The sequence below is a fragment of the Chionomys nivalis genome, chromosome 7, assembly GCF_950005125.1.
Source record: "Chionomys nivalis chromosome 7, mChiNiv1.1, whole genome shotgun sequence".
Taxonomy (NCBI): Eukaryota; Metazoa; Chordata; class Mammalia; order Rodentia; family Cricetidae; genus Chionomys; species Chionomys nivalis.
Genome location: NC_080092.1, coordinates 82,101,761 through 82,169,387, shown reverse-complemented (window position 1 = coordinate 82,169,387; position 67,627 = coordinate 82,101,761). Strand labels below are relative to the sequence as shown.

At 48.1% G+C, this 67,627-nt stretch overlaps 5 protein-coding genes across 14 annotated transcripts in view; 3 read left to right on the top strand and 2 right to left on the bottom strand.

Annotated features, from left to right (window-relative positions):
• Hdac5 (histone deacetylase 5) overlaps positions 1-7,615 on the top strand; it is a 35,065-nt gene extending 27,450 nt beyond the window's left edge. For all 8 annotated transcript variants that reach the window (XM_057775623.1, XM_057775622.1, XM_057775627.1 and 5 more), the window contains 16 exons: positions 382-593; positions 803-1,081; positions 1,750-1,915; positions 2,464-2,597; positions 2,917-3,037; positions 3,354-3,403; positions 3,575-3,682; positions 4,042-4,097; positions 4,208-4,295; positions 5,432-5,551; positions 5,816-5,913; positions 6,075-6,193; positions 6,581-6,714; positions 6,977-7,061; positions 7,197-7,362; positions 7,449-7,615. In XM_057775623.1, coding sequence (XP_057631606.1) covers positions 382-593; positions 803-1,081; positions 1,750-1,915; positions 2,464-2,597; positions 2,917-3,037; positions 3,354-3,403; positions 3,575-3,682; positions 4,042-4,097; positions 4,208-4,295; positions 5,432-5,551; positions 5,816-5,913; positions 6,075-6,193; positions 6,581-6,714; positions 6,977-7,061; positions 7,197-7,362; positions 7,449-7,488 — 1,976 coding nt within the window. In that variant the 3' untranslated portion in view covers positions 7,489-7,615. The remainder of the gene's footprint in view (positions 1-381; positions 594-802; positions 1,082-1,749; positions 1,916-2,463; positions 2,598-2,916; positions 3,038-3,353; positions 3,404-3,574; positions 3,683-4,041; positions 4,098-4,207; positions 4,296-5,431; positions 5,552-5,815; positions 5,914-6,074; positions 6,194-6,580; positions 6,715-6,976; positions 7,062-7,196; positions 7,363-7,448) is intronic.
• A 535-nt stretch (positions 7,616-8,150) lies between these two features.
• On the bottom strand, positions 8,151-13,874 carry G6pc3 (glucose-6-phosphatase catalytic subunit 3). 2 transcript variants are annotated; one of them, XM_057775632.1, is made up of 7 exons: positions 13,809-13,874; positions 13,387-13,659; positions 11,525-11,631; positions 10,889-10,979; positions 10,561-10,679; positions 10,215-10,356; positions 8,151-10,024 (listed from the first exon to the last, which is right to left on the bottom strand). In XM_057775632.1, the coding sequence occupies exons 2-7, from the start codon at positions 13,602-13,604 to the stop codon at positions 9,661-9,663; spliced, it is 1,041 nt and encodes a 346-aa protein (XP_057631615.1). In that variant the 5' UTR covers positions 13,605-13,659; positions 13,809-13,874; the 3' UTR covers positions 8,151-9,660. The 2 variants fall into 2 exon arrangements, with proteins under 2 accessions (XP_057631615.1, XP_057631614.1); XM_057775631.1 differs by lacking the exon at positions 13,809-13,874 and having other exon boundaries at positions 13,387-13,749.
• Positions 13,875-18,836: 4,962 nt separating this feature from the next.
• On the top strand, positions 18,837-44,632 carry Lsm12 (LSM12 homolog). The gene is made up of 5 exons (XM_057775134.1): positions 18,837-19,044; positions 20,792-20,925; positions 40,197-40,306; positions 41,735-41,861; positions 42,994-44,632. Exons 1-5 carry the CDS (start codon positions 18,921-18,923, stop codon positions 43,084-43,086), a joined length of 588 nt encoding a protein of 195 aa, XP_057631117.1. The 5' UTR covers positions 18,837-18,920; the 3' UTR covers positions 43,087-44,632.
• An 8,952-nt stretch (positions 44,633-53,584) lies between these two features.
• Positions 53,585-57,237, top strand: Tmem101 (transmembrane protein 101). 2 transcript variants are annotated; one of them, XM_057775059.1, is made up of 4 exons: positions 53,585-53,764; positions 54,086-54,266; positions 55,302-55,448; positions 56,207-57,237. In XM_057775059.1, the coding sequence occupies exons 1-4, from the start codon at positions 53,628-53,630 to the stop codon at positions 56,513-56,515; spliced, it is 774 nt and encodes a 257-aa protein (XP_057631042.1). In that variant the 5' UTR covers positions 53,585-53,627; the 3' UTR covers positions 56,516-57,237. The 2 variants fall into 2 exon arrangements, with proteins under 2 accessions (XP_057631042.1, XP_057631043.1); XM_057775060.1 differs by having other exon boundaries at positions 53,601-53,828.
• Positions 57,238-60,044: 2,807 nt separating this feature from the next.
• On the bottom strand, positions 60,045-63,695 carry Nags (N-acetylglutamate synthase). The gene is made up of 7 exons (XM_057776399.1): positions 63,291-63,695; positions 62,518-62,792; positions 62,210-62,423; positions 61,760-61,940; positions 61,296-61,467; positions 61,015-61,197; positions 60,045-60,372 (listed from the first exon to the last, which is right to left on the bottom strand). Exons 1-7 carry the CDS (start codon positions 63,693-63,695, stop codon positions 60,219-60,221), a joined length of 1,584 nt encoding a protein of 527 aa, XP_057632382.1. The 3' UTR covers positions 60,045-60,218.
• Between the last annotated feature and the right edge of the window lie 3,932 nt (positions 63,696-67,627).

The following is a 67,627-nucleotide window of genomic DNA, read 5'->3' as shown; positions in this document are numbered from 1 at the left end:
TTGCCCATAGCAGTGACATTGGACAGCATTAGACAGTTGGCCCTTAGTACTTGCCAACATTCTTAGGGGCTCTGCTGGAAAGACACATGGCCTTGGCCCAGAACTTCTCAGCCTGGCAGCATCTACAAGGTCTACCGGCAGGGGGATCTTGTCGCAGATGGAGAGAACTGGTCATTGTACCTGCGTGTGGTGGGCCCAGGACTACTTGTGCACACTCAGGCAAATCAGAGGGACAGAAAAGTGACCCTAGGAGGGCTTGCTGTGCCCGTGGCTCAGAACTCACTGTTAAGGTATAGGGAGGAGAGAGAATGGGGCTCAACCTCGGGGACAGGGTCCCCCACCCCTCCAAATAGTGCTTATTTATCTTCTCCACCTCCATAGTGCCACTCCATGGGCAGTCCCCATTGGTGACGGGTGAGCGCGTGGCCAGCAGCATGAGGACAGTGGGCAAGCTCCCGAGGCACCGACCTCTGAGCCGCACTCAGTCCTCTCCACTGCCGCAGAGTCCCCAGGCCCTGCAGCAGCTGGTTATGCAGCAGCAGCACCAGCAGTTCCTAGAGAAGCAGAAGCAGCAGCAGATGCAGCTGGGCAAGGTACATGCAGATAGGCAATGTCCTGGGCTACCCGGAAGTGACCCAGGCTGGCAAGACACACGGGGGTTGAACCTTGGGAGCTGAGTGCTTGGAGGAGCCACCTTCGCGGTTTCCAATTCCCATAGAGTCCTGTGGACAGGTGCCTGGCTGGGACAGGGAGAGAAAGGCTAAAGGTTCCCATCCCCAGACAATGCACTTTCTTCTCCCAGATCCTTACCAAGACGGGGGAGCTGCCAAGGCAGCCCACCACCCACCCCGAGGAGACAGAGGAGGAGCTGACAGAGCAGCAAGAGGCCTTGCTGGGGGAGGGGGCCCTGACCATGCCCCGGGAAGGCTCCACAGAGAGCGAGAGCACCCAGGAAGACCTAGAAGAGGAGGAGGATGAAGAGGAGGAAGACGAAGACTGCATTCAGGTCAAGGATGAGGAAGACGAGAGTGGTCCTGATGAGGGCCCCGACTTAGAGGAGTCCAATGCTGGTTACAAAAAGGTACCTCCCACACATTGGTCTCCACTGACTGTCCTTCCCCATCCCCTGATTTGCTCTCTTGATTTTCAGTCCCCAGTGGTGCAGTTGCCAGTTCTTGAGCAGCTTTCTAAAGAACCAGAAGGGGAGGAGAGACTGGGGGGAGTAGGAGGGGGATCCTGTATGGCCCTGAGCTGTGCCTGCCTGGCATTCTTCTTCCTTTGTGACTGCCCTGTCTCTTAACTATGCGAGTGCGCTTCTGCGTGCACAGGGCCTGTGTGGATCTGCTTTTGTGCCTGCGTCGGCTGGTTGTGCGTTGGTCTCTGCGTGCATGCGTGCGTGTGTACACACACGCCCCCACTGTTACTACAGTTTGCCTTGAGCCTAGTGCGCTCCATTCATTGCGGACACAGCCCCAAGCCCTTAGGCCTGACTCATCCCGCTCCCACCCACCCACCCCCGTCCTTCTCAGCCTCTTACCTCAATGCTACTATCTGGAGTGACTCATCACATGCCCCATCTTCCCCATCTTGCCGGGAGATGGCAAGGCTGGAGTGTCTCCTGTCCCTGGAGGGAGCAAGTGGGAGGAGGTGGGGGAAGGAGGAGACTTGGGGGCCCTCTGGAGGCTGAAAGGACCCTGTACTCAGTGCCATTCAGAATGAACCTTATTCAGCTGTCTTACTCTTTTGCAGTTGTTCACAGATGCCCAGCAGCTACAGCCCCTGCAGGTGTACCAGGCACCCCTCAGCCTGGCCACTGTGCCTCATCAGGCCCTGGGCCGCACCCAGTCCTCACCTGCTGCTCCTGGGAGCATGAAGAGCCCCCCAGACCAGCCCACTAAGCACCCCTTCACCACAGGTAAGCCCACCGCTATCCATTCCACCATCCGCCGTGCACCAGGGGCTTGGATATGTAGCATGCGGTGTCCTGCATACACACTGCATGGAGGGGAAAAGGGTCTTCATCTCTTCCTGTGCCCCACAGCTGTTCGTGGGAGCAGCAGCAGCTTCTCGCCAAGGAGGAGAAGCAGCCTTGCTCCTACTCTCTGGGGGGCAGTATCTTCTCTGTGCCTCCTGGCCTCCTTCCTCCCTGTGGGATTGACAGTGAGGCCTCAATAGACCCAGAAGGCTTTTACCCATGAGGCTGCCACATGCTTGGTTCCTCACCAGTGGGGGCCAGTGCATGGGCAGATGTGATGGGGAGAAGGAGGACTGTACCATGGGGGTGGTAAAGGGGTTGCAGAGGACAGAGAGTGGGACCAGCTTCAGCCAGGCTGGGTTTGAAGAGAGGAGAGAGGGTTGTACGTGAATGTTGGCGGATAGATAGGATAGCCATAGATAGTCATTAGGACCGGGGTGCAGAAGGGTTCAGAACAGTTCTGGCTGACACAAGGGTCTGTGGCCCAGGTGTGGTCTATGACACGTTCATGCTGAAGCACCAGTGCACGTGCGGGAACACACATGTACACCCGGAGCACGCCGGCCGCATCCAGAGCATCTGGTCCCGGCTGCAGGAAACTGGCCTGCTCAGCAAGTGTGAGGTGAGGGAGCCCCCTGCCTTCGGCTGGGACTTCCATCTGAGTGCTGCCTTCACTCCCCTCCTAACAAAGCCTCACCCACACCCTAGCCCCCCAGTCAGCTCTGAGATGTCCCCAGTTCCATCCCTTGTGATCTGCTTCCCTCATTGTCCCCAGCCAACCTGGGAAAGAGTCCTGAAGTGGGGTCTCTCAAGGGCCTAGGCGTAGTTACTCCAAATCCTTTAGTTCTCCTGGAGGTTGGCTCAGTGAGCATTGGGCTGTAGTTGTCAAGAGAGTTGAGCCTTGTCAACGCTCTCTGGCCTCTCTTGACCTCCTCTGGCAGCGGATCCGGGGTCGTAAAGCCACGCTGGATGAAATCCAGACAGTGCATTCTGAGTACCACACCCTGCTCTATGGGACCAGCCCCCTCAACCGGCAGAAGCTGGACAGCAAGAAACTGCTTGGTGAGTTGCCGGGCATGGTCCACCTGTGTCCTCAGTCTGAGTGTGATGGGGCTGTCATGAAGACCACTGAGGCAGAGTTGCCAGCAGTCCTAGTGGGTCATATCCCCAAGAGGGTGCCATCAGCCTAGACGTAGATTGAACATACTGCAGGGTATCAGGCTTAAAGGTGGACTTGATGGTGGTCTGTGTTTCTTCCCAACCTGCCATGTCCCGACCATAGCAGAAGATCGAGGTCTCAGCTGGCATGGACTACATGGCCCATGCCAACTGGCAAGTGGGACACCTATCAGAGCATCTCTGTCCCTCTTCCCTGCAGGCCCCATCAGCCAGAAGATGTACGCCATGCTGCCTTGTGGGGGCATTGGGGTGAGTTGGGTATGTGGGAGTGGGCAAGTGGCTCTCCTAGCTTGGCCTCTTCTTCCCTGCCCCCCCCCCCCCCCCCCCCGCGTGGCTGCTCGCCTGCTCTCTGGTGCCCACTCCCATTCCTCCCCTCCCCCTGCAGAGGGCACACTGAAGCCCGATCTCCTGCCCCTGCAGGTGGACAGCGACACTGTGTGGAATGAGATGCACTCCTCCAGCGCTGTGCGAATGGCAGTGGGCTGCCTGGTAGAGCTGGCCTTCAAGGTGGCTGCAGGAGAGCTCAAGGTAAGGATATACTGTGGCCTCTGCTCCTGGCTGCCTCCTGTGTCTTTAGGAGCAGGTGTTCAGGGGCAGCAGTGACTTCCGCTCATCAAGACCATTGTCCTTTGCCACTTTGAAGTCTTGAGTGCTAGGATGGGGACAGCCATGGTTTGAGGGTCATGGGGGACCAAGTAGGCACTGAAGCCTGAGGCTCTTGTGTGGATCTGCAGGGGAGAGACAGCTGTTTGCTGGGGGTTCTGCAGTTGGCGTCCATAAAAGTGCATTTCTGTGTTCCCATTCCTACTTGGCTTGTGCTTCTCTCCTGTATCTACCCTGTCCCTGACATGGCTTTCCTGACAGTTATCCTTCTGCTTGTACTTCAGAATGGATTTGCCATCATCCGGCCCCCAGGACATCATGCTGAGGAGTCCACAGCCATGTGAGTACCACTCTGACTCTGACCCTGGCCCTCTGCCATCAGCTCTTCCTATCTTTTACATGAAGCAAACCTCACGTCACTTAAGCTGCCCTCTCCTCCTCCCCACACAGGGGATTCTGCTTCTTCAACTCCGTAGCCATCACAGCTAAACTCCTGCAACAGAAGCTGAATGTGGGCAAGGTGCTCATCGTGGACTGGGTAGGCAGTGGACTGGGATGCTGGGCAGGGATGGGCAGAGCTGCCAGGGAAGGCCTTCAGAAGTGCCTCCGCCTCTGGGTGGCACTAGGACTCACTCCTCGGCTTCACATGTTCAGTTTATATCCTTCCTGCTTCATCATCAGACAGGTCCTTTTTTGTTTTGTTTTGGTTTGGTTTGGTTTTTCGAGGCAAGGTTTCTCTGTGTAATAGTTCTAGCTGTCTTGGAACTAGCTCTATAGACCAGGTTGGCCTTAAACTCACTAAGATCTGCCTGCCTCTGCCTCCTGAGTGCCACCACCGCCCAGCTCATCAGGCGGGTCCTTTCATTCAGTAGGATGGTTTCTCCCTGGGGCACCCCAGTGTGTTTTTAGCCTCATTTACTGCATCTTCCCCCTAGCAGCCTCCAACATCCAGATGATTTCCTCCCCTGAGCCATAGGGACCGGGTGCGACCACTACTACCAGAATCTGTTTTTCTCCTTGCCCTTACCACTGGGGCTGCTGTGTGCCAGGAACATGACACTGTGCTGCTCACAGCCACCTCTAGCAGTGCAGAGTATTCCTCTACTTCTCTAAGTGAGGACACAGTTTGGGTTACTTAGCAAAGATGCCCTACCTCTGCTCCTGAGGCTGTGGGTGTTCCTCAGCCTTCTGTCATGGTGGGGAAAGTGAACACACCACTCACTGTGCCTGAGGACTCACTGGGCATTGACCAGCAAGGGCAGAATTTTTGAAATTCAGTTTTGGTTTAAAAATATGTATGCAGCCATGGTGCACAACTATAATTCCAGCACTCAGGATTGAGCGTTCAAGGCCAGCCTGGACTTCCTAGCGAAACCCTGTCTCAAAATAAAACAAATTCGTGTAAATGTTGAATCCTTCTTCAGAATTTATTTGCCTGTGTTAAATTTCTTACTTGCCTGGGTTTCCCTTGCACTTCAGTGAAATGGGTTCTGCAGGGAGACAAACCATATCCATCCATGGCTGTAGTGCCTGGATTCAGTGTCACGGCCCCGGAGCCATTGGTGGGCTCATCTTCAGAGCTAATGGTAGGGTGGGCGGGGAACACGTGGCATGTTAGCCTTTGGATTAGAGCTTAGACTGGTACCCAAAGCACCCTCCACTTATCCTCATCAGGACATTCACCATGGCAACGGCACCCAGCAAGCATTCTACGATGACCCCTCTGTGCTCTACATCTCGCTGCATCGCTATGACAATGGGAACTTCTTCCCGGGCTCTGGGGCTCCTGAGGAGGTACAACTCCTGGGCCTTCATGTTAGCCCTTCCCAGAGGTAGCACACTGGGACCTGGCAGGATGGGACTTGGCAGGAAGCCACAGAGGCCCATTCATGATGGTGGTCCATGTGGCATTTGAGGGCTCCCAGGGGAAGGACCACACAGGTCTGTCTGATTGCCAGCTGGGTAAAACAGGTCAATGGAGTGAGGCGTTGGAGGCAGGGGACGGGGCAGTGCTTGGGATCCAGGGCGGTGATAGTAACCTCTCTTACCTTATGCCAGGTTGGTGGAGGGCCAGGCGTGGGGTACAATGTTAATGTGGCATGGACAGGAGGTGTGGATCCCCCCATTGGAGATGTGGAATACCTGACAGCCTTCAGGTGGGGACTGAGAAGGGCCAGAGGAGGGGTGGGACCCGGAGCTGGCAGGGGTAGCAGGCACTCAGTTGGGGTGGTGGAGGGGTATGGCCTCAATGGAGAACAGAGCGTGGCAAGGCTCAGCCTGACCTCTGCTGGCATTAGCTTGGGCCATCCCTTTACAGGACAGTGGTGATGCCCATTGCCCACGAGTTCTCACCTGACGTCGTCCTAGTCTCCGCTGGGTTTGATGCTGTTGAAGGACATCTGTCTCCACTGGGTGGCTATTCTGTCACCGCCAGATGTGAGCCTACTAGGGGTCTGGGAGGGTGTGGAACACTGAGGCACAGGGGACAGGGAATAAGTTGGCACTGCAGGGAGCAAGTCTAAGACTTGCTAGCTCTGCCCACCCTTCTGTCAACCCTGCCATGGGGACCGGCAGGTAGAGCTGGAGTAGCAAACAAGTATCTTCCACTGGAGCTCACTGGCCTTGACCTGCCTACCGAAAATGCATCTCATCTCAGCCTGCCCTCCACTTGAGTCCACTGTCACTTTACTTCATTGTAGCTGTATTGGGGCTTAAGTCTGCTGTCATATTTTGTGCGATATGTTTCGTTTCTTGTTTTTTTTCTCCTTCTGTCTCTTTGATACAATTTGCCATTCAGCCTTTTCTCTTTACTCCCATGCAAAGGTTTTGGCCACTTGACCAGGCAGCTCATGACACTGGCAGGGGGCCGGGTGGTGCTGGCCCTGGAGGGAGGCCACGACTTGACCGCCATCTGTGATGCCTCTGAGGCCTGTGTCTCGGCTCTGCTCAGCGTGGAGGTGAACGGGGGACAGAGAGGTGGACAGCAGGTGGGGCTGATGGGTCAGCAGGGATATCCACTTCCCTGGGTCCAGTGGCCTCAAAGGCTCCTTGAGGTTTGCCTAGGTCTGAGAATATTTGGCTAAGGAAGACTTTCTGATCAGGGCTTCCTCCCAAAAGCCAGTGCTTGCCGCACAGGAATGTCTGGGCTGGATGGGGACAGCTGGAGGGCTAGGCATTGCTCTTTATCCCACTCTGAGTCCGCTCTCCTTCTCTCTGCAGCTGCAGCCCTTGGATGAAGCAGTCTTGCAGCAGAAACCCAGCGTCAATGCAGTTGCCACACTAGAGAAAGTCATCGAGATCCAGAGTGCGTGGGGACAGGCAGAGGGGCTCATACTTCAACCTGCCCGGCGGACGAGGCATATGGGCAGTGGGGTACCAGGGCTAGCAGGTACATATGGACCTGTCTGCTCTCCCTGAACCTGTCTGTCCCTCTCCACAGGCAAACACTGGAGCTGTGTACAGAGGTTCGCCACTGGTCTGGGTTGCTCTCTGCGGGAGGCTCAGACAGGTGAGACGGAGGAGGCCGAGACTGTGAGCGCAATGGCCCTGCTTTCCGTGGGGGCTGAGCAGGCCCAAGCTGTTGCCACTCAAGAGCATAGCCCCAGGTAGGCTTCTCACCTGGCACCCCCTGTCCCGGCCTAAGGGAGTGAGTGCTCTCTACTCAGTGGCATCCCTGTGCTTGTCCCCGCAGGCCAGCAGAGGAGCCCATGGAGCAGGAGCCTACCCTGTGACACCCTGGCCCCCATTCCTCTGGGCTTCATCATTGTGATTTTGTTTATTTTTTCTATTAAAAACAAAAAGTCACACATTCAACAACGTGTGCTGTGTGGGTCTCTCAGCCTTGCTCCCCCAAGCTGTTCCAGCCCTCCCACCACATGGCCCAGGCCCCAGCTTTAGCAATCCCTTCCTTCTGTAGGGGGATGGGTACGGCGTCCACGTCTCCCCTGTTGTTATCTCACCCCAGTTCTCTGTACTCTCTCCTACCTTGGACAGTACTCCCAGATAGTACCTCCAATTTTGGAGCTACCGAGATGGGAACAGTAAGTTGGTGCCTTGGCTTCGGCTGGCTTTTGGGGAACGCCTTAATTTCACCTCTGCCCCTCTCTGTCCTCAGGATCCACTACTAGTTAAGACACGGAGTGGAGTGGGGTAGACTTCCACCCTATACTCCCCTTCCTGTCCTCAGCATTCTGCAGACCCCTCTCTTCTCTGGCCTCAGCACTGCAGGTGTGTGCCCAAGATGTGGGTCTTAGATTTGTGACCAAATTTCTTGCTTCCTACTCCCAGGAACCCAGAGGGTGCAGGGGGAGCTGCAGCTGGGTTAGGAGGAGCCAGGAGGACCTGTGTACATAGGCAGGCTCTCCACTTTATCCTGTTGACCTCCCTGCGTAGAGAGGAGAGAAGCTGGACTCTGTGTGAGGGTTTCAAGTTCACGCAAGCCCTTCTGATGTTAAAGACCAAATTTGCTCAGCCATCACCCGGAAGTGGAAGTGCAAGTGATCAAGACTTGGATCCCAAATAAATTAAAAAAAAAAAAAAAAACAAAAACTCGGATCCCTTCCAGAGCCTTTTTGCTTTGAAGCCTGGGGACGGTGAAAGAGGTGGTTCTAGGATGGACAGGGCTAGAACCCTGTCCAGAAGCCCAGGGTGGGGGGGCGGGGAAGGGCTCTCAGCAGGAGGGAGTTTTGGGCTGTCCTTCTTCTTTTCCAGTAACCCTGTGTCCAGAGGCTGGAGCACACAGGCTTCCATGTGATTGTGGTCTAGCTTGTAGGAAACCAAAGATGGGAAGTGGCTCCTAGGGGGCCAACTCTTCCTCCCCTATACCACATTCTCTCTATCTCCTTCCATCCCCAGGACCCAGCAATCTGTTTACATATCCTGATGGGGGCCTGAGCAGGGTTGAGGGAGCTGGGGAGTTACTAGTTTGCTGTGTGTTTGTGTGCTGTCTAAATTCTCCTTGCACTGAGCCCAGGGCTCCGGGCCTCTCACTTTCCCTGTGGGCTGGTCTTACTCTCATGTAAACCCACTCCTGCTCTGTCGTGAATGAATGGATTCTCGTTAAGTATTTTGTATCCTGTCACACTCTGTCTCCTTGTGTAAATAAACTTGTTTGTGGCAGTGCCTTCTGGGAATAATGTCTGTTCTCTGGGCTCCCAAATGGAGTAAAGTTTTCATTCCTGTCCTAACCAAAATGCTGTCTTTTTTCTTTAGCCTTGGACTAGAATTGAATCTGAGAAGCAGGGGACTAGGGTGGGAAATCTCTGTTCTCTTGGGGGGTATCCACTGTTGCCACCCTATCTCGAGAGAGCTCTGCTGTGGCCTTGGCAGGGAGGAGAGGGGAGGTCTCAGCTGAGTTTTCAACCCCCTTTTACTTTTGTCTTTGTGTGGAATGGAGGCTCCATTGGTAGGGATGCAGGCAAAGTCAGTGGAGACATGAGCATGGGCTAGGAAGGAATCTGGACATTTCAAGAGCTTTATTAGAACCTTCCTGAGCTGCCACCTGTGTCAGGAACCCAGCTCCCCATCCCCACCAAGCCTGCTGGTTTCTCTTTCTCTCTCTCTCTCTCTCTCTCTCTCTCTCTCTCTCTCTCTCTCTCTCTCCCTCTCCCTCTCCCTCTCCCTCTTTCTTTCTTTCTTTCTTTCTTTCTTTCTTTCTTTCTTTCTTTCTTTCTTTCTTTCTTTCTTTCTTTCTTTTTCGTGGGGACCCTGCGGGAAGGCAGGAGACAGCCTCATTGGGAAACAGAGGTCCTTCTTTAAAAGGGGGCTAAAACTGCAGAACGAGACAGAAATGCATTCAATGTGAGCTGGGCCTGCTTTCGAGCCCAGGAAAACTACCTCTTAGAGTGTGGTGGTCGAGGAGTGTTGTCTTTGGGGCAAGAGAATGGCAAGGGAGGCAAATGACTTCAAGAGGAGTGCATGGGTGGTGATCCCTGGGCACTGAATGTGTGCACTAGCCAGGGCACAAGGGCCAAGACCAGGCAGGGCCAGAGGGTATGTTTGAGGAAGTTGAAGATGTAGAAGAGGCTGATCTGAGGTGGGTGACCCAGCCATTCCAGAATGACCAGCAGCCCAATGGCCAGCATAAAGCAGGCTATCTTCTGGCCATTTCTTAGGTGTACCCGCCGTATCTGGGCATAACAGGGAGAGTGTAGGGCAATACCCATCCCCAGGGCAGCTCCTGAGTCACGGCTCAGTGAGGCAAAGGGCCGGCTGTCCAAATGCACCCACTCGGGCCGCTCACACCACTTGGAAGCCAGGTTGATGGACCTGTGGGGAATAAGAGTCTTTGCCAGGAGAGCCTGGAATCCAGAGAGCCACTGGCTCACAGCCACCCTCCCTTGGGGGCCCTACTCTCATGTATTCACTCCACATCTGACTAGGGACAGTTCGTGTGTCCTTGATAGCCACCGTGAACCAGAGACCCACGTATCTAGATACAGCGCCCAGCAGGACTTACCAGGAGAGATCCAGGCCCAGTGTAAAGAGAGTCCAGTACATGAGGCTAGCCCCCAGCATGAGGGTCAGAGCGGTCAACCCATAGAAGCTAAGTTCCCGTTCCATGGGCACCCGGGGGGTCATCAGCCAGCCAAGGACAGCACCTGAAGGGATGCAAAACAGTTTCCAGATGTTGGAGGAAATGATCTTCCCCCTCACCTGCAGTTCATCTTGGGAGGAAAACTAAGACAAAGTCGGGGACCTCGAGGTTGGCCCTACAGAAGCTGGGAATGCTGGGAAGTTCCTAAACTACTCCTCCCACCGCCAAAGACATCCCCTTGGCCCACCCTGCTGCCCGGGTTGCTCACCACTTATCAGGCCGCCCAACACCTGGTGAGGGAAATGTGCTAAGAGGAAGACCCGAGAGAGGCCGACAGCCAACAGGAAGGTGCAGTAAGCCAGGCCAGGAATCACCCTTACCCAGGGGCTACAAAGACGAGAGAAAAGAAGAGAGACAGGCTGCTCAAGGGCTGGAGAACGAGCATGATTTGCTTTCCTTCCGCATCCAAATACTTCAGAGTTTGAACCGACCCCCCAGGTCACCACAGCTCTAATTCAGCTAATTCCCAAACTAATACGCTGTGGAGCCTTTGAGGTCGAGGCTGCGCCTACTGATGGGCAGTACCATGGTCATACCTGCGGGACCGGGAGGCCACCTGAGAAGAAATGGCTGTCATTATGGGCCAGAGAGCTGCTCCCGTGATCATGCAATGGCCAGAAGGACTGCCTGCCGGGAGATCCAGAAGTTCACGGTGAAAAAATAAAGGTGCAACCCAGGTGCCCGTGCTGATCCCTCAACACATCTGCCTCCCCTAGACGTGAAGACAGCTTGTCCAGTACCAGCCTATCACTCCCCCAGACCTTTCTTTCAAGGTCACTGTTCTCGGGCTGCTGACTTACTGCATCCCTGGCTTTACTAGGAGGTGAAGAGCCAGCATGAGGCATGCCACTCAACCTGATCTTCCCTGGAGTTTGTTTTCTGAACCAATAACTGAGAGACTAGGCCTTTTGGACCACCCTAGCTGAAGTATATGGAAATGTTTATTCAAACCTTATTTTTTTTTTTTTTTAACTCTTTGGTTTTTCAAGACAGGATTTCTTTTGGGAACAGCCCTAGCTGTCCTGCCAGGTTGACCTTGAACTCACAGAGATCCACTTGCCTCTGCCTCCCAAGTGCTGGGATTAAAGGAGTGCGCCACCACCGCCCGGCTTGTTTAGTTTATCTAAACCTTAACTACGCCAGGAATGGGAGGAGGTTGGAACTTTTCTCACCTGGGCCAGTCTCACAAGAAGATGGGAACTGGTGAACCTGGATTGGAGTCTGGCTGGAGTACCCAGACTCATGCACCCACCAAAAGGGCCTGTCTCCAAACAGAAACCTGAAAGACAAGATACGAGACCATATGACATGCACACAGTATTAGAGGGATCCAGGGGGCAGCGGGCAGCACGAATCAGGAGGCCCTGCTGGGTGCACTCAGAAGGGCACTGATTCTAGCTATTATCTTACCATGACTTTCTACTTTAGAACAGAGAAGTGCATATTTTCCTCTTAAAGGGATATGGAGGCCAGCGGTTGTAGAGGGAATGTGTGTGTGTGTGTGTGTACATGTGTTCTGAGACATGTGACCCACTCTTATCCCTCCCACTGCATGGCCAGCTCTTCTTAGGACCTGGCCTTCCTGACCACCTTCCCTGTCCTCTTCTCAGGTCCCTGGTTTCCAGCCTGAGTTACCCACTCCTGAATTACATAGGTGAGTGTCTCGAGTGTGAAACTGGGAGGAGGGACTGTTCAGAGGAGTCTGAGAAAAACTACGGACGAACACCCCCCCCCCCACTGCAATCCAACTCCCTTGGCCTAGCAGGTGCTTGTCTGGCCTCTGGAGCACCCAACATAGACAATGCTGCTGTGGCCAGAAAGGGGGGAGAGCAGGAAGCAAGATGTTGGGGGGGGTTGTTCAGAAGAGACTTTCCTTTTCCCACAAACAACTGAGCCTCAAACACAAGTGTTGACCACAAAGCTATAAAATGAATATGGGGCCAGGCATGCTAGTGTATGCCTGTCATCCCAGCACTGGGGAGACCACCATTCTGGGTTAGACAGTGCAACCTTGTTTCAGTAGAGGAGAATTAGGGCTTTCATACTCAGATATTAAGCAGGGGGCTTACACAGACTCCGAAGGAGGGGAGAGCAAAAAGTCTAGGATGGGACCGTTAGACTAGAAGGAAATGATTAGACAATTTCTTTTAGGGTTACGAGTAAGGATGAAGCCCATGTGGATAGGGTGGGAGGGAGGGGGACTCCTGGTTTGCTTTCCAGTGTGTCATTCTAGCCCATTCAGTGTCTCCCAACGAGCCCCCCCCCCCTTCCTACTTCAAGGCTGGGACAGGGCATTAGCAGCTGAGGTGGAGCTGCATGTCCAGGAATTCCCTTCCATACTCCAAAGACAAAACAAACCAACAAGTTGGCACAGATAAACCCCAAGCGCTGTAGGAGGTCCAGGACTATTGGGCTTCTTAGAATGAGAAAGCTATGTTAGTAATCGCTGGAGAAAGAACTGCTCCCTGAAGGGAGGGGCAAGACTTCCTTTTAGTCCCTAAAGTTTGTTACCTCTTAAACTTCACTGGACACTCTATAACCAGAGGGCCTTGTTAAAATGCAGATCTGGCCTGGAGTTTGAGATTTTGTATTTCTAGTAAGTCTTCAAGCATTGCCTAGGCTCTTGAGCCCGAACCAGGGACCGCATCTTAACTTACAAAGCAGCTGGTGCCTAGCACAACGTCAAGCAAATGAGCCGATGAATGAAACGGGCAGCTAAGAAAGAAGACTTTCGGCTACCTAATTTTCTGTCAATAATCGCTACAATGTAAATTTCAACTACAACTAAATTTGGAGTTTCGCAATCAGAAGGTTTGAGGCGGAGGCTGTATTTGCAGTTGAACACGCCCCTTAAGTCATTTCTCTGATCAGGACCTTAAAGTGTGGTGAGGTCTGCGGTCAAGATCTAAAGAAAGTCAAGGTGAAAGCTAGGCCCTAAGGGATAAGTGTGGCATTGGCTTTGAGGTACCTACTAGAGGGAGATCAGGGCCTCAAAGGGGTAGGGGACCAGGATGCCCTAAGCATCTCGTCTTACCACTTGAAGACGAGGTTGAGCCACTCAGTAATGAAGGTGATCCAGAGCACGGAGATGCCCAGTCGGCGAGAGGCGTAGTAGGCCGCAGGGAAGAAAAACGTAAAGAGGTTCTTGGGATCTCCCAGAAAGGTGACCCAGAGCCACGTATTCTCTAGCCCTGGGAGCCGGTTCTGCAGCGCTTCAGCCATCGCGATGCCCGCGGTCAGCGTGGACTCCATGGTGAATCAGGGGCCCGTCAGGCTGGGTTCGTTGCAGGGAGCAAACGGAGGAGCCCTGGCAAAACCAAGCCGCTACCTGCTAGCCCTCTAGATCGCCCCCGTTTTCTAGCCCCGGGACCCCGAGACCGCCCTCCCCACCAGGGGTCTAAACCAAGCCCCGCCCCCGCCCCGCCCCGCCCCGTTCCCCCGCAGCCTCTGACACACGCTAGTTGGGTTGGTGGCCCGAACTGTTTCCTACGGCGCTCTATCCCGTCTTCCTCTCTACTGGACAGCGGAGGGGACAAACCTTTGCGAAGGCGTTTCCTCGGGGGGCCCCACGTGGTCGCGGTTGCCAGCACGTGGGCTGCCGGCGTAGCGAAGAAATCCGCTGCTGTTCCGGGTCAGGGAACAGATGAACCTGGGAACCAGCGGTGTGTCCCGGTTCCTTGTTCTGCTGCTGAGAAGGCGGTTGTCTAATCTCCAGTGTCAGGGTACCTTCGGAATCTGAAGTCTTCTCCAACATCATTGCCCACGTCTCTCAACTCTGCATCATTTAGAGAGAAGGAAGTCAAACTGGAACTCCTTGGTTTCACACACCCTCTTTCTACACTGCCTCTAGTTCAGGATTCTCCCACCCTACTTCATCTTCATCTTGATTTTGAGACGTCTTTCCTCAGGAACCCAAAGCTTAGCATGTGTGTGTTATGTGCAAGAAACTTGCCTTGCCCTCACCTCTACCACCCTCCTGCCATTCAAAACCCTCGCAGGGCAGATAAACCAAGAGATTGATCGTAATGGGAAGAGGAAGGGCACAATCCTACAGTTTTTGAGATAATTGGGAGGGACACAGATCACAACTCTTCTAGGGGAAGTTTGCTTAGAGGTAGAGAAACAAGCCTATTGATTCACCTTGATTTTCTTTTCTTTTTTCTTTCTTTTTTTTTTTTTTTTTTCAAGACAGGGTTTCTCTTGTAACCTTGGCTATCCTGGACTCATTTTGTAGGCTGGCCTCGAACTCACAGAGTTCTGCCTGCCTCTGCCTCCGGAGTGCTGGGACTAAAGATGTGCACCACCATGTCCGGATGCTCTTTATTTTTAGTGCCTCAAGCTACTTTGTTCTTGAAGTTTTCTGAAGAGTGGATGAAAATAAGGATATAAAATTAAGATGGTGGGCGGGGAGCATGTCTTAAATTCTAGCACTCGGGAGTTAGAGGTAGGTGAGTCTCTGTGAGCTCAAGGCCAGCCAGGTAGATCTACAGAGCTAGTTTCCAGGACAGCTAGGGCTATTACACAGAGAAACTCTGTCTTGAAAACACCAAAAAAAAAAAAAAAAAAAAAAACGACAGGGTTCTCTGCAGCTTTTGGAGCCTGTCTTGGAACTAGCTCTTGTAGACTAGCCTGGCCTCGAACTCACAGAGATGCGCCTGCCTCTGCATCCTGAGTACTGGGATTAAAGGTGTGCACCACCACCACCCGTCTCGAGAGAACAAAAAAGAAAAAAAAAATTAAGACAGTGTTGTGGAGGGGAGGTGGATGTAAATCTCAGTCAGTTCACGCCCTTGAAAGTGTTCTTGCTTCAAGAAGCCAAAATTTCATTCTGAGTTTATTTCTGATACAGAGCCTTGTCTGTCCTAGAACTCACTATGTAGATCTTGAGTATGTAGACCTGACTCTGCCTCTACTGGAGTTAAGTTTGAGTTTAGTTTTGAGTTAAAGCAGGCCCAGGCTGGCCTTGAACTCCCAATTCCTTAGAAGTGCTGCAATTATAGCAATTATAGGCATGGGCCACCACTACCCACTTTTTTTTCTTTTTCTTTCAAGATAGGGTTTCCCAGGAGCTATGAAGCCAATCCTGGAACTTGCTCTGTAGAACAAGCTGACCTTGAACTCACAGAGATCTGTGCGCTTTTGCCTCCCAAGTGCTGGGATTAAAGGTGTGCCCTATCACTGCCCAATCTACTACCTGCTTCTTAAGGAGGCTTTGAGATTCTGCTCTGGCTCCATCCTCTAACAACTTCACAATCTACATCAACACCTTGATTTGCAATTGTTTACTCTGAGTTGCTAGGGATCCAACCAACAGCTTGGCACACAAGAGTCAAGTCTTCAACCACTGAACTATATCTTCAAGCCATACTTTACAATTTTAAAAAAAAATTTATTAATTTTTTTTCATTATTATTGTTTGTATGTGTGGAGGACAAAGAGTTGTTTCTTTTCTTCCACTAAAACCTTTCCACTCACCATGAGGGTGCTGGGAATTGAACTTAGGTCCTCTGGAAGATTTAAATTGTTGGGGCTGGAGAGATGGCTCAGTAGCTGAGAACACTTGACTGCTCTTGCTGAGGTCCCAGGTTCATTTCCCAGCATTCACATCTGCTCACAGCTATCTGTAACTCCCACAGGGGAATCTGATACCATCTCTGACCTCCACGGGGCATGTGGCATACATACATATATGTGCAGGCAAATTACTCATAAAAATAAAATAGTGCAGGCTGGTGGCGCACGCCTTTAATCCCTGTACTCGGGAGGCAGAGACAGGTGGAGCTCTTTGAGTTTGAGACTAGCCTGGTCTACAGAGCTAGTTCCAGGACAGCCATTAAACAGAGAAAACCCCCAAATAAGTAAATAAGGTAAAATACAATAAATAAACTTAGTAAATATTTTAAAAATGATTTAAATCATGTGCAGTTCTGAGTAATGTCATGCAATCTGAATCTATCTTGCTCCATCCAGCCTGGGATGTGGATCATCCCTTTGTCTAATATATAATGTATGTATATATATAATGTAGTCCATGAGTCAAGTCGACATCTTGAGAATGAGATCAACCGGGCAGTGGTGGTGCAGGCCTTTAATCACAGCACTTGGCACTTGGGAGGCAGAAGCAGGCAGATCTCTGTGAGTTCAAAGCCAGCCTGGTCTACAAGAGCTAGTTCCAGGACAGGTTCCAAAACTACAGCAAAACCCTGTCTCAAGCCGGGCGATGGTGGTGCACGCCTTTAATCCCAGCACTTGGGAGGCAGAGGCAGGCGGATCTCTGTGAGTTTGAGACCAGCCTGGTCTACAGAGCTAGTTCCAGGACAGGCTCCAAAGCCACAGAGAAACCCTGTCTCGAAAAACCAAAAAAAAAAAAAAAAAAAAAACCCTGTCTCAAAAAAAAAAAAAAAAAAAAAGATCAACTTTTTTGGTATCAAAGTAGTCATGTTCTAGTAACTTTTATTTTATTTAATGATGACCCAGTGAGTGGTGTGATTCAGAGATGCCATATAAAAGCTTCCTTCAAGTGAATGGTGTAAGCCCTGAAAGCAATAGAGACCGCACCTATGAGACTTTTTATTATGATATATTGTGAAAATTATTCGATTTTAATTAGAAGTTGTTAAGCTTTTCCTGGGCCTAACATAAACTTTGCCACCTGTATGTATGATAGAAAACACTCTATTTAGCTGTTTCTACTTTCAGAGTTTCAGGCATGCACTGAAGGAAAGGGGCAGATAATTACAATGTCAGGGCTGAGGATGCAGTTTAGTGGTGGAGCAAGGGTCCAACCCCAGCATTCCCTCCTTCTCCCCTGGACAAGTGGACTTACATGTGACTTTTTATGGCCAGAGCAGAAAGATACGGCACTCCTCTGAGAAAAAACATAAGCACAGAGGAGAATTTTTATTCCTATTATAATGATTGTACCAATGCCTCCAACACAAGGAAGTTTTGCCTGTTGGAACACAAGGAAACACTTTTGAACTTTGTTCAGGCTCACTAGTCGTGCCAAAGCTGGCCTTCTGCCTCCGTCTAAATTAGAGAAAGGTCAACCTGTTTCTCATGTTTTTATATTATGGGTTGGGCAAATGAAGGATGGCAGTTGGTGGTAAGAAATTTAAAAGTGCATCTGCATAGCTCTTTCCATAAGGTTAGTAGGGTATGTAAAATAGATATTATTGGGGGGAAGGCCCCTCCCAAAGCCCTTTGTCATTATGACTATTCCTTGTTCCCCACTTTCCCGCTCTTTTTATTTTTCCTGGATTTTAGTGGTTCTGAGATTTGAAAACAAAGCCTTAAGAGTGGATTTGTGCTCTATGACTGAGCTACATTCCAGAGCTGTTTCTTTTACCTGGCTTTCTGGGATAGAGGGCAAGCAGGGAGACAGACATACTCTGGGGGCTGGGCTGTGGTGGTGCACGCCTTTAATCCCAGCACTCGAGAGGCAGAGACAGGTGGATCTCTGTGAGTTCCAGGACAGGAACCAAAAAGCTACGGAGAATCCATCTCCAAAAACAAAAACAAAAAACTAAACCAACCAACAAATCAAAAATCAGAAGCACTCTGGGGTCCAAAGTGACAGGTGCTCATGGGTAACATATTTATTTAGATCCTGTATGTCATGCACGTATGCATTATCTCACTTAAGCCTCCTAGCTGCCTTATGAAGCAAGTGCTATTACCTAATATAGGCCAGTAGTCAAGAGCATCTTTGTTGGACTCAAAACCATGGCTTTGACAGTTGTATGACTCTTAACAAGTTTAAGACTTCCTTTCTTCACCCGTAAAATGAGGATTTTTTATTTTTTTTCGAGACAGGGTTTCTCTGTGGCTTTGGAGCCTGTCCTGGAACTAGCTCTTGTAGACCAGGCTGGTCTCGAACTCACAGAGATCCACCTGCCTCTGCCTCCCGAGTGCTGGGATTAAAGGCGTGCGCCACCATCGCCCGGCCTAAAATGAGGATGTTGTTCCTGCCTTGAGGGGCTGATGGAAGCTCCAGAAGAGGTATTAGATCCCACTGAAGAAACATAATCAAGTTTGATAATTTGTTTAAGGTCATATTATTTGGTAAATGGCCTCAGATTCTAGTTTGCCTAACTTTACAGCTAATGTTTTTGGACAATTACTATGTAATTAGTTATAATCATCTTGAGTGACTCCTGTTAAGTCCTGTGAGCTACTAGTTCTTTGAATGCAAGTGAAGACAGTATCTTATAGAGTTCATTCATTAAACGTTTTCGTGCAAGGTATGGGCTTAGCAGAGACTCCAGGTGCCTCCCTTTTTTCAATTTCATTCCAGGTAGGTTACTTATCCTTTACGTCTATTTATTTTCTTAACTTTCAAAAGAACCCTGCAAGCACACGGGCGGCCACAAAACCATTTTCACGGTGCTTACATTTTCCTTTATTTCCTGTTCCCTCTTCCACCTAGGATCCCACCCCACCCAGCACCAGACCACGCCCCGGCGCATGACGTCAGCACGCCCCTGCGTCGCGGCGCGGCGCTTGCTGGGGGCCCGGCTTTCGCCCGCTGCTGCCGCCGCCGCCGCGGGCCGCGGCTGCTCTCCCAAGATGGCGGCTCCTCCGGGCGAGTATTTCAGCGTTGGGAGCCAGGTGTCGTGCCGGACGTGCCAGGAGCAGCGGCTGCAGGGCGAGGTGGTAGCCTTCGACTACCAGTCCAAAATGCTGGCTCTAAGTATCCTTCTCTGCGTGGACCCCAAGCCCGGGCCAGCGTGTAGGTGCGGTGGTGGGGGGCGGGGGACGGCGGCGGCAGCTAGGGCCCTCTCCCGGCCTAGGGGCGACCGGCTACCGCGTCGCCCTGGGCGCATGCGCACGGCCCTGCGTTCCCCTCCCCCTCCCGCGGGCCTTTCGGTCCACTTGGGGGACCCTTGTCTCCCACCCCTTGCGAGAGCGGGGCCCCAGCCGAGGGTTGGTGGGTGGAGCGGGGCTTGACACGCGGGTGGCTTTTCGAGAGGGAACGGTGTCTTACGGGGACTCAGTGAATAAGGGATGGGGTACTGGTGGGGAGGGGGCTGGGGATTGGAGCCCGGATGGAGTTGGGGAGTGGAAAATGCTCTGGGGAGGGGTGTCTAGGGTCAGGAACTGCTAGTAGGACAAGGGTATGGACTTGAGGAGTGGGCTGATGAGATTGAGTTCAAGAAAGGGCGGTGGGATGGCAACCAAATGGCCCGTGCCAATTTGGGGATAGGAAGTGCAGGATAGATTTTGTATTCGAATTGGTGGTTAATTTTGCTAGAGTCGTGTATGCTTGGTATCGTTGCGTATGGGGTGTGTGTGTGCTGATTTTGAGGTTCTCAGTCGTTTGAAAATTGCTATTCAGGGGGTGTTAGAACTGGAAGCCTGGTCCCGAGAGGACTTGCCACGTTTTTCAGGGGTTTATATATGACATTGTGGGCTTCGGTTCAGTTCAATTCATGGAAGTCCTCAGTTTTCCACAGTAACGTCCTTTTTTAAAGTATCAGTGTTAACCTAATGGAAGAGGTGGCTTTGCTCCCTTGGGGTAGAAATGATTTCTGAGTTACTCCAGCAAACTCACTGTTGAAAAACAGAACATTTTCTGGTTGGAATAAATGTATCACTACTTCCCTCTTTATTTGAGCTACAGGTGGGCTTACTGGCGCTATCATTTATTTATTTATTTTTAGGGGAAAGTAGCCTCTGCCTTTAAAAAGAAATTTCTTACAGAGTCTGCTGCCTTTAATTTAATCCTGAGTTGTCGATTTCCAGCTCAGAAAGATTTCTAATTATAACAAAATAATTACAAAAACAGCCCCTTTATCTTGTGTTATTTTAAAAAACAAGAGATTATCCTTGGCCTAAACTGCCTTCCTTTAGTGGCTTAGTTGGGAGGGTCTTAGAAGGAAGATGTACCCTACTTTTGCCTGGCACACCGAAGGATCTCAGTAAATGGTGGGAAAATGAATGGATGGATGAATGAACTAGGTGTCATTTGGGATAGTTTCCTTCCCAGTGGTGTAGCTCTTACCTCCGACAAATGGGAAATTACAAGTGGGGAGAAGAAACTGAGAAAAGAAAGAACGTGAATCTAAGCGAGTGAGCTGCTCCCTGTAGACGGGGAGCCCTGCGAGCATTGACCCCACCTGAAAGCACTGACTCCTGTGTTCAAGACAAACAGCGCCTGTGGCGTTAAAACTACATTTCTCTTCATAAAAGAGAAAGTGGCAGAAATCCTTGAGGCTTTCAGTTTCTGGCTTAGATGACTTTGAAAAGCTTTAGATCTTTTGGTTATGCATTTGGGCAAAAGCAAGGTAATGTGGGATTTATTTTTAACTTTTTTTTTTTTGAAGAGTGTAAGGACTTCTGTGGGGCTTGCTTGTCTTTTCTGTAAGCCTGTAGTTTTTTCTGTACTTCTTGTGTGATGTGCCTTTGTCCTGTTTCCCTTAACTTTATTTTCTCACCAGAATGTCCCTCTTCCAGTGGAAAGCCCAACCACGCAGACATCTTGCTTATAAACTTACAATATGTTTCAGAAGTGGAAATAATTAATGATCGAACAGAAACCCCTCCTCCCCTAGCTTCTCTCAATGTTAGTAAGGTAAGGATTCAAGGGCAGTTCTGGCTGTCTAAACTGTTGGGAAAGGGTCTCATCGATTTCTCATGATATATGTTGCTTATTCTGTTTTTTCTTTGGGTGGGGCAGGGACTGCTTTTTTTTTCCCTTTTGAGACAGGTTCTCATGCATCCTGTGCTAACCTTGAACTTAATATATAGCTGAGGATGACTTTGAATTTAAGATTTTCCTGACACTGCCTCCTAAATGTTGGGATTATAGGCATGCGTTACCACAAATATTGTTTCTGTGATGATAGGGATCAAACACATCAGGGTCCTCCTGATGCTAGGCAAGCACTCCACAAGCTGAGCTTCTTTTCTTTTCCCACCTTTCTTTTTTTTTTTTTTTCTTTTTTCTTTTGGTTTTTCGAGACAGGGTTTCTCTGTGGTTTTGGAGCCTGTCCTGGAACTAGCTCTTGTAGACCAGGCTGGTCTCGAACTCACAGAGATCCGCCTGCCTCTGCCTCCCAAGTGCTGGGATTAAAGGCGTGCGCCACCACCGCCCGGCTTGTTTTTTTCTTTTTGAGACATGATTTCTCAGTAGTTATGGAACCAGTCCTGGAAGTCACTCTTTTTTTTTTTTTTTTTGGTTTTTCGAGACAGGGTTTCTCTGTGGCTTTGGAGCCTGTCCTGGAACTAGCTCTGTAGACCAGGCTGGTCTCGAACTCACAGAGATCCGCCTGCCTCTGCCTCCCGAGTGCTGGGATTAAAGGCGTGCGCCACCATCGCCCGGCTGGAACTCACTCTTGTAGACCAGACTGGCCTTGAACTAGCAGAGATCCGCCTGCTTCTACCTCCCCAGTGCTGGGATTAAAGGTGTGCACCACCACCTGCCAGGCCTTTCTTTGGTTTAGAGACAGGGTCTCACTTAGCCTAGGCTGACCTTGAACTTGTTATGTAGACTTTGTAATATACCTCTTTTTTTCCCAAGACAGGGTTTCTCTGTGTAACAGTCCTGGCTGCCCTGGACCAGGCTGGCCTAAACTCACTGAGATCCATCTGCCTCTGCCTCCCAAGTACTGGGATTAAAGCCGTCCAGCTTGACTACACCTCTTAAGTGCTAAAATTATGAGTGAGCACCACTAAACCTGGCTTTTGATATCTTTTCTAAAGTTTGATCTTGTTATTTTCTAATATCTTTGTTGCACCTCAAGAAGTATCTTTGGTGGTGCATGCCTGCAACCTCAGCACTTGGGAGGTAGACAGAGGAGGTTCAGAAGTTGAAGGTCATCCTCAGCTACTGAATGAGTTTGTGGCCAGCCTGGAATACAACATGAGACCTTGTCACAAAGGGGAAAAAAATACTCATATCTTGAAATTTGGGCATGGTTGTAGTCCTTGTATGTAGGATACAGAAGCAAGAGGATTGTTGCAAATTTAGGGCCAGTCTGATTTACATAGCAAATTCTAAATTGGAACCGTATACAAATAATAATAGTACATACAAATAATAATAATAATAACAATAGATTAATTTATTGATTTGTTCATTTTTTGGGACAGGGTCTCATTATGTATTGCTGGTTGGCTTGGAGCTTGCTAATATAGACCAGGTTGGCCCTGCACCCATGGAGATCCACTTGCCTCTGCCTCTCAAGTGTTTGTGTTAAAGGTGTGTGCCATCATGCCCAATCTATCCCGTGTATGTGTTCAAGTGCCTGAGGAGGCCAGAAGTGGGCGTCGGATCCCCTCGAGCTAGTGACGGCAGCTGTAAGCCATCTGATAGGGTGCTCAGGTCCTCTGGAAGAGCATCAAATGCTCTTAACCACTAAAGCATCTTTCCAGCCCCTGCCAGCCTAATCTTTATACTCAGAGTTGAGAGCTTGTGCTTGTCCTTTATAAAGAGGACTTGTGAATAGAAGTTGACGTGGAATTTCTTCCTCTTTCACTTTTTGTTTTTTTGAGACAAGGTCTAATTGAACCTGATTCAGCCATACTGGCTGGCCAAAGAACACCAGAGTTCTGTTTGTCTCTCCTCAGAGCAGAGAGTCCAAAGCTACCACAGTCAGCCTTTTACTTGGGTCCTAGGAATTGAAATCATGTCACGGCCTCCTGTTTGTGTGTTTGTGTTGCAAGCACTTTTTTTTTTTTTTTTTTAAAGATTTTATTTATTTATTATGTATACAACATTCTGCCTCCATGGATGCCTTCAGGCCAGAGGGCTCCAGATCTCATTACAGATGGTTGTGAGCCACCATGTGGTTGCTGGGAATTGAACTCAGGTCCCCCGGAAGAACAGTCACTGCTCTTAACCGCTGAGCCATCTCTCCAGCCCCATGTTGCAAGCACTTTAACTGACCCATCTCCCAACCCTTTTTCCCTCTCACCCCCACCATTCCTTTTTTTGGGGGGGGGGACGACAGGGTTTCTCTGTAAACCAGGCTGGCCTTTGAACTCATAGAGATTCGCCTGTCTCTGCCTCCTAAGTACTGGGATTTAAAGTGTGTACCGCTACCACCTGGCTCTTCACCCCTTTTGTAAACCTAGAGTCTGTATGTTAATTTTTGGTGGCCGTGGAGTTCACAAGGGGTGGTGCCCATTGACCTGGAGTTATGTAGTGTGGGTATTGTACAGAATGGGTGAAGAGTTAGGAGTGTTTCATACTTCTAAGAGATACATGACTTAAAAATTTGAAAGCCTTAACCCAGATGTGATGGTGCACACCTTTAATTCCAGCACTTAGGAGACAGAGGCAAGTGAATCTCTGAGTTTGAGGCCAGCCTGGTATACAGAGCGAGTTCCAGGACACCCAGGACTACACAGAGAAACCGTGTCTTGAAAAACTAAAAACTAAAAACAAAAAACACACCACCAACAAAAAAAACTTTGAAAAACAGTGGCTGCATAGATCTTTTTTTTTTTTTTTTTTGTCTTCATATTTAATTTTGAGGTCTGACACCTCAGATGTTTAGGATAGTTTAATTTTGCTTGTCCATGTTGATTTATGGCAACCCCAATCACATCTTTTTACTCTTCAGTTAATCAAACAATGTGTTGATTAGTAGTGGTCAACTGATAAACCACCCACCTTGCCTGCCTTGCTAAAGCTTCCCTGTCCCGTCTCGTTTACATAGAATGTTCTTTCAGAATAGCTGGAGACTTAGCTATCAGGACTGAATAAAACAGCACCTCTCTCAAGAAGTCTGATCAATTGGCCTAAAGTAATCTGTCTCCACTATTTCTTCTTGGGAATAGCTTCCCACCTAATAGCTTTTAGCACAACTCAGGCATTTTTTTTTTTTTTTTTTTTTTGGTTTTTCGAGACAGGGTTTCTCTGTGGTTTTGGAGCCTGTCCTGGAACTAGCTCTTGTAGACCAGGCTGGTCTCGAACTCACAGAGATCCGAACTCAGGCATTTTTTTGAGAGTAAAAGGGATGCTTTTATTTTACAGTTGGACAACAGGTACAAAGTGATGTGTCTTGGATAAACTGCCCCAGAGTTGCTTATATATAGCCTTTTTGTAACTATAGTTATACATTACATCTTTACTTGTCATACTTGGTAGGTAGGTTCACTTTAGTAATTTGTTTTTTCCCTTTTTTTTTTTTTGGTACTGGGCCCTTGTGTATGTCAGGTAAATACTCTGCTGTTGAGCTGCACCCTTAGGTTCACCAGTGAATCATTGAGTGCATTGCACAGAGTAGGTGCTTCATGAACAACTTGTCAGCTGTGAGTTAGGACTTCACTTTAGTAGCGGCTGTCTGGGATTTGCTTGGTGTGGAAGTTTTTCCCTGTAGAGGAGTCTTGTAATAATGTATATTCTCCTGCCTCTCTGGGGAATGGGGTGTTTGCTACAGTTCAGCAAAGCAAGGAAACACAGCCAGCTGCACAGTAGAGAGCAGTGAGTGTAGTTACATGAGATCTGGAGCTCCCTTGTTAGACTCCAGGGAAATGACACTTTTTTTTCTCTTTTTCTTTCTTTCATTTAAAAAATAAATAAATAAAAAATAAAAGCTCTTGGCTAAGGACAGGTTGGAAAGGTCTTAGGGTAGTTACATTTTGACTGTCCCAGTTTTTGAAGCTTGTAGATGTTTAAAACCCTAACTTAGTTAGATACCTCCTACTAGAATATTGGAGCTCTTTGGGTGGCCTTCTGTTACAGCTCATGAAATTTTAAAAGATTTGAATGAAGTGATTTATTCCCAGGGTGTTAGAACTGCAGCTGTTAACCTTGTGTATTTATGAAAAGTCTCTCCCTTGAACCTTAGGGAATAGTAATGATTATTGGGAAGAGGACACTAAAGAATAAGAAGATAAGCCGGGCGATGGTGGCGCACGCCTTTAATCTCAGCACTTGGGAGGCAGAGGCAGGCGGATCTCTGTGAGTTCAAGACCAGCCTGGTCTACAGAGCTAGTTCCAGGACAGGCTCCAAAGCCACAGAGAAACCCTGTCTCGAAAAACCAAAAAAAAAAAAAAAAAAAAAAAAAAAAAAAAAAAAAAAAGAATAAAAAGATAAAAGATTACTGTCCTTGTGACCAAGTACCACCAGAGGGGTGGGATGTGTTTGGTATCGTCATTACCGTTGTGTGGGAACTCCTGAGACGTCTGCGCACATGCACCAACCATTACTCGGTAGAAGTCCTTTGGTATTTAACCTCACATATCACAACTCTTGCTTAGGTTAGTTTGTGGATTAGCTTTGCTTTTAGTGTTTGGATTTCTGCTATTCAGTGTTGTTGACTTTTTATTTTTTAATTTGTTTTGATCTTTTGAGATGAGGTTTTATGAATCCCAGATTGTCCTCAAACTCACTCTAGCTCAGAATGACCTTGAACTTCTGAGCCTCCACCTCCCGAGTGCTGAGATCGCTGAGATCGTAGGCCTGCACCACCACTAAGCTTTGCTGGTTGGTCTTATTTACCAGCGTTGTTATAAACTGGTTGTTTACCCCCACTTTTATAAAAAAGCAGCAAGAAGTACTAGCTTGGGGAACACCAGAACTCTGTTTTTCTTAGACCTGTACAGCTCACTTGCCTAATCTAGAAAAGATTTGCTGGAAAGAGAAGCCAAGAACTGAAATGAGGTTGAGGGGTTTAGTTGTCTCTGGACTCATTTCATTCTTCATTCGCAGAGATGTTCAGGAATAAACAGTATGCTTTTCTTTCAAACTGACTTAGCAGGATGCTTTGCCATTCCTCCTTGGAGACTGACTCAGATAGACCGCCTGCTGGACTGAACTGAAAACCGTCTGAGTGGCTGTTACATGTTGCTTCAGTGACATGGACATAAAAATTTCTTAGTCTGAGCATGTAACTTAGTGGTATAATGCTTGTCTAGCTTGCACAAGGCACTGCTGTTTTTTGTTTATTTTTTGACGGGGTCTCACTATATTGCCTATCTGGCCTGGAGCTCACTATGTAGACCAAACTTTGAATTCATAGAGCTCCTCTTACCGTCTGTCTCCCAAGTTGGGTGTGTGCTGTCACACTCAGCTATGCACTGATTTTGATCTCCACTATCACCTCCTCCCCAAATTTGTCCCGTTTCCTTTTTTTTTTTTTAATTATTTTATGTACATTGGTGTGAAGGTGTCAGATCCCTAGGAACTGGAGTTACAGACAGTTGTGAGCTGGCGTGTGGGTGTTGGGAATTAAACTCAGGTCATCTGGAAGAACAGTCAGTGCTCGTAGCTACTGAGCCATATCTCTGGCCCCAAATTTGTCCCATTTCTAAGAACACGGACTGGGAGTTTCCTGATGTCAGAGGGTTGTTTAAGCTAATGTTCTCTGAGAAGCCTGGAAGAAAACTGATGCAGTACAGGGTGTCAGGAACTTACAGTCTGGGAAGCAGAGTGCCGTTTTGCACTTAACAACTTCAGTGGGAGACCCTCTGGTATGCTGGCTCATCTTGCTGATGTAATGACTTTTAAGGGAAATAATAAGCTCAATTAGAGAAGGTATGAATTAGTGACTTCTGAGAATGAGCCAATTTGCTTCAGATTAGCAAGTCACTAGACTAACAAGTCTTAAGTCTAGCCCTAGCAGTAGGGTAGAAGAGGAAGCTTCGAGATGACAGAATTGTAGGAGTCTCGGCTGTGCTTGGGAGTTAGGGGCTGGATGGGGTTTTGCTGGGCAAGTGCTAAACTGCTGAGTGACTCCTCTTTGAATATAATTTTTTTCTTTTCTGTGGTAACGTTGTACCCTGTTAGAGTGTTCAGAATTTTCCTGATAGAATCTTTCAAGTAAAAGCTAATTTTAAGTGAGGTCCAGATTATTCATTGTAATTCATTATTTCTCTCTCTCTCTCTCTCTCTCTCTCTCTCTCTCTCTCTCTCTCTCTCTCTCTCTCTCTCTTTTTAATTGAGGCAGGATTTCTCTTTGTACTGGCTGTTCTGTAGACCAGGCTGACCTCAAACTCAGAGATCTGCCTGAGTGCTGGGATTAAAGGTGTATGCCACCACCACCTTGTTTTTTATAGTTGAGGGTGACTGTGACTCTCAAACTTCTGGTCCTCCTGTCCCTCTCTTCCAAGTGCTAGCATTTCAGGTATGTGCCACCATGCCTGATTTAGGGGTGCTGGAGAATCAGATCTAGAGTTTTGTGCATGCTATATCTCTAGTCTCCTCATCTACCACTCTATTGGTACAGTTTCCTGTGTAGCTTAAAATGATCTGGCCTGCAATTGCTAATCTTTCTGGCTCAGCCTCTTGAGTGATGAGATTACAGGTAAGCACCACAGTGCCAGGTTTTGTTTTCCCAAATTGATGCTCCTTAGATTTTTGGGACCAAGGAAAAGGAACAATGTGTCAAAGGGAAAATGACTAAGAGCAATGATGTTATTGTCATTCAGTTAGATACTTGGAATTTGCCAGTTCAAGATTTGAAGAGTATCGAGTTTGTGCTGGCTACCACAAATACCGTATAAAGGATGGAGATTTTTTTTTTTTTTTTTTTTTTTTTTTTGGTTTTTCGAAACAGGGTTTCTCTGTGGTTTTGGAGCCTGTCCTGGAACTAGCTCTTGTAGACCAGGCTGGTCTCGAACTCACAGAGATCCGCCTGCCTCTGCCTCCCAAGTGCTGGGATTAAAGGCGTGCGCCACCACCGCCCGGCCAAGGATGGAGATTTTTTTTCTTAGGTGACTAGTCAGGAGTCGCCATGATTCTCCCACTCCAGACAGACACAGGTTAAGATCTTTCCTGGTAAGCCAGCTCATGGTGCTACACAGAATATTAGAAATGGGTTAGATCAATATGTAAGAGCTAGCCAATAAGAGGCTGGAACTAATGGGCTAGGCAGTGTTCAAAAGAATACAGTTTCTGTGTAATTATTTTGGGGCATAAGCCATGCGGGCGGCCGGGTGCCGGGGACGCAGTCCCGCCGCTCATATTACAACAGAAACCCATGGGTAATAGAGAAGTTAAGCATTTACCTCCCTTCCCAAACCCCTGACTGGTCTGTCAGCCTTTTCAGATCTATTTCTGAGCCATGTTCATGACTAATAATCAGTGAGTGACCCAATAGAAATAGAAGAGAAGAGATTCAGTTTGCTTATCAGTCCCTGGTGATGATGTTGAATGAATCAAAATGGTTTTTCAAGATAGGGTTTCTCTGTAGCTTTGGCACCAGGCTGACTTCATACTCACAGAGATCCACCTGTCTCTGCCTCTGAGTGCTGGGATTAAAGGCGTGCGCCACCACCGCCCAGCTGAATGAATCAGAATGGAATGTGGCGCTAGGTCTGGTGGTAGTGATACAGCTGAGAATATGGAAAAGAAAGATTTCTTTTTATTTTATTTTTTATTTTTATTTTTTTTTTTTGTTTTTCGAGACAGGGTTTCTCTGTGGTTTTGGAGCCTGTCCTGGAACTAGCTCTTGTAGACCAGGCTGGCCTCGAACTCACAGAGATCCGCCTGCCTCTGCCTCCCGAGTGCTGGGATTAAAGGCATGCGCCACCACCGCCCGGCCGAAAGATTTCTTTTTAAAAAGAAACTACTTTTAAGTATGTTGTCACAGTGGAGGACAAATTTACTTCATTTTTATTTGAATTTTTATCAGCTTCACAGCTAAGAGTCAATATAACTATAATTTTCTGGTGATTTGTTGGTTAAACTCCCTAGTTTGAGTAAATTCCTGGGTAGTTGATAGTTGTGACCTATTGTGAACCTAGCCCATTAGCAATTCCCTTTATTATATCTCTTTTTATTATTATCATTTTTTTATTTCATGTGCATAGGTGTTTTGCCTGCATGTGTGTCTATGAGGGTGTTAGAAGCCCTGGAACTGGAGATACAGACAGGAGTGAGCTGCCATGTGATTGCTGGGAATTGATTGAACCTGGGTCCTTTGGAAGAGCAGCCAGTGCTCTTAATTGAGCCATCTTTTCAGTCCCTGCCTCTTTACTATATCTTGACACTAATGTATTAAGGTATGGTTTTAATATCAAGTAGAGTCAGAAGTATCCCTGGTCACCATCTGTTTAGTTATGAGGTCTTTTGTTTTTTTTTTGTTTTGAAATTTCACTGTTTGGGATCAAATCCATGGGCCTTACACATACCATGCAGGCAAACTCTCTCTGTCTCTGTCTCTCTCTGTCTCTCTCTCTCTGTTTGGTGTATGTGGGAAGTATTAGTCAAGGTTGCAGTCCAGTTGTGAGCCTAGCAATAGGATGTGTGCCTGGCTCTGGGCAGACACTCTTTGTCACAGCTATGTCTTGAGATGCAGCTGGGGAAGTGGAGAGGAAGAGTTCTGTACTGCTGAATGGCAAGGGATATGTTAAGTGTCAAACAGGTAGTGATCATCTGCCATTTAAGAACCCCTGGTTTAGCTGGGCCATGGTGGCACATGCCTTTAATCCCAGCATTTGGGATTAAAGCAGGCGATTTCTGTGAGTTCGAGGCAGCCTGGTTTACAGAGTGAGTTCCAGGACAGACAGGGCTGTTATACAGAGAAACCTTGTCTTGAAAAACAAAGAACCCCTAATTTTTTGAAGGTCAGTTTCATGTCATTCACACTTTAGGATCAGTCTGATCCTTTAAAAAAAGGGGGGTGGTGGTAGAGGAGCCATTGCTCCAGACTAGAGCTTGTGACTCAGCTTGGCTCACAGTACTTGTCAGCCAGCTAACTCCATGGCCCTCCTTAGGCCATTAATTACCAAGGGGCCTTCTCAGGATCATAGGGTGTGATGAAGACACCTTTTCACAGGAAAGAACAGTTGTTTACCACTGTGATGGACAGAGTTAGGTCATAAATATTGTTAAGAGTATGGATTTTTTGTTGTTTTGTTTTTCGAGACAGGGTTTCTCTGTAGCTTTGGAGCCTGTCCTGGAACTAGCTCTTGTAGACCATGCTGGTCTCGAACTCACAGAGATCTTCCTGCCTCTACCTCCCAAGTGCTGGTATTAAAGGCGTGCGCCACCACTGCCCAGCTCAAGAGTATGGATTTTTTTTTTAAAAAAATATTTATTTATTATGTATACAATAGTCTATCTGTGTGTATGCCTGCAGGCCAGAAGAGGGCACCAGACCTCATTACAGATGGTTGTGAGCCACCATGTGGTTGCTGAGAATTGAACTCAGGACCTTTGGAAGAGCAGGCAATTCTCTTAACCACTGAGCCATCTCTCCAGCCCCTCAAGAGTATGGATTTTACGGTGGGTCCAGTGGTGCTGTGCTCCCGGTGTTGAGAAGATATTCTAGTTGGGTTAGTTTATGGCAAAGAACAAGTGATAGAGTTCATTCTAGCACTGGAATTTCTAGACTAGCTTAGGGAAATGCCAGAAATTTCCCTGGAGACGGAAAGTAAAAGGATCCACACACTATACCAAAAGTATGGTGTGATAGAATTTGGAGCTTGTGAAGACTTGCTTTCCTCTTTTTAGGTGGGGACATGAGTCTCTTAGAGCTCCAGCTTCCTGTCCTGCTGCCTCAGCCTCCTGGGTGGAACTAGATGTGTGTACCCTGCCCTGGAAGGACTTTTAAGGAGTTGAGTGATCATATACGTCACTTAACTGCTGGGACCTGTTAGCTTTTTGATTGGTTTTGTCCACCTTTCTCTTATTCTCCCTTCTTCCCAGGTACTGGGAAATGTCAGGATGATTAAGCCCTTTCCCTTGCTCTGAGGAATCTCACATTTGTTGGGAGTATTGAGGGATGGCAGCATTTTCGAGGGGTATTCTGGAAATTGAATCCAGGTCTTTGTGCATGATAAGCATACTGTCCCTCTTAGGTACATTGACTTGGTGAGATTCAGGGTAACAAGAATGAGCTTGAGAATAACAGCCTAAGAAAGGGGGCAACAATCGTTTTCCTATAAAGGGTTGGGTAGTCACTCTTCTAAACTTTGTGGATCTTCCTGTATTAAACACTAGACAGTGTTTGTTCCCTTTGTAGATTGTATATAGTCAGATGGTTCTGATTGGTCTCCAGTAGAACTTATCTTAAGTGGGTAGTTGGCTGAATTTAGCTCCAACCCTTGGCATAGTGAGCGTCTTAGTGGAGGCTTCTCATACATGATCTTTAGCAAATGACATTGCTCAGCTTACCCATCTTTTTTTTTTTTTTTTCTTTTTTTTTTTGGTTTTTCGAGACAGGGTTTCTCTGTGGCTTTGGAGCCTGTCCTGGAACTAGCTCTTGTAGACCAGGCTGGTCTCGAACTCACAGAGATCCGCCTGCCTCTGCCTCCCAAGTGCTGGGATTAAAGGCGTGCGCCACCACCGCCCGGCTTTTTTTTTTTTTTTTTTTTTTGGCTACCTATCTTTTCTGTCACTGAGCTAAACTAGAGGTATTAGAGAAGAGACTGTTAAAAGCCAGTGTCTATTTTCTTTGAGAGAGAGTACAAACACTGGCTTGGAATTTATAATTGTCCTACTTCAGCTGTCTGAAGGACGGGATCATAGCTGTGCACTGTTCTGATGTATGAACTCAGCCACTATAGTCATCCCTTACTATCTGTGTTTGTTAATAACATATTGTATACCTCAGTGTACAGTAAAATTTATAAGGGGGGGGAGAAGAGCCAGTGAGATCATCGGCTAAAGGAAAGATTGGATTTTATAGCTTTTTTTGAAACAACCCACAAGCTGCCTTCTCTGCCCATGATGTTAAAATAATATCTACTATCTGTCTGGCGCTTTTAGAGCTCACCTACTGCTCTGACTTCTTCACAGAACTTTAATGACCTCATTGAGAGATGGTTGCGTTTGAGCAGACATTCTTGGAGAGATTGTTGAGGTCAGTTTCAGCTTACATTCAGTTGGGTTTCTCTCTGACAGACATGGTAGGTTCTTGACAACAAACCATGGTTTCAGACTCTGAAATTGTTGTCAGTGCTCAGGAACTGCTGTGAACAATATTTTATGATATGATTGCATATGATAAAAGCGGTTGGCTTTGCCAACATGGTGTTTTAAACTAGTTAAAGATAAAATTCTGCCTGTAATATGTATTGATTGACTGAAATCTGGTTACCTATACTGTGATTGCAGTCTGTGGATTTTACAGTATCCCAACAACTTGGATTTGTAGTGTTTTTCATTACAGTGAAACATTTACTATATCTTAGTGTTAAGTTCACAAGGCTTCCCTTGGACTTGCCTTGCTCTAGTCCTGGAACTTCAAGAAATGGTGGTTCTGAGTGACATACCTTTTTTTTTTTTTTTTTTTTTTTTTTTTTTTTTTTTTTTTTTTTTTTCTGAGACAGGGTTTCTCTGTGTCAACTAACTCTATGGACCAGGCTGGTCTTGAACTCACGGAGATTCGCTTCCCTCTGCTTCCTAAGTGCTGGGATTAAAGGCTTGCACCATCACTGCCCAGCAGATATACCTATTCTTATCAGCCAAAATAAATGGCTTTCTATCATAAAATCTGTATTCTTTGAATGCTGAAGGAGATCACATATATTTTGTTCACTTAAAAGAAAGGTTATTGAGTGCATTGCAGAGGGAACGGGTTGAACAGAGCCAAGAGTGTTGTCAGCAGCCTTACTCGGTTTTAACAAGGTCTTCGACTGGCTTGGGAGTCATGGCAGTCCTCCTAGGCTGCAGAAAAGAGGGGTGTGGAGGCAACTAGATCTCACAAGAACACCTCCCCTTTTATTCATTACCTTTTGTAAGTGGATTGCTATGTTTATAGGGCTTTTTTTTTTTTTTAGACAGGGTTTCGCTGTTGTTTTAGAGCCTGTCCTGGAACTTAGCTCTTGTAGACCAGAGATCCGCCTACCTCTGCCTCCCGAATGTTGGGATTAAAGGCGTGCGCCACTACTGCCCAGCTATAGGACTTTTCTTTCTTTCTTTTTTTTTAATATTTATTTACTTATTGTGTATACAATATTCTGTCTGCATGCATGCCTGAAGGCCAGAAGAGGGCACCAGACCTCATTACAGATGGTTGTGAGCCACCATGTGGTTGCTGGGAATTGAACTCAGGTTCTTTGGAAGAGCAGGCAATGCTCTTAACTGCTGAGCCATCTCTCCAGCACCCCCTGAAAACTTTTTGGTTTTTCGAGACAGGGTTTCTCTGTAGCTTTGGTGCCTGTCCCGGAACTAGCTCGTGTAGACCAGGCTGGTCTCGAACTCCCAGAGATCTGCCTGCCTCTGCCTCCCCAGTGCTGGGATTAAAGGCGTGCGCCACCACCGCCCGGCGGAAACTTTTTTTAAAGATTTTTTTTTTTTTAAATTAAGTATACAGTGTTCTGCCTGCATGTATGCCTGCACACCAGAAGAGGACATCAGATCTCATTACAGATGGTTGTGAGCCACCATGTGGTTGCTGGGAATTGAACTCAGGATCTTTGGAAGAGCAGGCAATGCTCTTAACTGCTGAGCCATCTCTCCAGCCCCCTATAGGGCTTTTCTTGACATCATGTTGGTCTGTAAAATTCTTTATTGTTTTATTTATTTGTTCTTTGACATTTTCATTTATGTATACAGTATTCTGTTCTCACCCCAATCTTCTACCTTCTTCTTGTTCTGTTATCGAAGCCCCTCAGAACACACATGAATGCGCACATATAGGTGTGTTTCCTGCAGTCGTGTGGCTTTATGACCCTTTGATTTTAACTAAGACATTTGGCAGTCAAGGATTTGGTACTGTTGCTCGAGCCTGGTGAGTTTATCGTTTGCTATAAACTGAAGGCAGTTTTCCTGTTTCTCCTCAGAATCTGTTAGTTGCCTGTAGTTCAGCTCAGAGGGTTATAGACACATTTTGTTGTTGTTGTTTGTTTGTCTTTTTGAGACAGGGATTCTCTGTGTAACAGCCCTGATTGTCCTAGAACTCACTCTGTAGACCAGGCTGGCCTCAGACTCAGAGATCCGCCTGCCTTTGCTTCCCAAGTGCTGGAATTAAAGGTGTGCACCACCACCGCCCGGCTGGAATATTGTCTTTTTATTTGTTTTTTATTTTTTATTTATTTATTTATTTATTTATTTATTTATTTATTTATTTATTTATTTATTTTTGGTTTTTCGAGACAGGGTTTCTCTGTGGCTTTGGAGCCTGTCCTGGAACTAGCTCTTGTAGACCAGGCTGGTCTCGAACTCACAGAGATCTGCCTACCTCTGCCTCCCAAGTGCTGGGATTAAAGGCGTGCGCCACCACCGCCCGGCTATTGTCTTTTTATTAATGTGTACGTGATGTCTTGTGTATGTGATTGTAGATGTAGAGCTCAGAATACAGCTTTGGGGTAGTTCCCTCCGTCTCAGATTCCAGGGATCAAGCTCAGGTCACCAGGTTCTCAGAGCAAGCACTCTTTCTCTCTTAGCATACTGCTGGTACCTAGATATCTATGTATTCAAATTTATAACTATTTTCAACAGTAATTTAGACTTAAAACTTTGCATTTTAAGAACTTATTTTCAGAGTTGTATGTGCATGTGTGGAGGTGAAAGGAGTCAGTTTTCTGTTCCACCATGTTGATTCTAGAGATTGCAACTCTAGCCAGCCTTGGATTTCACTCTCTTTTGTTTGTTTTTTAGACAGGAAGGACCTTACTCTGTGTAGCCAAGCTGGTTTAGGTTCCTAAGTGCTGGGGTTGCAAGCATGGTTAGACAACTCTTTTTCTTTTTTCTGTTTTAAAATTTAGTCTAGATTTCATATTTACTCTTTAAAGTAAATTTGTGTCTATTTGATTGTATGTGTGTATTTGGAGCACTCCCATGGCACACAGTGCTTACGTGGAAGTCAGAGGACAACTTAAGGGAGTTGCTCTCTTCCACAGAGATCGTCCAGCATGGTGACAAACAAGTGCTTCTACCCACTGAGCCCTGTCTCACCAGCCCTAGAGTTCACTCTTGCTGCTGACACCAGGAGCTAGAGTACAGTGGTCAAGAGCACTTGCTCGGGGGCTGGGAGTTTGTCATTGGTAGAACACTTTACCAGCATGTGTGAAGCCCTGAGTTCATCTCCAGCACTGGTAAAAATGGAACGTTCTGGAACCAGCCTGCCCAGGTTCAAATCTAGACCCTACCACCTAGGACTTGGTAATTTGGGGCGATTTTCTTGTCACCTGTACCTTAGCTTCTTCATCTATCAAATAGCATTAGTTTTAGTCTCTATCTCATAGGGTTATTTGAGTATTAAGTGTTTAATTTTGTCTTGGCGCATAGCCTGGCATAAATTTTCATTCAAAATTAGATCTTAGAATTTTAGTTTTCACTGCCAGGCATTTTTGGCTCTACCATTCCCATTTGATTCAGCATTATGTATTCTAGGACACAACTTCACATTAGGGAACTTTATTTTTGTTTCCAGCTGTCCAGGGTTGAATGACGATCTTTTTCTCCTCTCCCTCCTTTCTTTATTCCCTCCCTCCCTCTTGATTGTTTGCACACGTTTTAAATAATTGCCATGTTGGCCAACCTGGCCTTGAACTCCTAGGCTCAAGGAATACCACTTTAGCCTTCCTCCCATGAAACTGGGGGTGCACAGGTATATGCACCTGGCCCAGAGTAGTATCTGTGGAACTTTGAGCTAGGAAACAGATGTGGAAATATTGACATTTGGAAGGCATCTTTTTGAGAGCTTGCTTGGTGCTAGCGAAGAATAAGAATTTTCCAGTGGGTTTAGTAGCACAAGTCTGTAATCCTATCACTCAGAATCAAGAAGGAGGCTTGCAAGTTCTCGGCCAGCCTGAGTTACGTGTACTGAAACCCTGCATCATAAAGGCTTCCAAGGGGCTGGAGCTATGGCTCAGTGGTCAACAAGAGGACCTAGGTTCAATTCCCAGTACCTGTATGACAGTTCACAGTTGTCTGTAACTCCAATCTCAGGGGATCTGACACCCCTTTCTGGTCCCTGAGCACTAGGCCTGTTTCTTGTGTACAAACCTACATGCAGGCAAAACACCCATACACATAAAAATCAGTTAAATTTAGCCAGGCAGTGGCACATGCCTTTAATCCCAGCACTCAGGAGGCAGAAGCAGGCAGATTTCTGTGAGTTCAAGGCCAACTTGGTCTACAAGACAAGTTCCAGGATAGCCAAGGCTCTGTTACACAGAGAAACCCTGTCTTAAACAAAGCAAACAAAACAAACCCAGTTAAATTTAAAGGGGGAAGGGAGTCCTAAGAGCATGCTTCAGCTCTGAAAGAGCCAGGAATAAGGTTTCTTAGGATGATCATTGTTTTTAGCTACTCTGGTCTGCACTTTGTCCCCACCAGGCTTGCAGGCAGCACCAGCCGTTTCAGACAACAGCTGCATTGCTTCCTAACCCCTCTGCAAGGGCAGCTGCAAATACAGACCCAAACACAGAGGGAAGGCAACCTGAGAGTGGCATGGTGAAGTCAGTAGGTCACACCGGCAGGTTTCTCCCTGGACTCTGCTTGTCCTCTCAGCTGTCGCAGTCTGTTAGATGTTTGCAGTAGGAATCCCTCTGCAGTCCCCACAGCACCTGTGCTTTCTCGGGTTATGGAAATAAGATGGCTCAGCTGGCAACAAAATGAAGTATGTATTGCTTGGGTTTTCTTAGCGTCTTCTTTTCCCCTACATGTCACTGAGTACACAAGGGGCTCTGTGTTCTCATATTCATTAAATCACTTGGCTAGGAGATACTTAATATAAATATTTTAATTTTTACATGTTTTGTATGTATGTGGGTGCACATGTGCATGCAAATGAAAGTCAGGACAGTTTGCAGGAGCTGGTTCTCCTTCCACCTTGTACATTCTGGGGATTGAACTCAGGTCACTGAGGTTGGCAGCAAGCACTTTTACCCACTGAACTATCTTGCCAGCTCAGAGCCACTTACTCTCGATGTGGTTTGTTTGGTTATCACATTCATGTGGTTTTCTTTCTTTGCCCACATCTAGATGGTATTTATAAAGTGGCCTCAGAAGGAAGCTCTGGTTTGTAGAAGTTAACTTGTTTCAGTGGGAATAATACACAGTGAAAGGGGGGCGAGCTCGTGCAGGTTGTCAGGTCCATCATTTCAGTTAAGCCTCCTTCTATTAGTGACTTGTACTTGTGGATTTGCCTGAATGTAGTGCGCTCTTATACTTGAGTGCTTATTTTTCGAGGTGCTGACTGGTTAGTGCTTGTTTTGATTTGTAGCAAAGCTAGCAGCTAGCATAGATACTAAGCTAGGGTAGATAGGTGATGGTAGTTAATGGACCCCTGGAAACCAGTGCTCCCAACCTCTGAACCATTTCTCCAGCCCCAAATTGAAGGTTCTTGACTGAAGACCAGAGAGAACTAATGAGTTATCCCCAGTGGCAAAGGCACCAAGTACCTCTCTTGGGCTTGATAAGGTTTTAGTACATTTAAAAATTCATTAACTGGGGCTGGAGAGATGGCTCAGAGGTTAAGAGCACTAGCTGCTCTTCCAGAGGTCCTGAGTTCAATTCCCAGCAATCACATGGTGGCTCGCAGCCATTTATAATGAGACCTGGTGCCTCCTTCAGGCATGCGGGCACGCATGGAAGGAATGCTATAACATAATAAATAAATAAATAAATAATAGTTTTAAAAAAATATATTTTTAAAGAACCTTCAGCTTGCTAATTTGGAATAACTGGAGCATATTGTCAGTTGACAATAGCATAGGCATATGCAGATTTGTTGTAAACAGTAAAGGTGAGAGAGTGATGGTTATTTGCTTTACAGAAGACTGGTCCATGTTCTGTGTGAATTTATTCCTGATAAAAAGCAAGATCAAGGCTTTTCCTTTTCCGACTCACAGTTTTGAGGCGAGGAGACACATGTTGATTGTTTTTTTGGGGAACATTCTCTTGCTCTTCCCCCCCCTCCCCCACAGACAGGGTTTCTCTTTGTAGCTCTGGCTGTCCTGGAACTGCTGAGCCATCTCTCTAGCCCAGGAAACGAACAATTTATTTTGGTTTGGGTATTATTATTTTTTCTAGACAGGGATTCTCTCTATAGCCTGGTTGTCCTGGAACTTCTATAGACCAGGCTAGCCTCAAATTCACAGAGAACTGCCTGTCTCTGCCTCCTGAGTGCTGGGACTGAAGGCGTGTACCACCATGCCTAGGTTGGTTGGGTCATTTTGAGAGAAGATCTCACATACATACCCCAGGGTACCCTGGAACTTGCTATATGGCTGAGAATGATCTTGAGCTTCTAATTCTCCAATCATTACAGGCCTTTGTCACCACTTCCTGGTGTCTGCAGTGCTGGGATCAAACCCACTGCTTCTTATTTGCTTGGCAAGCACTGTACCAAGAGAGCTGCAGCTTCAGCCTTGTTTGGGACATTGTGGGAGAAACTGAGTCCATTGTACCACTTTCTGATGAAGGCAAATTCTCTTTCAGATTGCCATGAAAACACAACATATAAACTGATGACTGGTATCTAAAGCTTAATTGCAGGTACTATAGGGTAGAGTAGTTGAGTCCATTGTCCAGGAGGTGAAGCATAGCTCAGTGAAGGAGCTCTTGCCTGGCCACCAGCAACTCCCAGTGGTGCCACTTTCTCGGTTTATCCTTCTTTCCTTGGAGATTTCATTTTCTGAGACATTGGAAAACTAGACTCAAGGAAACCCCTCATGGTTGGTTACCAGGGTTTTCTTGGTTCCTGAAAAAGCGTTGCTTGTTGCTTAAAATACACACCAGCCGTTCTCTTTCCATAGAAACTCAGTGTTTCCAAGTGCCGAGACTTTCTCACTTCAGATGGGATTGCCTTGCTTAGAGTGCATTGATTCCTCTGTGAAGCTGTAGCCTGATGGGGCCAGAATAGCAGCCAGGCCTGCAAGATTAGTAATACATTGCTGTTGTTTTTGTATATGTCCATATCTGAAGACCAGGTGAGCTCTGGCTTCAAAGCAGAGGAGAGGTTTGTCATGCTTTCTGCTTTTATCTGGAGAGGTTAAAATGACAGTATGTGTGGGCTAGCCCCTGTGTGTCCCTTAAGTATTATTACTGTGTGTATTTAGTGTGCTGCAGCTTCATTATGTTTCTATTCTATGTCCGAACTGTTTGTGTTTATGGAACCGGAAGATCTTTAGACCATTCTCTTTTCAGGTGCATTATTTGCCTATTTTTCTTAACCGCCTTGTATTACACATTTGTTTTGTCTCACACTCAAAATTTTTCTAGCGAGCAATAGTGTAGGGTGGAACAATATAGGCTGACAGGGTACCTACCCTTGCCAGAAGGATTCCTAACATTTTAGTAGACTATCAGATTTTACCAGAATTTCCTTTGATCAGTTTGTGATTGATCCACCAGGGAGCAGTGAAGGAGCAGGCTTTAGGCAAAATTCAGACCACTCCTTTTTTGCAGGGTGGAGTGGGGCAGGGCTGCCTTCGGCTCAGATTACAATAGATTAAGTTTACTTTAGGCTTGGCTGTTAGATGAACCTATGATGCTAGCCAGGCTGAGCCTTGTTGCCAAGAGCTGTGCCTCAGCCTTGGTCTGTGAAAGTGCACGTTCGTCTCTACATCTGAGGCACAACAGTGGGTGAGTGTATACTTTCTCTAAGTAGAAGTGTGTGCATTGGTTTATCTCCAAGCACCATTTCCCACAGCCGTTCCCTACCCCTGAATACTGCATGTCACCATTTCGCTGGACTTGTCTTCTGTTTGTAGGTTTGTGATATGTTTTCATGTTTCCTTCAGGCTGAATCTCTTAGGTAGCACGGTGCGTGTCTGGCACATTGGAGGCCCTCAGGAAAAACAGAAAAGAGGTTGTTTGCCAGGAATTGCAAATAATAACTATTTAATCCTATATTTGGTGTTTTTGTTTGTTTGCTTAATTGGATTCCTAATCGAACTGACTCCAGAGCAGTCTTTTCTGACTTGCTTCCCTGAGTTGGGAAGAATGAAGGTGAATGCTTTTCTGAGTCCTTTTTTCCTCTCCCTCACCCTAGCTTGCCAGCAAAGCACGGACGGAGAAGGAGGAGAAGCTGAGCCAGGCCTATGCAATCAGCGCTGGCGTTTCCCTGGAGGGCCAGCAGCTCTTCCAGACCATTCACAAGACGTGAGTTGTGGGAGCATAGGGGTTCCTTTTCCTAGAGCTGATACTGGCTGTTTGTCTGATGAAAGGCTTCTAGGTGGTCATCTTCCTGAAAATGTACCAAGGATGCAGCACACTGGCATCCGGAGATGTGGCACTTGGAACTCCTTTGCACAGTGGAATAGTGTGATCACAACTGAGTCACTTCAGTGTGTCTATAAAAGTTTGTTTGGGATTGGATTGTCTTGTAAGGGTCTCTAGTGATAGTAGCCCATAATTTAGAGCTCATGATTAGCTTCTTGTTTGTTGTTGTTATTGCTGTCCCTTCCTCTAAAAGCTTGTGGTTTTATTAAGGGAAGAAGGGAAGTCTTATTCCTTTGCCTAGTTGTGCCTTGGGACAAACACAGGGAGTTAGGAAGAACAGAAGGCCACCTCCTTACCTACTCCTGAAACACATATTGTCACAGCAGAAGTCAGACTCTGTACTAGCTTCCCTAACTGCTGAAAACCTGGAACATTTGACACCCACCTCAACCCCCCTGCTGCCTTCTGTTACCTTGTTTAGCCACCCAGGGTCTGGTGCACAGATGGCAGCTGGCAGCAGAGCTGTCTGGGGCCGGGTGTCTGCGCATTTCCAGGTATGAGAAGGAACTCTCTTAGTATCAGCTGCCCTGGGATTCCCCATGTGGGAACTCAGATGGAGTTTCCTGGTCTGACAGGTGTCTGGCTGTCTGGTAATTGAGTGGGGCCAGTTGGAACACAGTTTGCATGGTTGAGGGCAGGGGCTGGGTGGAAGCAAAGTACAGATCACTGTATTTCTAGAAATAGTATTTCTCCCTAGGCCAGGAGTGGGTAGGTCTGCCCCTTGTATATGTGTCATGTGTTGGCAGAGTTCCATAGCTGTTCATGATCTGACCCTGGATAGAAAGCAGTTGCCAAGCCTCTGTTCCAGGCCACTAAGTCAGGTCTAGCAGCCTTGGTCTGATTTTTTTCTTTTGTAATTTGGCTTGAACTTCTGAGGCTGCCACCAAATGTTTTATGGTTCTCCAGGCCCCTGATGGTTGAGACTTGACTCTCCCTATGAAATAGTGCATTAGTGTCATTGCTTTCCTGTCCAGTGATGCCTGAGGGTGTTTGTTAGCTCCTCTTTCTGGCTGACTAGTGAGCTGGGGACTTGGGGTCAGCCTAGTTTTTTGTTTTGTTTTGTTTTGGCTTTTTTTTTTTTAAACTTTTTTTTTTTTTTTTTTAAAGACAGGGTAGCCCTGGCTATCCTGGAACTTGCTCTATAGACTGGGCTGACCTCGAACTCAGAGATCTGCCTGCCTCTACTTCCTGAGTGCTGGGATTAAAGGTGTGCACCACCATGCCCGGCTCTAAAGTTACTTCTTCCCTAGATGGGAGGTATGGGATGTCCCCAGGATGTCACATTCACCTATATTCTTCTCCTTCCAGCATTAAAGACTGTAAATGGCAAGAAAAAAACATCGTAGTCATGGAAGAAGTTGTTATTACACCCCCATATCAAGTGGAAAATTGTAAAGGCAAAGAGGGGAGTGCACTGAGCCATGTACGAAAAATAGTAAGTAAAGGATCTGTGAAACTTGGAGGGGAGCTTCCTTGACCTTTGTCCTCCCTCATCAGAGCAGGGCACTTGTGCTCCTGCAGTCATGGTGTCTCCTAGTAGTCCTGCCTGTGCCCCGTTCACCAGCCTCTGCTGCTGTGTCGCGAGCAATGTGAGGATAGGAACGTTGGTGGTCTGGGATAGAGTGAGCAGTCAGCCCTGTGTCTTCACCACATGACTGCGGAATTAGATCGTTCAGCGGGATAGGTTCAGAGCTGTTCCTCTTAGCTCCAACTGGGTTTTGTTTTGGTTTTTTGAGGTAGGGTTTCTCTGTGTTCCCTGGCTGTCCTAGAGCTCGCTCTGTAGACCATCTGGCCTTGAACTCACAGAGATCACCTGTCTCTGCCTCCCAAGTGCTGGGATTTAAGGCATGCATCACCATCGCCTGGCACTAGGCAAGTTCTTTACTGTAGGTCTGCTGGGCAGTGGTGCTGCACAACTTTAATCCAAGCACTGGGGAGGCTGAGGCAGCAGATCTTAGTCTACAGAGCGAGTTCCAGTATACCCAGGGCAATACCGAAAAACCCTGTCTCAAAAAACAAAACAAACTAAAAGAACTGTACGTTGTATCTTATTTTCTAGGGTATAACAGTTGTAGAAAAAGCAAAAATTTAGCTGGGTGGTGGTGGCTCACACCATTAATCATAGCACTTGGGAGGCAGAGGCAAGTGGATCTCTGTGAGTTCGAGGCCAGCCTGGTCTACAAGAGTGAGTTCCAGGACAGGCTCCAAAGCTACAGAGAAACCCTGTCTTGGAAAACCAAAAAATAAAAAAAGAAAAATATAAGAAAAAAATAATACATTGTTAGAAAAGAGGAATTTTGTTGGTAATAATAACCCCTAATGTATAAGATTGTATAGCTACAATCTTAAGCCAGTTTTAGCTCAGCTGCCACAATGTGGTGAAATTAGAGGCTCCTGCCAGCCTACCTTGTAGGTGAGGAGGCTGCTAGATAGTAGCAAGGCCAAAGCTGACTGCATGGTCCATGGAGCAGATAGTCAGGCCTGGGCATATTAAGCTGGCTTAGATTGTATGAGGAGGAGACCTTGCTCTATCTCCATTTCTGACTTGGGTGCTCGATCTCTTGCAGGTTGAAAAACATTTTAGAGATGTGGAAAGCCAAAAGATACTGCAGCGTTCACAAGCCCAACAACCACAGAAGGAGGCTGCTCTGTCATCCTGAGTCCACAGACATGGAGGACTCTTCCAGCATCCAGCCACAGAGATGGTGGTGGTGGCTTCAGCGGAGGCAGGCCGGGGGAGGGAAGGGATCCTATATTTCCTGCTGACTCTTACTAAAGAGTCAGTGTTTCAGAAAACCTAGACTTGAACAAACACCCAACAAAAAAAGAACAAGAGAATAATTTAAAAGTTGAATCATTACTTGACTAACAGACTTCGGCCCACCATGTCCTTTTCACAGCCCCTTCTGGAACAGTCATCTTGTTAGTTTTATTTTTGCAAATTCCTTTTCACTCTGTCCTTCCCCTGTGACTTTCCTTTCCTAGTCTGTTTCTGCCATTCTGTTTTTATAAGTGGATATACTTGCCTTCTGAATGATTGAAAGAAACTTTTACATCTTTTCTTCCAAAATAAAAGTAACAAGCTGACTGTGATTCTGAAGCTGAGACCGGAGCAGAAGACAGAGGTCTCACTTGAAATTTTTCATTTTTTTCTTGACTTTTTTTTTTCCTTTTTTTTTTGCACAGGGCATGGCTTGAATTAGTTTTATTTTTCTTAACTTTAAATATATATATGGAAATATATATTAAAATGTTCTCTAAGTATTTTCTGCTTCTTGCAGGTCTCTTTTTACTAGATCATGGCCACTCTTCCCACCTCATCCCTCTGAAAACAAAAATGTGTTGTCTTTTCTACCACTCAGAGTCCGCCGATTAACTTGACTTAGTTCACAGCGAGGACCTCCTGCAGCCCTGCAGAGCCAGTGTGCAGATGGGATTGGCCTTGAGGGTCCTGATGGCTTTCTGGTCTTTAACTGTATGTACCTGTCTCACATTTGGTCCCAACCTCAGGACTCCCTCTGCCTTTGTCTTCATGGTACTAGACGAACTCTCAGCAGTCTCCACTTGGGAGTCAGCGCCCCTCCCCTGTGCCTCTGCAGGAAGAACTGGCTTGCATGGCACATCTCAGCTCTTCTCCTCCGGGCTGATTTTCTCTTCTATGAAACCTGGACTCGATCTACCCCGACCTTTCTTAAGTCTATGTCCAGAGCCTCTAGCCCAGGAAAAGCTTGAATAATCTCTAGTTTCTCTTCTACCATCCTCCTGCTCTTCGGCCCCCTCCTACCCCCTGAAATCTTACAAGCTAATGACAGTTTGTATGTGCTTAGCCAATGAGCAGAAAACCTTGAAAGAATTTCTGGACTTTAGCCCACCAGTTTGCCTGGTTTGACTAACCTGCTGAGAGCCAAAACTGGTACTTGATGCCCCTGCACCTCCAAGGTAGCCTCATGGGGCAGAGTGCTACCACCTGAATATCAGGCACTGAGTGGGACATGGGTGATGCTCATGTGACTGGCTAGAGCTTTGGGGGTAGGGTGGGGCTAATTATTTTTTGGCCATGATCTCTTTTCCCTTTTTTTTTTAATTAAATAAATGGATCAAAATTAAATAATTCAAGCCCTGCCTTCAAAATGGAAAAAAAAAACCTTTTTTTTTTTTTAGTATTGTTTAGCAAAAACAATAAAACCCAAATTTTTTTAACCATCACTCATGTTTGTGTGTACTTTAGTGCCCCCAAATGAAGGGTCTGAAATGTAGAGGAGTATGCCTGCTGAGTTCAGCCTCTCTTTAGATGGCTGCTTTTCTCTTTACCCACTCTTACCACTGAGAACTCCTGCAGAAGTACAGTGCAATACAGTGCAAGTACAGTGTGCTATAGGAGGGGTCCAGACTGGGGAGGTGACTTAACAGGTAAGGGCACTTGGTGCACAAGCCTGATGAGCCAGATTGGATTCCCGGAACCCACAGAAAAAGGGAAGGAGACTGACTCCACAAGTTGTCTTCTGGCCTCCATATGCATTCTGTGGTGGACACGCCCATGAGCACACACACGTTTTAAAGGGGGAGGAACCGAGAGGGGGGGGTAAGGGGGGAGAGAGAGAGGGGGAGAGAGGAGAGAGAGAATAGTATTCATACAGCAGTCATTCATTATAAGCGGCTTGATAGAGCAGCTGAAAAGAAAACCCATTCCTCGCTTGCTGATGGCCAAATTTAATTCACACAGAATTGTAGACTTTAGAGAAGAGACCTTGTCGCTGTTGAGTTCAAGTCCTTACTCTTTTCTCTTGTTCCTATTTTTTTTAAGTTGTCCTGGAACTCTGTAGATCGGACTGGCCTCGGACTCCCTGAGATCCACCTGCTTCTGCCTCGAGTGTTGGGATTAAAGGTGTGCCTCACCACTGCCTAGCCTTTTGTTTCTTTTTAATTGGAGAGACGTATCATCTGCTCAGAACTATTTCCCCAATTTTGAACATGGAAAATACCCATCTAGAATTGGCATAGTTAGTAGGGTATTTAAGTGTCAGACGCATAGAAGATGCATCAGATAGTCCTGGAATGTTTAAATGACTTCCATTCAGAACCCAGTATGGTGATGTGCCCTTAACCCAACACTTAACAGGCTGAGACAAGATCTTGAGTTCAGGGCCATCCTGGGATATATGGTGAGACCCTATTACAAAAAAATGGGAGGGTAGTGAAAAAGAAGGGTATACCTGTAAACGGAGACTGTACTTTCGTTTCCTGGCTGCTCAGACCCGAATAATCACAAAACCTATATTGATTAAAACACTGTTTGGCTAATGGTTTATGTGTATTCCTAGCTAGCTCTTAACCCATTTCTTTCAATCTGTGTATCACCCCCAAGGCTGTGGCTTACCAGTAAGTTTCTGGCATCTTTCTCCTTCGGTAGCTACATGGCCCCTGCCTGACTCCGCCTTTTTGAAGTGAGCACTTGTAACTGGTAACCCATCTCCTACTCTGTGAAGGGCATTTGAAGTGAGGCTACTAAGTGATGCGTTGGCAGACGACGCCTGCCCTCATCCCTCATGGAGTTCTTTATGAAGGCCCTGTGCAAAGAATTTGGTTATTAGCTGAAAAATGCTTGTTTTTCGTCTAGGTCAGTGACTTGTGTACAGTGCCCCGAATGCCTGTGATGGCAGACCTGAGCAGTCCCAAAACCCTGGTTAGGGTCATGGGCCCCTAATGGACTATGAAGCTCCAAACTGACATCCTTTGCACTGCTTATTTGCCAGGTTAGGGAAGGATTCCAGAGGAGATGGAAGAGTAGTTGCCTTGTAGGTTGAAAAGATGCTGACCTACCCAAGAATGTGATCTTTGATGAAGTATGTACAGCCAGCTTCATCATGTCTCCTTGGCCTTGGGACATTTCTTTCCTCCCCACATGGACCTTGGCACCAGTATCTCATTGTCTCTCATTACACACATGTTGGTATCACTGCTATTTAGTGGCCAGTATCGGACAGCCATACTATGGGGGTTGATACTAAATCTGTGCTGTTTGAGTCCAGGCATCTGATTGGTTAATGTTGGGAACTTGCTCCAACATTGACTCTTAGTTCAGTGGCACCACCCTTGGGACCTGTGATCGAGGACAAAGTCTCCTTGATGCTTTAAATTTTAAGATTTTTGAGAGTGCGTGAGTTTCTGCCCAATGAGGCCTGAAGATGGTGGCAGATCCCCTGGAGCTGGAGGGGAATCACAAGTGTTACGGTGAGCCACTCTGTGGGTGCTGAGAACCAACTTGGACCTTGAAAGAGAAGGGAGCAAGTGTCCTTAACCACCTAGCCATCTTGCCAGTCTCTCATTGACACTTAGAAATCTTGTTTTCATTTTGTGTATGTGTGTGTGCCTGTGTGCTGGTGTACACTGCTTGCTTCTGTGTGTGTGGTGGCAAATATGGAGATTAGAGGACAGTTTACAAGAATTGGTTCTCGGCCAGGTGGTGTTGGCACACATCTTTAATCCCAGCACCTGGGAGACAGAGGCAAACTCTTTGTGAGTTTGAGGCCAGGCTGGTCTACAGAGTGAATGCTAGGACAGGCTGCAGAATTACACAGAGAAACCTTGTCTGGAAAAAACAAAAACTAACAACAAAAAAGAATTGGTTCTCTTTCCATAACGTGGATCTTGGGACTAGAACTCAGGTCATTGGGTTATGTTCTGAGACATATTGCTGACTGCTCCATAACACTTTAAAATAATCTGTTAAAATTTATATTTGTGGTTGTAGGTGTGAACCTGCCATTGTGCAAATGTGGAGGTTAGGGAACAAGTGTGTACCAAGGATCAAATTCAGGTTGTCGGGCTTAGTGGCAAGAGCCTTCACCTGCTTAGCTATCTGACCAATCCCCTCCCTAATACTGTTGAAGCTAAGAATGCATGTTTCAAAATCTGTTCTTGGGGTTGGCAAAATGGCTCTGCAGATAAGGTGCTTGTTGCATGCAAATCTAACATCTCGAAGTTTGAGCCCTGGAACCCGTGCAAAGGTGGAAAGAGAAACAGCTCCATGAAGCTGTCCTCTGACTCACAGTGCTGGGCATGCATGCCCATGCACACAGCACTTTAAAAAAATGGTTACCCTACCGCATACTGGCTTTTCATTTGTACACAACTAGTCCATTGTCTTCCTTGGTATACAACTTCCTTGGTAAGGAAGAAGTGGCATTGAGGATACTGTGGCAGTACCCTCTCATAATTCCAGCACTAGGGAGGTAGAGGCAGGAGGATATCTGAGTCTGAGGCCAGCCAGGGCTACATTGTGAGGTCTTGTTTTTAAAGAAAAAATATATAGGGATCACTGTCCATTTCATCTGTGTGCCGAGGATGCTGGAGTGTAATGAAGAGAGCTAGTTGGATGGAGTGAGGGCTGGCACAGAGGCGGGAGCAAGTGTAGGAATTGGTCACCTGAAGGGTGGTTAGTTACCTGATGGGTGCACCTTCTCTAATCTGCTCAAGGGCACTGGCATCAGTGTGTCCCCACCCCAAAGAAACTTGAAATCAGCCAGGTCGGTGGAGGCACAGCCTTTAATCCCAGCATTAGAGGAGTGTGAGACTTGTCTATAGAATGAGTTTCAGGACAGCCAGAGCTACAAAGAAAAACCAGAGAGAGAATATGGAAGTTGAAATCAAATTCCGAGTGCTGCCTAAACTTTGGGAATTTCATGTAATGATCAATAATAACATGAAGTGCCTTATAGATGAAGGAATATGTAGGCTGCTGAGCATGTTGTAAACTAAACTCTTAACGAAGCCTTACATGGAGTCTTATACAGCAACATTAAAAAAGAAAGTATTTTTTCACTTGTCGCCTCAAAATACTAAGACTTACTGTATCTTTTGCCATACAGATCCATTTTCTGGAGTCATTTCTGAGGATGCAGCCTACTTGATTGTCGAACTTACCAGCTGCCCTCCTTCCCTAGCCACAGAGCCCATTACTGAGTCAGTGGTGTGCTGCGCATTTGCTGGCATCTTACAGTCGACATTTATGAGCAGTTTGGAGATTGTGTGTGTGTGTGTATATCTTCATGTAGCCGTGGCTAGTCTCAGACTCACAGATGTCCTGCCTCTGTCTCTGTCTCCCTAGTGCTGGAATTAGAAGAATGCCACCACATCCAGCCTTCGTTTTTTTGTTGTTGTTGTTTGTTTATTCTGCATCCAGTGTTCTGCATTGTATGCTTTCACGCCAGAAGAGGGCACCATATCTCATTACAGATAGCTGTGAGCCACCATGTAGTTGCTGGGAATTGAATTCAGTACCTCTGGAAGAGTAGCCAGTTGCTCCTAACCTCTGAGCCATCTCTCCAGCCTCTTGTTTTTGTTTTTTAAGATCGTCTCTTACATTATAGCCTTGGCCAGCCTGGAACTCATTAGGACATGCTGACCTCAAACTCAGGATAACCCTGCTGCTTCAGCCTTCCTAGTAGTGGGAAACAACTGTGAATCACCATGTCCACCTTTGGCCTTTGTTTTGTGGTTTTTTTTTTTTTTTTTTTTTTTTTTTTTTTTTTTTGAGACAGTGTTTCTCTGTGTAATAGCCCTGGATGTTCTGGAACATGCTCTGTAACCAGGCTGGCATTGAGCTCACAGAGATCTACCTGCTTCTGTCTTCCAAGTGCTGGGATTAAATGTGTGCACCACCAGACTCTGAGATTGATTTTTGAAAGACAGGGTATCCTGTAGCTCAGCTGGCCTTGAACTCCACACGTGTTGCAAAATAATCTTGACCTTCTGAGCTCATGCTTCTACCTCTCAAGGGTTGGGATTACAGGCTTACACCGTCATGTTCAATTTATGTAGTATTGGGTTTGAACTCGGCTTGTGCCTGAGAGACAGTCACTCTACCAACTCATGGAGATTCTTCTGCTTCAAGCTCCCAAGTGGTGGGATTGTAGGCATGAGTCACTATGCCAAGCTTAAAATGCATCTTGCCATCAATCTGAGTAAGTTAAAACTATTGAGGATGGCACATGGGTATTATTGAGCCCATGTTGGAGACCCAGAAAATGGTGAGGAGTCCTTAGATGGTTGTTTTTCTTCCCTGACATTACCACACTTCTCCAGGAGGAATTGAAATGTGAGGGTCTCAGCATCGTCTGTTCCCCAATGCCATCTTCAGATGGATCTCTCAGTGGACGAAGATGGGCCAGGTGCAGCTGCTCTTTGCTCACAGTGACCACCATACCATGCTGGCGGGATTAGCCTTTCTGTGCAATGTGACAGCAGTCTAGCGGACTGTGGGAGCTTCCACCTGCTGAGCCACAGTAACTTCAGCCATTTACCACTTGGCATCTCCACTGCCCCTGGGACTGTGGGTGCTGCTGCTTTTTCACAGTGTCCTCTGGAATCTGGCTAATGAAATTCTGGAGGACCCGCCCCTCCTGGAGCTGCTGGACCTTTCCACAACCGACTGGCCCACCTGCCTTCAGACTTTTCAGCTGCTCTGGGCTCTCTCCGGACCTTTTCCACAACCTGCTCACCACCTTGAACCTTTGCACTTAATAGCACTGGGGGAATCCGAGGCAGTTTGGCCTGTGCCACAACCAGCTGCCTGAATTGGGCAGCATCAGGCTCAGGCCTCTTCCACCTATACCAGTTCTTGGAACTCACTGCAGCAGGAACTACCCTGGCCATCACTTCAGGACTGAAAAGTCCTCTCTCTGGCTGGGAGCAACAACAGCACACTGGAAACCAAGGAAGGCCTTTGTGGCCTCGTAGGCAATAGCTTTTCTATTGTGGGTAGCGGGTTATAGCACCTTGAATATAATGCGGCAGACACATGGCTTCTACTAGTCAGCTTTTCTATGTTATCTGCGGTGGGCCTTTGGGAAGCTGAGTCACTTGAGGTGAAATCACTTGAAGCTTACACTTGCCTGGCTCAGGCAACGTGATGTGCACTGGACCTGTATGGCTCTTGAGGGCATGGCTCTGCTGGATAAAACAGCCACTGTTGGCCTTCATAGGCACCTTACTGACCTCTGACTGTGGTCATGGCCAAATGCAAGTTTTTCCAGGGGCTTGGAACCAGGGAAGAGCTAAGGAGCCTCTGGTGAGGTTTGTGGTAGTTCAAGGGAGATTAAGAAAATTTCTTAGATGTCTGTGGGGCTCACCTGTCTGTCAGGACAGGGCTAGAAGGAGGTGGGCCGAAGGCCGAGCTCATTGTCAGGACACATGCTGTCCATCTAGCCCCTTCCCTGACCTGGCACTATGCTAACACCTGCCCCAACCCTAAAGACTAGGCGTTAGTCTATAGAAGGAGAAGGCAGAGTGGAATGCATATCAGAGAAGGCTTCCTGGATACCAAGCTTCCGCCTCACACGTGATGACTTCTGCTGAAGGGGACTGTCATAGTTAGGGTTTTATTGCTGTGAAGAGACACCATGACCATAGCAACTCTTATAAAGGACAGCTGTAGGGGTTTGGTCTGTTTTGTCAAGGTGGGACATGGTGGCATGCAGGTAGACGTGGTGGTGAAAGAACTGAGAATTCCACATTTTCATCTGCAGGCAGCAGAAGTGAAAGTGACACTAAGCCTTGCTTGAGCATTGGAGACTCGAAACACACCCCGCAGTGTCACACTTCCTCCAGCAAGCCACACCATTGAAACTACACAGGAACTCTGATGAAATTGATTGCTAGGGTTAAGATGGGAATGCGGGCCTCTGCCTGTGGAGGCAGGACCAGTGGGCTTCTAGAATTATTCTGTAAACATAATCCCATTTCTGCCAGGTTTGATCAAGTGAATGCCTTTAACTCCAGCATTTGGGAGGGAGAGGCAGGTGGAACTCTATGAGTTTAATGTCAGCTTGGTTTACATATTGAGTTCCAGATAAGCCAAGTTACACAGTGAGACCCTGTCTCAAAAAAAAAAAAAAAAAAAAAAAATCCATCTGGGCAGTGGTGGTGTACACTTTTAATTCTTTTTAATTCCAGCGTACTGGTTAACAGGCAGGTGAATCTCTTGAGTTTGAGGCCAACCTGATCCAAAGAGCAAATTCCAGAATGGCCAGGTTTACAAAGAGAACCCCTGTCTTGAAAAACTAAAAAGGGGACTGGAGAGAGAGCTCAGTGGTTAAGAGCACTGGCTGCTCTTCCAGAGGTCCTGAGTTCAATCCTCAGCACCCACATGGTTGCTCACAACCATCTATAGAGTCAGCAGTGGCTGAAGAGACTTGGGAAGTGGTTCTGTCCCGTGGGCTTGTGTTATGGTGAGGAAAGCGAGTCGTGACTGCCACTGGGGTAGAGGTGCACAAAGTAACCTTAACCTGGACCTTTTTTCATTGCCCTTATTATCCATGTCTGATTTGTATCCACAGAATCCCATACTTTGCATTCCTCATTCCTTTGTGTGTGTATACACACACACACACACACACACATATATATGCACCCCAACATGTCCTTAAATTCTTTCTGATTTTTACCTAGTCTTTGTTTTTTTTAAAAAAAAAAAAAAGAAAGAAAAACTAATGTAGCCGGGTGTTAGTGGCACATGCCTTTAATCCCAGGACTCAAGAGGCAGAGGCAGGTGGATTCTGTGAGTTCGAGGTCAGCCTGGTCAATAACTTTATAACTGAGTTCCAGGACAACTAGGACTGTTACACGGAGAAACTCTGTCTCAAAAAGTCGATAAATAGAGGAGAAGAGGAAGTGTGAGATGGTCATGGTAATTTTAATTCTAGCACCCAGGAGGCAGAGGAAGATCTCTGTGAGTTTGAAGCCAGCCTGATCTTCATAACAAGTTCCAGGCCAGCCAGGCTACGGAGTAAAATCCTGACTTAAAGGAAGAAAAAAAATATGAAAAGCCTTTATTGTCCATCTTTCACTCACCAGATAATTGAAAGATTTTTATCCTTATGGTCAAAAATGCTGTTTGGACATGAGTTCCTTCCAGGGAATTGAAATCAGATCCCAAATGACCATTGGCACTAGAGTGCTTACAGGGTTTTAAGTTAAATATTAGAGGGTGAATTAGTCTCTTAAAGGGTGTGTGGCATGTGTGCCTCAAAACACAGATGGGGACAGCTTTGTGGTGGCAACTACGTACTGCCCAGAACTTTTGCTTCTTTCGTTGGTATTTGCTGAACACTGACTGCGAACTGCAAGACATATGTTCATTTATCTCTCCGTGTAGTACATAGTTCTTGAGTGTATGTTTGGGCCTGAGACTATAAATAAACAGAAACTACATGCTTACAATCATTGCACTCTGGAATTCATAATCATGTGTGTGTGTGTGTGTAAACTACATGCTTATAATCATTTACTCTGGAATTCATAATCGTGTGTGTGTGTTTATTGATAAGAGATGCAAATACGTAATTGCCTCTGCTGAAGTGGTTAAGGGGGAAAGCAACTGTCAGACCTGGGGAGGCATGTTTGCAATCTCTATCCCTTGAGACGCAGGCAGGAGAATGACAGATCGGAGGATCTCCTGATCTACATAGGAAATCATGTGAACAATAAAATCAGCCCTCACCCTCTTTCCAGAGGATGTTTGGAGACTATGTAATGGGGAGGTAGAGATCGCTTGAAGGATGCTGAAGTTAAGCTGATGGCTGTTGGGGCTAGAGCGGGAATATTGCAGTTGAAAAAAATGGACTGATTAAGATGTTGTAAATGTGTAGGCTTCCCTCTTCTCTCAGGAGACAAAGACATCAAGACTCCTTTCTTTAAAACTTCAGCTAAAGCCAAGGAATTCTCTCGGTCCTGTGTTGATATATTGGACCCTTTTATTATAGCCTTCTTATGTGGTAGGACCACCTTTGTTAAGTTTAACTTCAGCAACAGTGAGGTACAATGTCATTATTCCCATTTCACAAATGAGTCTCAGTTTAGATGAGGCAGGATTGGTTTCAGGTTAGTGCCCGGGTCTGGCTACATTTAGACTTGTTTGCTTCCAAGCAGCGATCCAGAACTTTTGGTGTTCTGACCCTATCTATGTTCTTTGCTAATATCCCATTTTGAAAGTGCAAAGAGGAGCTTTGAGGTCTCTCCATAGGCAGAGTTCGGAAAGGTTGAACGCCTTCTTCTAGAACACATTTTCCATCCGGAACTAGAGAGCGAGAGCTTTGTTTCCCGACGAAGAGAAAAACAGTAAGGGACCGGAAGTTACTTGTATTAGCCTCCATCCTAGTCTCCCAGACCCGGGTGAGGCCGTAGCGGACTGCCCTTTCCTAAGATGGCTTCGAAGATTGGCTCGAGACGCTGGATGCTGCAGCTGATTATGCAGCTGGGTTCGGTGCTGCTCACGCGCTGCCCCTTTTGGGGTTGCTTCAGCCAGCTCATGTTGTATGCTGAAAGGGCCGAGGCGCGCCGGTGAGCGCGCCCACGAAGCCGTCGAATGCGGTGGGGGGCGGTACGGCCTGTCCCAGGAACTGGGGTGCGGTGATGTTGGGGGAAGTTGGGGCCCAGAAATTGGGACATTTGGACTGGGTGGAATTGGTACTCAGACAGGTTGGGAAATGTTCTGGTCCCACAACATAACCAGGGCTTTGTTTCCAACTGCAATGTAATATAGCCGCAACAGTGAGGAGGGTCTCCAGTTTCTGGGGGGCCCCCGAAGCTTGCGGGAACTTACATATTTACCAATCATTCTGTCCTCATTGCTCCCTACTTTCGCCTGCTTTCGGTTCACAGGAAGCCCGACATCCCAGTGCCTTACCTGTATTTCGACATGGGAGCAGCTGTGCTGTGTGCTAGCTTCATGTCCTTTGGAGTGAAGCGGCGCTGGTTTGCGTTGGGTGCGGCGCTCCAGCTGGCCATCAGCACCTATGCCGCTTACATCGGGGGCTATGTCCATTACGGGGACTGGCTAAAGGTGAGCACATAAATTCTAGAAGAGATTTAGCTATGGGGGAGGAGCCGCAGAGTCCTGGGGCACTTGGTGGGCACGTGTGGTCCTCCCAAACCTGAAGTCTGAGGCAGTAGGTTTGTAGCTGTAATTAGAGCGCAGACATGGCAGACACATAGAGACCTCACAGACCTCCCTTGTAGAATGTGACAGTGGACATCCCGAGATGAGAAATGGACCTCTCTGAAATCATGCCACAATGTACTGGTGGGACCTGTAACCCAGAGTTACCTGTTTCCCAGAATCCTTTAAACCACTACTTTATTAATCCCAGACTCATAAAGCAAAAGAGACTTTAGAGAATACCTAGCCTACTCATCAGGTTTTATGATATATAATTAATATTAGTACAGATTTTTTTTGTCTGCAAATGTAGAAGCAGTACTGGCCACTGAGAGCCTGAAGGTAAGGTGGTACGGAGCCACTGCCTTCAAGGACTGGACTGTTAGTCCAGTAGGGGAGGCAGATGTGTGGGCCGCTTTGCATAGGACAGTGGGCCTGTTTTGTTTGTTCGCCTCTTTTTAGGACAGGGTTTCTCTGAGTAGCCCTGGCTGTTCTGGCACTCGCTCTGTCGACCAGTCTGGCCTTGAACTCACACACAGAGATCTGTCTGCCTCTGTCTCCTGAGTGCTGGGATTAAAGGTGTGCGCAACCACTGCCTGGCGAGCTATTCTTGTTTTAGTTGGTATAGAGTTTATACTACATAGAGGCAAGAACTCTGGGGTGGAGACTAGGGGTGGAGGAGGTGGCAACATGTGGCATCTGGGTTCTGCCAGTTACTTTCTGTAGGACCCTGGACAGTTTTCTTATCTCCTCTCAGCCCTCAGTTTCTGCCTTGTAAAGAGAATTTCTCTCTGCAGTACCTGTCCACTACACTTGGAATAGGTAAGAGGGTTTATCAGATAGAACGGGATGACTGGAAGGGAGCAGTTCTGTGTTGACAACCGAGAGAAATGTAATGATTGCAGGTCTTGACTGGGGCCCCTTTTTTCCTGACCTTAGGTCCGTATGTACTCACGCACAGTTGCCATCATTGGTGGCTTTCTGGTGCTGGCCAGTGGGGCTGGGGAGCTATACCGTCGGAAACCCCGAAGCCGTTCTCTGCAGTCCACTGGCCAGGTGTTCCTGGGCATCTACCTCATTTGTGTGGTAGGTTGGGGTTCTATCGATTGGAGGCACCTGTGTGGGGAGTGAAACGTAAGCTTATGCCCGGCAGAATCCTGGCACTTGGTAGAACAAGGCCTTGCAGGTAATTTCCGGTGGCTCCTAGAGATTGCCCCTGACAGCTTCTGGTTCTCAAGGGCCCTCCAAAAACCTTATGCCTGGCTGTGGGTCCCTCCTTTCCACATTATTTTCACCAGCTAGATAAGGAGTTGAACTGACCATTCAGTCCCAATCCTGAGAATCCGATAAATGGTGCCATTTTCTCAATGCCTTCGCCTCCGGAGGACTGAGAGGGGACAGAGAGGTGTGGTACAACTCTGCCACCTAGAGCTGATGGGGTCTCGTAGGTAGTCAGGTAGTCCTTCCTGGTGCTTTGGAAGGCCGGTGGAGATGATAGGAGACAGATAGGCTTCAAGCACTTGACCTCATCATAGGAACCAGGAATCATATTCCATGTGCGGGGTTCTATGTGGGCTTCCGTGGTATGTCTATTCAAAAGTGGGAGTCTCCATCTGACTGTGGACTGTGGAGACACACTTCCTTCTTTCAGAAGCTCCCAGGGGCTCAGAGCTCAGCCTTACCTCCTGGGGTCTTATAGTCAGAGGGGGAGACAGGCCATACTTTCAGAAGGTCCCCATCCTGAGAGGGGACTTCGAGGCTCACTTTACAGGAGCCGACTTGTGGGTACCACCTCAGGGGGGCCCTCACCTGCTGCACAGTCTCTAAAGGTGCCGTGTCTCTAGGCCTACTCGCTGCAGCACAGCAAGGAAGACCGGCTGGCATACCTGAACCATCTTCCAGGAGGGGAGCTGATGGTCCAGATGTTCTTCGTGCTTTATGGGGTCCTGGCCCTGGCTTTCCTGTCAGGTTACTATGTGACCCTGGCTGCCCAGATCCTGGCTGTGTTGTTGCCCCCGGTCATGCTGCTCATTGATGGCAACGTCTCCTATTGGCACAACACACGGCGTGTCGAGTTCTGGAACCAGATGAAGCTGCTCGGCGAGAGTGTGGGCATCTTCGGGGCTGCTGTCATCTTGGCTACTGATGGCTGACTTCTACAGGGAGAGGCTGATTTGGGCACAGGGGGCCACTGAGGGCCACCTTACCTTCCTCCTTGCTGGCCCAGTTGCTGCTTATTTATGTCTCTTGGTTTTTTTTTTTTTTTAACTTTTGTTTTTTATTTTATTTTATTTTTTATTAGTTAAGGTTTCTTTCCCAAGTTTGTGGCTCAGACCTTGGGAAGATGGAACCCCTCATGCTAATGCCTCATAGGGTTGTTTCCTTCTTACCTGTTTTAGGGAAGAGCTGAGGTCAACTGCCCCTCCCCCATGTGTCCTGGGAGGGAGGAGTCCCTGAGAAAGGCAGAGCTGGGGTGCAGGTACTAGCAATGGGGGACAGAGGAAGATCTGGAAGTAAGCAAATGTGAAAATTCCTTCTGGAACCTGGCAGATGCAGCTAAACTAAACAGTGCTTTTCAGACTAGGTGTGTATGTGTGTCTTCACACATGTAGAGGGAGCCCTGCAAAGAGGGGCAGAGTGACTGGTGCTACAGAAGTCACTTGGGCCCTTTGAGGGTTTGCTGGGGCAGAAGCAATCCCAGCTCTCTGACCCCCACTGTGGAGTTCAGAGCTGGCCCTGGTGTGCTCTGGGATGTGCAGGGTGGAGCAGGCCCGCCAGGCTGCCTGCTGCTGCATCCGCTCTCAGCTCCTTGGTTGGGTAGGTGGAGCACCCTCCTAAACACCAGACCACATGGTCCTCCGAAAATAAACATTTTATACAGACATTTTGCCTTGGCTTCTGTTTTTCCCATGGGGCACTTTACCATTGACTGGAATTGATTTGGGGCTTCTTGAAAGATCATCTTGGGTTAAGCCCCATCCTGGTTCTCCTAGGATTCCCCCCACTACCCCCAGTTCTGAGAGTTCCCGTATTTCTTCAACTATCTTTTTGTTTGTTTTGTTTTGTTTTTCAAAATAGGGTTTCTCTGTGTAACAGTCCTGGCTGTCCTGGAACTCGTTCTGTAGACCTGGCTGTCCTTGAACTCAGAGATCCACCTGCCTCTTCTGGGATTAAAGGCCTTGTGCCACCACTACCCCGGCTCTTTTTTTAAAAAAATAAAAAAACACTTTCTAGGGGTTGTGTATACCTTTACTCCCAGCACTTGGAAAGTAGAGGCAGGCAGATCTCTTGAGTTCAAGACCAACCTGGTTTATAGAGTGAGTTCCAGGACAGTCAGAGCTACATAGAGAGGCTGTCTCTGTTTGTTATTGTTGAGACAGGATTTCTCTGTGTAGCCCTGGCTGCCCTGAAACTTGCTCTGTAAACTGGCCTCAAACTCATAAAGATCCGCCTCCCGAGTGCCAGGATTAGAGGCGTGCGTCACCCCATCCAGCATTAATTTTGTTTTTGAGACAGCATCTCACTCTGTAACCTAGCCTGGTCTCAAGCTCCTGTTCCTCCTGGCTTCACTTCCTGGATGCCGAGGTTACAGGTATGTCTCTATGTCTAGCTTTGTTTACGCTTTTGATTTTCCCAATCCCTTTTATAGCCTGTCTTTCCTTTTTTGCCTATTGGAGGCAGCTCTTTTGAAGAACTCTTTGGCTAGGGCAGCTAGAAAGCATATTGTCATATTACATTTGAGGAAATGGGAGATTCAGAGAAAGTAGGCAGCTTGCCTCAAATCACAGCTGGGCCTTGGGCCAGTCACCATCCCTGGTGTGCCATGGTGGTCTTTAAAGATTTATTTATTATGTATACAACATTCTGCCTCCATGTATGCCTACACGCCAGAGGAGGGCACCAGATCTCAGTACAGATGGTTGTGAGCCACCATGTGGTTGCTGGGAATTGAACTCAGGACCTCTGGAAGAGCAGCCAGTGCTCTTAACCTCTGAGCCAACTCTCTAGCCCCGCCATGGTGGTCTTATAAAGTCACCTGGTCTATCAAAATTGTTGAAGTGTTGAACAAGGGCTGGAGATAGCACAGTTGGTGTCCCTGGGTTCAGTTCCCATCCAGTGGGGATAAATCCGGGCTAGAAGCACATCCTTGTGGTCTCAGCACTTCAGGAAGTGAAGCAGGAAGGTGAAAGTTCAAGGTCACCAGCTGTAGCTACAAAGTGAATCTTAAGGGCTACACTGCCTCAAGAAGTGTCTGAGTGTGAGTGTGTGTGTCTGAAGGTGTGGACTGGAGCGATGACTCAGTGAATACTTGCTGTTCACATGAGGCCTAGAGTTCAGATCCCAGCACTGACTGCAGATGACTCATAAATGCCTGGAATTCCAGCTCTAAAAGAGCTAATACTTTGCCCTTCATAGGTACATGTGTAAACACACACAGACATAAATAAAATACTTTTTAAATATATAAGCGTATTTTGCCTGCATGTACATTTTACACTGTGTTTAGGCCTGGTGTCCATGGGGGCCAGGAAAGGGCGTCAATCTAGGGGACTGGAGTTATGGACAATTGAGAACCACCATGTTGAAGCCAGGAATAAAATCTGGGTCCTACGGAAGAGTAGCCAGTGCTCTTAACCACTGGGCCACTTCTCCAGCTCCCATAATAAAAATGAATCTTAAGAAAATGTTTAGGCCTTAGTGATAGCACTGGCTGCCCCTTCAGAGGATCAGTTCGGTTTCCAGCATCCATGTCACGTGGCTCACAACCATCTGTAACTCCAGCTCTAGGAGATCTTATATCTTCTTGCCTTTGTGGGTACCTGCACGAACACACACACACACACACACACACACACACACACACATTGTTTGAAAGAAATCTTCAAAAACATTGAGTGAAAACCCTCCGGGCTCTCGCTTTTTGCCCAGCCGAGGAGTATTGGTTTTATAAAAATGACAGATGACCTGCGGTGGATGACTAAGTCTGGACTTTTAAGTCAAGGCCGTCTTGTGATTTCTCTGGATTCTTCAAGGTAAATATGTCATTTCTGTTAGCTAGAATTTTCGCCTTTATGGGAAAGGGTCTGTGGGGAGCGGGGGGGGGTCCCCCCACAGTGACAGGTATCTGGTTTGTGGAGAATGTTTCCTGACCTAGGAGTGGGAGAACCTCTCTAGGGGCTGCTGATCCCTAAGTGAGGAGACAATGGGAGTGTTTACCCTCGGTGCCTTCCGGCTCCATCCAGGTATCCTTTGGTCCCTGGCTTTCAAGCACCTGTTCCCAAAGGGTCACTATCTTTAAAAAGAAATCTTAAAACATCAACTGGGGGTATAGCTTAGTAGTAGACCACTTGCCTAGAATGTCCCAGGCCCTATGTGACATCCCCAACATCGAGAAAAGATCTCTCCTACCCCAAAATCCTTACTGTAATTTAAATTTTCTTGGTTTGTTTTTGAGACAAGTGTGACTGACTCAGACAAGCATTTGCATTTTAATCAAGGCCTCCTGAAGAATTGCAAGACTCAAAGGAAGTAAAATGAGTGGCAGACCAGGCAGGCTTAGATGCTGTGTAAGATGAAGGAGCCTCAAGACAACACAGAGGCCGCAGAAACTGGCCTGCCCTTATGGTTACCTTAAGTAGAGCCTTGGAAGGCGATCCCAGCCCCATTCCCGAGACTGAACATCGAGGGTCATCTGGTTGTGGCTTTGGAGCTGGGTCTTTGTCCGCTTCAGTCTGTATTTGTTCTGTTCCAGTGCCTCTGCAGCTTCCTCCCCTATGCTGCTGGAGTCACCCCCGGCAGGAATGTCTTTTGGTCCACCCTGGCTCTCCCAGGATTTACAGGGCCCATGATGGTGGGTCAGCTGCCTGGGTCAGAAGCTGGCTTGCAGAAAGAGTCCGGCAGCCCTTTGGCATGGTTGACCAGTTCATAGGAATCCCGGATGTCAGCCAAGCCAAACCAGAAGAAGATCCATTGCTTGTTGGAGAAGCTGCCGTCACTATGCTTGAAGTACCTGGGTGTGGAGGCGGAAGCCTCTTAGGACAACTGTTTGCTCACTCGGTGTTTTCAGGATATTTACAGGATATTTATCTACTACGTGACAGCCCACTGGGACCAGATGTCTGTTCTTTTTATCCTAAGAACAACGACCAGAGCATCTGATGAAGCCCATTTTGCCAGGTTAGGTAACTTGCTAGGATCTCACAGCTAGGAAGGTGAGAGTCCGAGGGGAGGGGGGAAGGGAGGGCCTTCCCAGCTCACACCACTGCCTACTGTAGCGAAGGAGCTGGTAGTTTGTTACTTTCTAGTGCCCACAGAGCTGAGGGCTGAGGATGCGGTTGTTGAATGAATGAGGAAGGAGTTCCTCAGAGAGAGCCTGGAATGACCAGCGTGGCAGCTGAGCCTGAGAGAGCTGGGAGGGTTGGGATTGATCAGTATCCTGGTTCATTGCCACTTGCTTCAAAGAAAGCAGAAATGTGGGATTGAAGAATGTCACTAGGTAACCTTGACCTCAGAGGAGACTACCCTGAAGAAGGGAAGCTAGTGGAGGAAATGAATGAATGAATGGATGGATGTCCAGCTGTGCTGCTGGTAAAGCCAGGGGCGTGGCTGGCGGGGAGGGGGGGCGCTCTGGGAGGAGGAGGGCAAGGCCTACCAGGGATTGATGGGGTTGGTGACCCGTGAGCGCCAGAACAACGTCTGCAGGTCCCTCCGAAGGCACTCCCACAGCATCTGGCCGGAACCTTGACCCTGGCGGCTGGAGCTCACCACGAATTTGTCCAGATAAGGGGTACCCCCCAGTACAGGCTCCACTGTCAGAATGGCTGCTGCGTTGTACCTGGCGCAGCGGGAGAGAGGCAGGCTGGGACTTTCCCTTGGCCTGAAGCTGCCCTGCTTAGGACTTTGGGCCCTGCCCTCTGGGGCCCAGAGTCTCACCCCTCAGAGACATAGATCGAGTGTAGCCGTGGGCGCAGCGACTCCAGATAATCGTCCCGGAGCTTCTTGCCGAAGCTGGTGTTGACTAGGTTCACGAGACGGCCCTGGTCAAGGCTGTCCAGGCTGCGCACTCGCAGCGTCCGCTCAGCGTTCTTAAACAGGGTACCACAGCCTGGGGAGATTGGAGAGTTGGGCCAGAGTCAGGTCCACCGCTAGATGCGCTTTTAGCCCATCTCCCCAGTTCTCAAGTTCCTTCCTCCAGTCCTTCCTCTGGGTTCTCTCACCGCCCCCCCCCCCCACGCCCTCTCCCCACGCCCTCTCAGGTTTCCACAGCATCGTATACAGCCTCTCCCCACAGCTTTCAACCCGTTTGGGAAAGTCGCCGCTTCTGCTGGCCGGCTACCAGGCCTGGTGGATGCTCACCCCTTGGGACTCAGCCCAGCCCACCTTCTTACAGCCCTCACCCTTGTTACTAAAGAGCTCTGTGAGCAGTGTGCTGGCGGCAGTGATGACAGCGGAGGAGTAGTGTGGCAGGCGGCTGAGCACGTCCACGATGAGCCGAATCTGCTGCCGCTCTTTGACGCTCAGCCACTCTGCGCTGGTAACAAGATCAAGGTCGGCGGGCAGGTTCACGTTGCTCAGGATCTAAGTCGGGGGAGAAGATGAGCCCCCAGCCTCCGGCAGATAGTAGGCCCTGCCCTATGGACCTCTCTTTGACCATTTAACCTTTACTTCCTCCCAGAGTCCTCTACCTGGAAAGGCTCAGATCTGGCCACTAAGGGTCAGTCTCTCCTCTCCTCTTCCATTAGCCCTTCCTACTCTACTGACTTGAGAGTGACTGTGACCTGCCATGGAGTCACGCTGAGGACTCGGTCTTGCATAGTGTCGTAAGGTGGCACGGGAGAGGGGCACACCTTCTGACTGGTATCCCGCAGGCCTCCTGAATTATTGAGGAAGATGATTTTGGTGGGCTGCAGGGCCTTGGCCAGGGACGCGGTCACCTCCAGCGAGTCAAGCAGCACTGACCGGCGAGCAGCTGTCTCCCCAATAGGGCACAGGATTGGGATGCTGTTGGACTCCAGGCACCACTGCAACAGGTCTGTCTCCACCGAGACGATGCCACCGTAGCTGTGGGCCAGATGTGGTGCTCAAGAGGGACTGGGGCAGAGCCAGCAGAGTGGCCCACTCTGAGGATGCCAGGATGGGCTGGGTTAACACTAACCTTGCATGGGGGGCCGGCTCCGCAGCGCTCAGCACTGATCCACCACCAAAAAAGGGCACAGCAGTAGCAGCATTATGCCGTAGCTCATCCACCAGCACCTTGCAGCTCTGAGCTAGCTGTGCCTTAGCTTCCCAGAAGGAAAGACAGCCCGAAGGTGCCGTGGGGGCCGGCAGCCCCAGGACCACCAGAGGTTTCATGTCCATGCGTTGCAGGAAGGCCAGGGCGAAAGCCAGGTTGGACACCGCCTGCGGGCACTGGAACACCACCTCATCCACCTGTACAGGGGCGGGCGTTCAGGGACATGAACTGGCTCTAAGCTGCTGGTTCCTACTCGGACCTTGGGACCCACAGTGACAGTACTCTCTCTACTCAGGTGCCTTCAGGCCCCACTTTTGGCCAACTGCTCCGCCCTTTGCCCGCTGGGTCTTGGCCGCCCCCTTATCTAGCACTAGTGTTCCTCCCTCGGCTCCTCCCAGCGGCCTTGGACTCTGGGACATCTTGGGGGGAGGGGTGATGCGACAGCTCTGCCTACTGAACCCCTAACTGCGTCTGTGGTGAGGGGCCTTTCTCAGACATCTCTGAGGGAGGACTGGGTTCCCCATTCTCCTAAGAGCGCCAGGCGCAGTTCCCGCGGCCTCACGGTTTCCCTCTATACCCAGCACTAACTCTGTGCCCTTGCACTCGGGGGTTCGCAGCTCGGCATGTCGAGACTGACGACGACGACCAGCCTTCATCTCCTTGCTGTGACTGGGCAAACACCGAGATCGGCTTACCTCCATGACGGCAAAGGGCTTGTCCCTCGAGTGGTAGCAGGTCTGGAACTGCGTGAGCCAGTGGCGTGCCTCCCCTGGACTGGCTCCACACTGGTTCAGGAAGGCCTGGATGTCCCGCTGCACCAGTGATCTGCCGGCGGGAGGCGCGGGGGATTCGAAGGGAACTGAAATTGGTATCCACGACGGCTCTTCGACGGCAGGAGACTGGACACGACCCTTTGCGCCCTCGGCGTCCTCTGTGCGAGCCCTGGCAGTGCTGAGCCGGCGTCCTGGGCTGGCGCTTTTCGCCCCGCGCCGCCGCGCGCTACCGCTCAGTCTCCGTGAGCCCCCAGGACCTCCAGGGCTGCGCAGCCTTCTGGCTGCAGCAATCGACCTCAGGGCTGTGGCCACCCACGCCGTCGCCATGACGACAACCAAACCCACTCGCCCCCCCACCCACAGGTGGCGGTTGGACTGCAGCGCACAGCACTAGGGGGTTCTTAACTTGCGACTGAACTGGGCTGGATCAGACCAGGGGCGGGCGGAATAGGAGGCCCCGAGTGGCTTCTGGGTGCATTTGGGCGGGGCAATTCACAGCTCGGAAGGCGGGGCCTCTAGAATTCTCCGCCCCTGGGGGGGGAGATTGGTACCATTAGCGAGGGTCATGAGGGTCAGATTTAGAGTGGCCGAGCTCTTTAATCTGCTGCCAAAACCGGTTCCAGGAAGCGCTCAAGTGTCCCAGGTGTGTCTTTGCGAATTTTCAGGGTCGTACAGGCAGGTGTCATGAGTTGGAAGGAGGAGTCTGGGAAAATTGAACACAGGTCGTGGTTCTCACTGTAGCCTCTGGTATGCAAACAAAGTCCTGTTGTCAAGCGGAAGGTGATGAGACATGTTTGTAATCTCAGTTCCTGGGAGGCTGGGGCAGGAGGATTGCTGTGAGTTCCAGGTGGACCTAGGCTCCATAGCAGGGCCTTGTCTCAAAATATAAAAACGAGACTCGTGATGCAGAGGCAGGCCTGTATCCACAAGATCACCCAGGTCTACAGAGGGAGTTTCAGAACAGCCAGGGGTCTACATAACCTAGACACAAACCTGTCTCAAAGAAGGAAAAAAAAAAAGGCAATCCCCTATACACCCCCCAAAACGAAACAAACAGAACTTGGCATGATGGCCATATATCTGTAACCCCAACATTTCCAAAGTGGAATCAGGAGGAGGATCAGAGACAAGGCTATCCTTGACTTCACAGGCAGTTCAATCAAGGTCAACCTGTGCTAATGAAACCCTGGTTTTTTGTTTGTTTTTGTGTTCTGAGACAAGGTTTCTCTGTGTAGTTCTGTCCGTCCTGAAACTCTGTAGACCAGGCTGGCCTCAAACTCAAAGAGATCTGCTTACCTCTGCCTGCCCAGTGCTGGGGATTAAAGGCGTGTGCCACCACCTGGCCTAAACCTTGTCTTAAAATGAAAATCTTGTCTGAACTCATGATCAGATTGGCCAGGGTTTGTTAACTCCAGCCACTGGGAGCCGTCCCAAGGATTATAGCCTCCAAGTGGCCCTCTGTTAATTTTAATGCTTTAGGCTGTTTCCAGCTAAAATCTATGAGTATGAGGATTGAGACTTGGAGGCCAGCGTCCCTTGCCAGGAACAGAAAAAAAAAATTGCCTAAGAATAAGGTGAGAACAAAAACCCATTACATAATACTTCTGGATGAAGTATTATGGCCTGCTAGCTTGTGACACGGCTAACGATACTTTAGTACCAGGTGACACCTTCCCAGGCAGAATGCCTGGCTTGGTGAGACCCACTCTGTCACCTTCATGGTGACTCCAGGGGTGATATGACTGCCACCCTATTTGCACGTCAGGACCTTGGGACACAGACTAGATAGGAGCAGGGGTGCCTGTATCCCAGGAAACATGATTTCACGTGTTAGGTGAAAGCACCCCCGAGTGACCCCAGTTAGGCCTGTCCTGCGGCAGATACACTCTCTCCAGTCTAGTCCCCTGTTGTCGTTGAGGAGGAAATGGGACTCTGACATTGCAAAGGGAAGGTGACTTGGCCAAGGTCACACAGCGCAGACACCGGGCATCATACCTTCCCTGGTACTTTTGTTGTCTTTCTCTGGGCTTGTTCGGAAAGAGCAACTTGCTCTATGTACACCAGGCTGGCTTGGAAGTCCCCTCAGCATCCTGAGCGTGGGGAGTGCAGGCTGTCACCACGCCTAGCTCTTACTGTGGTTTTGTTTCCCAGGCCAGGATCCCAGGAAGACACCTGGAAGACGTACAGTGGCCCCTTGACTACTCCCAGGAGGCAGAACGGGGAGAGGGACATTCTGTGGTGGAGTATGTGGTAGAATATAGGAGAGGCTCTGGGCTCTCCTCAAATGAGAAAGAATTTCCAGAGTGTGCGGACCCCTTCCTGGAAATTCTCCTTTCAGCACACCCACGCACAGTGCCTGGCCCGAGAGTCTGGAATGGGAGGAGCTGTGACCTTTGAGTCCTCCTCATTGGTGTTTCCATTCTCCAACTTAGAAAGCTAGACAGGCAGTGCTGCAAAGCTGGGAAGGGAGGTCTGTGTGTGGGACCCGTGCACGCGCACACACACACACACACACACACACGCAGAGGCGTGCACAATTCACACGAGACCCTCCAGAGCCCTTTCCTCTTCCCTCTGTACTGCCAGGCCACTGCACCCCTTGCCACGTGCACGTCTCACTGTCCCCAAAGGAGGGGGACCTACCCCTCGAGCTGTGATCCTTTTCCTCCTAAAACCCCTCTCTGGCTTCAGAGGCCCCAGCCTTCCACGTGTTTCCCCTCCCGACTGGCCCTCCTCCAAGCCCCCTGAGCACTCATCCTCTGGTCCCTCCCTCCAAACCTTTCTTCCTTCTCTTCCTTCTGAGCTTATTCCCGCTATCCTTGTCTCAGACTGGAGCTCCCCAGAGAGAGGGCTGCTGCCTCCCTCCTAGGACTGGGGGCCTCCTGAGTGTCCACCCACCCATTTGTTCGGTCCAGTGTCACCAGCATCGGTCCCGTTGGCCCTGAGCCTGTGGGACAGACAGATACTGCCTGGGCTTCCACCCAGAGGGCTGTGTCCCCAGGCAGCCAATGGGACCCAGGTATCCCCTAGTGAATGATTAACACCAGGCTGATGGACCTGGGGCCACTGTGTCCTATGGCTTCTTGCTTAAGGAAAGCCAGCCTCTACATGAACATAATGTATGGGGACGGTGACCCGACTTTCCAGCCGTACAGATGCCTCCCACAGCAAATCCTCAGCTCTAAGAGTGGAGGTTTCCCTTCTTCTCCACACCCCCTTCCTTTTACTTTGGTTGTTTTTGAAATGAAGTCTCAAGTGTCATCCTCTCCCTCCTTTCCTTTCTTTCATTTTGCTCTTTGACACTCTCCACTCTAACCTGTGCGGGCCTGGAATTCACAACACATCCCAGGATGGGCTCCAACTGGTAGTAATCCTCTTGCTTCTGCCTCCCAAGAGCTGGGATGAAGGGCACGATCTCCCAAGTCTGGCTTTGTCCTTCCTTAGGATTGAGTAATCCTTCATCGCTTATAGATCAATGCATCATGTTTCTCCCCCAATCCAGCGGCTTAAAGGAAGCTGTGCTCATAGATGGGTGCAGTCAGCGAGGGATACAGGGTGCAGTCAGCGAGGGATACAGGATTCTGTCAGTGAGGGATACAGAGTGCAGTCAGTGAGGCCTCTCTGGTTGCTCTGCCTCACATTTTCCTGTTGTGGTTAGCAAGGATGGGTGCTGAGGCCTGAGCCTCTGTGTCTCTGTCTGTCTCATCTATCTCCCTCTGGGTGGTCTGATTTAGGCTTCCTCACAGCAAGGTGGCTTTGGGGCACTTGTGAAGTAGAAACAGGAGGGTCATAAGTACAAGGTCATCCTCAGCTACATAATGAGTTCAAGGTCAGCCGACATGGAAACCTGGCTAAAAAAAATAATTCCAATCTTTACAAAATTATTTATTATTTTATTTTATTGCATATGTATGTGTGTCTGTGTGTATGTGTGTTCCCGTGTGTGTGCGTGTACCCGTGTGTGTGCCCATGTGTGGTGTGTGCATGCCCATGTGTGTGTGTGCGTGCCCATGTGTGTATGTGTATGCCCATATGTGTGTGTGCCCATGTGTGTGTGCCCGTGTGTGTATTTGTGTGCCCATGTGTGTTTGTGTGCCCGTGTGTGTGCGCGTGTCCATGTGTGTGTGTGTGTACCCATGTGTATGTGCCTGTGTTTGTTTGTGGAGGCCAGACATTGATGCTTGATGTCTTTCTCTGTTGCTTTCCACATTTATTTTAATATTTATTTATTTATTTAATTTTTTGAGACAGGTTTCTCT

Bases quoted from the DNA above. Each gene is read 5' to 3' on its own strand.
- G6pc3 (XM_057775632.1), bottom strand. From the start codon at position 13,604: ATGGAGTCCACGCTGACCGCGGGCATCGCGATGGCTGAAGCGCTGCAG. The intron at 10,357-10,560 runs GTGAGCAACCCG...GCATCCCTTCAG, and splicing joins GTTGGGCGGCCTGATAAGTG to GTGCTGTCCTTGGCTGGCTG. The intron at 10,025-10,214 runs GTAAGTCCTGCT...TATTCCCCACAG, and splicing joins CTGGGCCTGGATCTCTCCTG to GTCCATCAACCTGGCTTCCA.
- Lsm12 (XM_057775134.1), top strand. From the start codon at position 18,921: ATGGCGGCTCCTCCGGGCGAGTATTTCAGCGTTGGGAGCCAGGTGTCG. The intron at 20,926-40,196 runs GTAAGGATTCAA...CCCTCACCCTAG, and splicing joins CTTCTCTCAATGTTAGTAAG to CTTGCCAGCAAAGCACGGAC. The intron at 40,307-41,734 runs GTGAGTTGTGGG...TTCTCCTTCCAG, and splicing joins TTCCAGACCATTCACAAGAC to CATTAAAGACTGTAAATGGC.
- Tmem101 (XM_057775059.1), top strand. From the start codon at position 53,628: ATGGCTTCGAAGATTGGCTCGAGACGCTGGATGCTGCAGCTGATTATG. The intron at 54,267-55,301 runs GTGAGCACATAA...TCCTGACCTTAG, and splicing joins ATTACGGGGACTGGCTAAAG to GTCCGTATGTACTCACGCAC. The intron at 55,449-56,206 runs GTAGGTTGGGGT...CCGTGTCTCTAG, and splicing joins GCATCTACCTCATTTGTGTG to GCCTACTCGCTGCAGCACAG.
- Nags (XM_057776399.1), bottom strand. From the start codon at position 63,695: ATGGCGACGGCGTGGGTGGCCACAGCCCTGAGGTCGATTGCTGCAGCC. The intron at 62,793-63,290 runs GTAAGCCGATCT...GCCCCTGTACAG, and splicing joins AGCCCTTTGCCGTCATGGAG to GTGGATGAGGTGGTGTTCCA. The intron at 60,373-61,014 runs GTAGGCCTTGCC...CTCCACACCCAG, and splicing joins ACCAACCCCATCAATCCCTG to GTACTTCAAGCATAGTGACG.